Genomic DNA, 71323 nt, shown 5'->3' on the forward strand with positions numbered 1-71323 from the left:
TCTTTTCTCAAGGATTTCATTGACAGGAGCCATCATGCCCAGCTCAGGAGAGGCCCCAAACAACACATCCCTCTAGCCCTTCCTTCCTATCTTATCATCATCAACAGGGAAGAGGGAAGGGAGAGCTGAAGCGTTCAGTGTGGAAGAGACTTGCCCAGGGTGTCAGGCTACCTTTAGGAGTTCTGTTTCCCAGTCCCCAGGAACCAAGCTCACTGCTGCTGCCCCTACCATCCTCACCTGCACAGCCCAAGCAAGGGTTCCTATAAATGTACGTGAAGCCTGATGTAGGCAGAAACCAGAGAACTCTGGTCAAATCTGGGGAGCTCCAGCGGTAAGGCGGTTTGCAGAGATGGACTCTAGACAAACCTATCCATCTCTTTTTCCTCCCTGACCTTCTCTTCCAGCTCCTCGTTCATTTTTTTTATGAGAGGAAGAGAGGACAGCATATCCTCAAAGGCTTGAGGAAAGGTCAAAGACCCAAGAATAGTACAGGCAGCAGAGAATACATCCCTTTAGCCTCTGGCTCTAGCTCTTGCCACCTAGCCCCGTGAATTTCCCTTCTTGCTCAGAATCCAGGTATCCCAACCTGCTCCAGGTTCTGCTCCCCACCCACCCCTTCTTCTAAACTCTTGGGTCAGTTTCTTCTCTGTACTTTAGCTGTTGGCCCTTCCCCTCCTCCTCTCCTGTCCCAACAGAACCCACTCAGTCCTATTTACCTTAGGCATCTTAGCAAACTTTCCAAACCGAGTGTCCCGAATGCTGGTGATGTCCAGGAACTCCATCTCCTGCGATAATCCAGGTTTGAGGAGAAGATAGAGATAGAAAGGAGTGAGATGGAGTTAAGGTGAGAGAGTGGGGCTATCAGAGCCCCTAAAAATGATCCATCCAAATATACCCTCTAGTAAGTCTGACTATAGATGTCCAAATCCCTTTTTTCCTAGAAAAAAGGATGGTATAGTTAGAGTGGACCATGGAACAGCCCTCCTGGTTCTGGATTTCTTCCCTTTTCCTCTTCTTAATAGCCATTTGACCAGTCCTGTCTTGTCCCACTCCTTTCTTCCCTTTAGAGCTGACTGATGGGCAGAACTCTGACTCAGAGGCTAGAAAATTTAGGATCTGTTCCAAGCTCAGTCACTAAATAACTGTGTTACCTTGGACAAGTCATTGCCCTCTCTGGATCTCAACTTCTTCTTCTAAAAGAGGGGCTCATGATTTTTATTGCCTCTTTCAATTCTAAAATCTTACTGTTTGACCTGTGTGGGGACCTAAAGAAAGACAGGTATCCCTTGGATCTCTGGACTCTGTCCTGGCTTTTCTCTTTTCCTCCCTTCAGTCATCCTGGTGGGGCCTGGCTCAGACTTTCCCTTTGTGGACTTTAGGTGTTCCCAACATTTTGTCAGATCACCCCAAACCCAGTCCTCTCCTTCCCAACAATACTGGGGTCCAGACAGTGGCAGCAACTACACAGAAGAGATGTGAAGCCTCAGGGAGAGAGAGAGAGAGAGAGAGAGAGAGAGAGAGAGAGAGAGTGTGTGTGTGTGTGTGTGTGTGTGTGTGTGTGTGTGTGTGTGTGTGTGTGTGTGTGTGTGTGAGTTTTCCAGCTGTTCTTTGAGAGGAAGTGAAACTCTGACTCCCTGTTCAGAGCTGATCATCTGGGCATTGTCTCTCTGCCCAACTCTGCCCAGAGGCAGGGGCCAGACGGTCCATTTCCTCTAGTTCCAATAGAAGGCCCTGAGACCTCGATCTTTGGTAGCTTAACTCTCTCTGGGATTTCTCTCTTCCACATGCCTCTTTGAACTATCCCAAGGACCATCTTCTCTCTCCTGTTGGAATAAGCCTGAAGTTATATGCAAAAGTAGAGGAAAAGGGATTAAGGGCAGCTCTCACCTTGCTTTGGTATGTCCAGTACAAGTAATAGCCATTGGGATCAACTCGAAGGATGACAGGGGATGCCACTGAAGTCTCCTGTAGAGAAAGAAGCTTAGTTCTGCAATCCAGCACCCACCTTCCTCCCTCCCCTCCCCATCCCCCCTTTATCCTTTGCCCCTTCTCTCTTCCTTAGGCCAAACTGAATTGCTTCAAGGCACCATGAGATTTGTTCTTGACTCCAGTTCTCTCACAAAAAGATAGTCCTTTTCCTTGCCAAGGTAAAGCCCTGTCTATGCACCCTTGATCCCATCCTGTCTTCTCTAACAGAATCAACCCTTCCAGAGTCTCTTCAGGTGAGAGAGTCTATCTTCTCATTTAATCTCCTTATCTACTGGCTCTTTCTCTGCTGCCCATAAACACTCCCATATCTCTCTCCTCCTTAAAAAGCCTCACTTGATCGGACCATACCCTCTAGCTATAATACTATATCTTTCCTTCTTTTCTCAGCTAAATTCATTGAGCAAACTGTCTACCTCAGGGCCTCTAATTTTTGTCTTCTAACTCACTTCTAATCCCTCTACCATCTGGCTTTGGACTTCATCAGTCACTTGAGACTGTTCTCTCCAAAGCTACTAGCCATCTCTTAATTGCCGTATCTCATGGACTCTTCTCAAAAGATCCTCATCCATCTTGGTCTCTCTGCAACCCTTGACATTGCCAATAACCCTTTTCTGTTGGATACTGTCTCACCTTGGCATTACCCAGACATCCACAGCAGCTTCACAAGCAAAATCGCTTTTCTCCGCCTCACCCCTCAGCATCCCCAAACCCTGCCCCCAGATCAATTCTTGTCTGTGGCAGGTGCCACTCAGGAGGTGGGCTCTGTACTCCAGAGTAGTAATTAATGAGTAACAGCCCTCCCCCATGCCCTTTTCCTTTTGGGTGGAAAAGAATGAGTGGCAAAGGATAAGCAGGCATGACAAGATTGAGAACTATGTTGTAAATACCACACTTACTATCTTTCCCAAAGCATATATTCCCTCTCCTGAACTTTCCTACTTTGGTCCAGGATATGGTCATACTTTTAATCTCCCAGGTTAGCAACCTCTCACTGTCACTCTTGACTTCTGCTTTATCACCCTCCCATATCCCTTTAGGCCCAAATCTATTACAATAGCCTCCTAATTCATCTCCTTGCCTCCAGGCTTCCCCCAGCTCTAGGCCATTCTCCCCAAGGAAGCTAAATTGATATCCCCAAATCTCAGCTCTGGCCAAGTCACCCTCCTAACTCGACACACTCTCTATTCATTCAATAATCAAATATGATTTCATCTTCACCTTATCCTTTTCATTTCTATTTTTAAGTTTTATAACGTACATGATTATTAGTAATATAGAACACAAGTAGAAACATGGATAGGAACCAGACCTGGTATTTCATTGATCTAGTTGCAAATCTGCATCGGTGGTAGACATTTCCTCATCTGGGGAATGATGAATGAGGAACCTCCCTCTACCAATGCAGATTCACAACTCCTCTGTGACTTATGGTCCTAGAGAGCATCCTGGGACTCAGGTAAAATGCCCAGGGTTACACAGTTAGTATATGCCAGGCAATCGAACTCAGGTCTCCCTGCCTCCAGAGGCAGTTTTCTATCTATGCCATGCTATAAAGGTATATAATTTAGAAATAAGTAAATATATGAATATATGAAATCTACATGGATAATGCTATTTAACATAAATTATACATAATGTTAGATATTATATATAAATAATATGTGGCCTTATATGCTCTATATTATATATAAACAACATGAAAGTTATATGTAATATTACATATATCATATAAATAATATACAGCATTATTATATATAATGTCATATGTTATATAAATAAAATAGAATATGTTATATATCATATGTAAATATCTACAATATATAAGTATTTGTAAAGAAACATATATTGTTTTGGTACGCAATTTTTTTAACTGATAAGGATATCAGTTAAGTTTGGAAACCACTAAAGTCGTACAGCTTCCATCTTGCCCCTATTTTGCTAACCGTATCTCCCATGATAAAGTAAACCCTCTTGGTCCATTTCAGTGTCAAACAAATATACCACATACATTGCTTGTATTCTTTTCATATAATAGACACCGACAGACACATATGTATATACATACATACATACATACACATTTCAGTTTCTTCATTTGTAAAATGAGGATAAGAACAGCACCCCTCTTCCAGGGTTGTTGTGAGGATCAGGTGAGATAATAATTGGAAAGCACTTAGCACAGAGCCAGACATATAGTAAACACTATATAAATATTACCTTTTAATTTATTTATTTAGAATATAATATATAATCTATGTTTTATAGATGGTCTATTTATTTCTTCATTTTATTTATTATAATTTTATATACGTATATATAATTATATGTGTATAGGTATATATAAAACATTGATGACATATATAGCTATATAGAAGTTTACCAAATAAAATTCATAGCCTTGTAAAGTAGGCATTACAGGTATTACCACTCTCATTTTACAGATGAGGAAAGGAAGCCCCAGCTAGGCTAAGCGACTTTTCCAGTCATACAGCCAGTAGGCACTGTGGAGCCTGATCAGGCATCTACACCAAGGTCATTCACTGCACCCTGAGCCATCCATCAACGGAGGTCTTGACTTTTGTCTTGCCAGGAAGAGAGAGTGAGGTTGATGACTTTGGCATTCAAAAACCAAGACATCATTCGTGATCCTCTGGTCCTCTTCAAAAATGAAGTTCAAACAACCACCACCACAACTATTAGGCATTGAGGGTGGGATTTGAACTGAGGTCTTCCTGACTCCAAGTCCAGCATTCAATTTGCTATATACCATCCTTCAATTTTCTGAGATCCATTCTTTCTTCAAGGCCCAGTTCCAGCCCCACCTCCTCCCTAAAGCATTACTTGACCAGCCCAGCTTGGAGAGACTTTTCCCTCATCTGAAGTCTTCTAGCACCCTTTGAAAGGCCATGTCATCCTCCCTGTTCAATACACTCCGGTGCCTTCCTATTACCTTCAGGATCAAATGTAAAATTCTCTATTTGGCTTTGATAGCCCATCTTAATTTGACCCCTTCCTACTGAGAGAAATTATTACTATACTATTATATTAATAACCAATTATTAAATTGGAATCCAGGCTTCTTTCTCCTTCTCTTTCCTCCTTAAGGCCCAGGTCTTTCTGCGTCTCTGAAGCACAGGAGTGATTGATGAGATTATTTCTAGCCTTCAAGGACCATGCTCTTCAATCTTGGACAGGGCCCCACTCAGTTAGGAGACCTAACTTCTGTTTAGAGGATAAAAGGAATCCAATCTGGGTGAGTTCTTACCCTGGTGAAAGGAGGCCCTGTCCTTGTACCTCTCCATTAGAATTTAGGGTGGCTCATGAAGGAGAAAACTAACCAGAGAGGTCTAGATGGGGATGGATTCCTCTGTGATCCTGAGATCAAGCTTGTGATCAAGCCACATTCTCAGCAGGAGGAGCTAAAGCTCACCTACTCATCTGTTGGGAGTCTGGTTACTGAGAAAAACTGCTTACCATCAATTTATTGACTACTGGCTAACCTAATGAACAAATTGTTAATTATCCCAAAACTCTGTCTCTCAAGGTCTTTCATTCCTCTCACTGGTTTTACCCCCTCCCTCCCCTCCACACACTATGGGCCCATGTAACTGGCCTTCTTTACTGTCCCTCTCCCAAATGAGGCTTCATTTCCTCACTCAGGACATGCCTCCTATGCCTGGGATCTGTTCCTTCCTCATCTCTGCACCATCTTCTCTGACTTTCTTTACTTTCTACAAGCACCCTCTTCTAATTCCCTAGTACCTTCCCTCAGAAATATTCTTCAGTGTATCCTGTCTACATCTTGTTGGTACATGGTTGTTTGCATGTTGTCTCTCCCTATAGCCTGTGAGCTCCTTTAGAATAAAAGCTCTCTTAGAGAGTTTTTTTACCTTTCTTTGTATCCCTAGCGCTTAACACGGTACCTGGCACATAGTAGGTGTTTAGTAAATGCTTCTTGACTTTGTGTGCCGTAACCTATTTTCAAGGTGATGGGGAAAAGCTGATTGTATCTCATACTTTGGACAAAGTGGCAAAAAGAAAGATTTCAGCTTTGATGTAAAAGAAAACTTCCTAACAATCTGAGTTATCTAAAAGTGGAATGTCCAAAAGTGAGGTCCTTTGGATGAGAGTGAATTCCCAGCCTCCTTCACTAGAGGTCGGGATGGTCATTTGTTGAAGACACTGTAGAGGGGATTCTGGTTCAGGTATGCGTTGGACCAGAGGGTTACAAGGTTGCTTCTAACTTTGAGACCCTGTAATACTTAAATTCATTTTATTTCCTACACAAAACCATTTTGGAGAAAAGGGGTAGAAGGAAGGGAAATCTAGTTGGAAATGATTTAAAATGGACGTGGGGCAACAAAGGTCCAACAGTATTTTGGAGGTTTCCTGATTAGCTGAAAGTAAGCCTGGAACTGAGGGACAGGCAAATGAGTCTGAGCCAGACTATCCCAGAATAAAAATGGCTAATTCAAATGAGATAAATAAATACTCACAAAAAAATATGAAATACATAGATTAACAGAACAAGGAATTTTTATTTTTGTTGTCATTCAGTCATGTCTGACTCCTCGTGACCCCATTCGGGGTTTTCTTGGCAAAGATACTAGAGTATCTTGCCATTTCCTTTTCCAGTTCATTATACAGATGAGGAAACTGAGGCAAGCAAGGTTAAGTAACTTTCCCAGGGTCACACAGCTAGTAAATGTTTGAGTCTGGATTTGAATTAATGAGTGTGAGTCTTCCTGATTCCAAACCCAGAGTTCTATCCACTGAACTACCTAGTGCAGAATAACCCAGTCTTAGAAAAAGTAATTGAACAAGCTATGAATGAATTTCCAAAGAAAAAACTCAGACTCAGATGGAGTTACCATCAAATTCTATCAATCAATCCAAAAACAGATAATTTCTACACTACATGAATTGTTTCAAAAATAGGGGAAAAAAAGATAGTATCCTTCCAAACTTTCTATGAAACAATGTGTTCCTAATACCCAGCCTAGGAGAGTTAAAACAGAAAATGAAAATCATATAGCCCAATATTTCTAATGAATATTGATGTAAAAATATGGAATAAAATATTAACAAAAAGGCCATACTGTCGGTGAAAGCTCTTTTCACAAGATAGTTTACTGTGACTATGTTGGAATTCAAGGTTGGTTCAAAATTAAGAAAATGATAGATTATAATAGGCCATATTAAGAGCAAAAACAATAAATATGGAAAAGCTCTTGATAAACTAACATAGTTTTGTTCAGAAAAACACTAGAAGCATAGGAATAAATGAACCGTTCCTTGATATGATTTTTAAAAAACTATGGAAAACAAAAATAAAACTAACTTTACCTGTAATGAAAAACTAATAGAAGACTTTCCAATATGATCTACAGTAAAGCAAGGATGTCCACTGCCATCACTATTATTATTAAAGTTCTGAACATGCATAGCAATGACAAGAAAAAGAAATGGAGGGAATAAGCATGGGCAGAGAGGAAACAAATCATTACTATTTGCATGCAAATAAAATGAGATAATATTTGAAAAGAGCTTTGCAAAACTTAAAGCATTATGCAAATGCTAGTTGTTACTGTTTCTGTCACTCATTTGCCTCTTTAATTATCTTTTTATGAATGTCCTATCTTACTAGCTACACTGTAAGCTACTTGAGGGAATCATATAATCATAGATTAAGAGATCAAAGGATATCTAATCCCATCCCCCCTCATTTTACACATAAGGAAACTGAGGCCAAGAAAAAGCTAAGTGACTTGTCCAAGGCCCACAAGTACAATTATCCCTTCCACATTTCGATTTCCTGCATGAAGGTTTCTATATATCTCGGGTCAGCATAAGAAATTAAATGGGAATTTTGGGGAGTTCAGAGAAGCCACAAGCAACACACAGAGGCCAGTAGATGACACAGAACCTATGACCAAAAACTTGATCCAAATTTTACAATAAGGTCCTGTAAACACCCCAAAAAAGAAAAAGAAAAAAAATTCAGATTTGTTCCCTGGTACAAAGTGGGAGACAAAAAATTTTACATGGATTTTCCAGCTTGTGGATGGCACTGTTGCCTCTACCCTGGAAGTGAATGGGATAACTATAAGTGATAGAGCTAGGAATTGAATCCAGGTCCCTGGACTCCAAATCTACCACTCTCCCCACTGTACCAACAATATCTCCCAAACAAGGCATGTATCTTTTGCCTTATTTTACCTCTGTTGATTAACATAGTACCCTGAAGTAGGTACTTGATAAATGTTTCTTTGTTGAATTCATAGGTCAGGGACTTGTAGCTACTTTGACAACAAGAGAGGTGGGGATGGGGTGTGGGGGAGGATTCACAGAGGTGAATTAACAAGGAATTCAGAAGTCCCTCTGCCTTGACCTCAGTCTGGTTGGTTATACACTTTCCCAAAAGAACTAAGAGACTACTTCACCTTTCACTTTGAACTTGCTGCACTTCTTTTGCCTGATTCCTGGAAACCCCTACAACCTACTCCTACTCAATGGTACTTCCCCTTCTTCACCCCCCCAAAAAAACCTATCCCCTCTCTTATTCCCATACCTCAGGGGCCAAGGCCTATCACCAAGGGGACCAGACTCACTTTCATTCAAAGTGATACTAACTGGAGGGGCCCAGTAACCTATCTTATCTGATAGGTTAGTAGTTCAGTTGACAGGGGACAACTTGGTGCAGAAGAAAGAATGCTGGACTCAGGTCTCAGGCCACTAACTACTCATGTGACTTTGGCAGGTCTCAATCTCTCTACTCCTCAATCTCCTCCTTTATAAAATACAAGAATTGAATTAGATGAATTTATAGGTTCCTTTCAACTCTAAAGCTATGATTCTATGATATATTATATGTAGGCACTGGCCCAAAGGATCACTTTTGGCTACTTTGATCTTTTGACCTTATGCCATCTGAGTCCCCATCACCAGGAAGGAAGCCTCTTCACCAGAGGTCTAGAAAAGCCACTCTAGCTGGGCCTTCTTTCTCTTCTCCTCCCCTAGGATTCAGGGGACTCAGGGAGTTTGGTGCATAGTTTTGATTTCCAGAGAGTCAGGAAGAACCTCCCTTGGAGAGAGGATTTCTTGGGTCCACCCTGGCATCCTTGCTCATGTCTGATCCTTCCACACCCTCCCAGCTCCCCAGGCCCTGCAGCCACCCTCACATCTCTTCTTCCTCCCGCTGCTTCCTCAGACGACAGTTCCTGGTTTTCTTTTTAGTGGCCCAAACAAAGAAGTTTTAGGGGTTTGGGGAGGGGACTAATCAAAGAGAGACAGCAGTTTAGGGGACATGAAGAATCTGGGATGTATTGTCAAGGCACTAGCAGATCAAAACCTCAACTAGTATGTCATGTAGGTAATGAAGGAAATTCTCCTTTCAGGGCTGATGAGACGCTTAAGAAAGCTGAGCCTTAGAGCAAAGAAAGCGTGATCCCCCAGCTCTATTCTCCCCTTTACTAGCTGTGATAGCACAGAGGGCTTTGGATTTGGGAAGATCTCTTGTTCCCTGGGGACTCAGGGGATCTCACCCTGTTTGCTCCCTTCCTCTACCAACCTGCAGCCTGAGGCGGCTGAGCAAGGCTAAGCATCTCTTTGTAGCCCCTGCTCACTGGATCCTGAAGGAGGAAGAGGTAGAAGGCCAAAATCCTAGCCAGAGGTCTGCTGAACAGGAGGGGTAGAAAGGGAATCCTGAACAAGAGATTGGGAGACAGAGAACTAGAATTCCACTATAGCTCTGCCCCTAACTCCCTGACTCTGGATCTCAACCCTCTTCTGTGGATAGACAGTGGATAGAGACCTGAGTTCAAATCCAGCCTCAGACATTTGCTAGCTGTGTGACCCTGGGCAAGTCACTTAACCTCTCTCTGCCTCAGTTTTCTAAGCTGCAAAATGGGGATAAAATACTAGCACCTACTTCCCAGGGTTGTTGTGAGATTCAAATGAAATCTTAGCATGGTCCCTGGCCTATAATAGGAACTATATTCTTTTCTCTGTGCCCCTCCTGGCCGTCCCCCACGCTAATTCAACCCCCCAGTCAAAGTAATCTTTATCCTACCTGTTGGCAATGGGAAGAGACAGATAAATACTTTGAAATAACTAATAGAGACTGACCTTGCCTCTTTAGTAGCTGCCATGGAGTGCTCATCCACATGTTCAAGTATGCACACCCATTCATACCATTAGAATATAAGCTCTTTGTAGGCAGGAATATTGATTCTGTCTTTGTATCCAGACCCCTCACACAGTGCGTGGCATCTAGTAGGCATTTGCTAAGTACTAGATGATTGATTGACTGAGATGCCCTCTGCACCACACCCACCCAGGAGCACAGAGAAAGAATCACACAAAGACATGTACATGTTTTCAAATATGAGTGCTCACAATACAGATACAGCGATAATCACCCAGTGACACAAACAGATGAATCTTCACATGAAGGGAACACATTTACACCCACAGGCACACCCCACACTTTGCCTTAGATGAAGCCCTCAGCCCCAAAGGGTGGAGAAGCCAGGCTAGACTCAGTGATGGCTCGCTTCCGTGCCCAGACAATCTCCCCTCACTACCTGACCTCAGGAGGTTGCTAAGAAAGAGCCCCCCACCCACTGGCTTCCTCCCAGGGTTCAGACCCCTCTCTATGGCGCCCCCCCACCCCGGCTGCTACCCCACTCACATCATCCCATTTGATGAAGCGCTCTCCTCGGGTTAGATAGCTCCTCACTTCAGGGGGCAGCAGGACTGGATTGAGCAGAGACATTCTGTCACAGCAGGTAGCTTGGACGAGGAGGGCTGTGCGGGTCAGTAGGTGGGCAGGAGGCAGAGCGCAGGGAAGCCTGTCTCACATGCTGCTCTCGGCCCAAGTAGCCCAGTCCGGAAGTTGGCACCCTCTTATAAGATCCACGAAGTTTGGGGGCAGCAGCCTGGGATCTATCTGCATTGCAAATCAATGACCGCCCGAGCACCTGTGGCCATTGACCGGCTGCAGGAGGAACACCGTCTGGTCTAGGAAGACTTTATTAACGACTGCTGGGGAGACCATAATTTCCTTCTCCCTCACCCCCTCACCCCCACCCCCAGTACTTCCTGTCTCAGGACTTCCCTCTCCTACTTCTCTATAGTCCTAAAGCAACACAGTTAGATTGAGGGTGCTACGTTCAAGATCCCTCAAGGGGGCTCAGGGAGACCCTCAGAGGGAAAGATACTGGGACAACAGAGGAACAGAAAGTGGGGTCACCCAGGTTAAAAACACAGGAGGCCTCCCAGGAGACATCATAGGATTATAAAATTATATATTATGGGTTGGAAGGGACTTCAGAGGCCATTTTGTCCAACCCTCTTATTTTAAAGATGAGGAAACTGAGCCCTAGGGTAGTAAAGTGACTTATCTGGGGGTCACTCCAGACAGTAAGTAGCAGGGATGGAATTTGAACCAAGGCCCTGTGATACCCAATCCCGACCTGAGTGGCAGGAGCAGGGATTTAAAAGAGGCCATCAGAAAGGGTGGTAGGGGGAGAGGGGAGGAGGGAAGAGCCAGCCTGAGGGAAGCAGATTTAGGGTAATAGCTGGAGGCACTGAGTGTTTTGAATAAGCAAAATTTTCTAGGTGACCCAGTCACTCTTTCTCGGCACTTCCTATCCATGAAAATCAGATGTAAGTGAGGTTATCATTACCTCTCAAACATACACTCCTGTCTCCTCTTTCAGAGTTTCCTTGTCTTGGCCCCTCAAGACCTATCTTTTCCCCTTCTCCAACTTCCCATTAAGTTACCCTTTGCAGTTTCACTGACAAAGGTTGTGAGGCTAGAATCCCTCTCTCTCATCTGTCCTTGGGACCCTGGATGAGAGTCCCTAGACTCATACCTCCCATCCAAACCTCTTGGAGATCTGGAGCCATCTCCATCCCACACTAACTCCTTGATGGATTGGGGACAGTAATTGTGTCCTCTTTGGAGCAGAGCAGGGACCCGGCCCTAGCCTACTTCCTCTTGCCTAACTGGCTTCTCTTATCTTGCTCCATAGCAACCCAGTAGGGGAAGCAAGAAGCGCCACCCATCAGCTTCCTTCCCCTATAAGGAGGCTGTCTGGCTGCCCCAGACCCCACCTTGGGGCCCCTTATCCCTTATGACAACAAAAATGCCGGACCCTGAGAGATGTAGACCCTTCCATCAGTTCCCACTCTCATAGGCCATTTAATGCTAGCAAAGAAATTAGCATGGGAGCCATGAAGCAAGGTGGACAGTTGCTTCTGTCTTTGTCCATAGGGATGTCCCCGCAATGTATAGGGTAGGGAGGGGGGAGGACAATTATTATAGTAAAAAATTCTGTAACCAAAGCAACCCAAAGACCAGAAGATTGGGAGCTGAAGGTCACTTCTTATTCTAAAGAGCTCCCTAGCTCCCCCTTGCCTCTTCTGTCGCTAAACTCTTCTCCCTTATTCTCCACAACTTCTCTTTTCTTCCTTTTGACCTTCTGCCCCTCTCTTTACCCCTGCCTGACCCACCCCCACCTCCACTTCCAATACCCTTCAATAAGGCCAGGCCCCAGAGACTTCCTCTACACTCCCATGGATCAGGTTCGTCTCAACCCTTTTGAATGCACTTTGCAAGGGAAATCCCAACTCCTTCACCTGAAGCCCTTTGCACCTGCCAACATGATGCAGTCATCTGAGAATCCCCATCCTCAACATGACACAGTCATCTGAGAATCCCCATCCTCTCTAAATGTGGGCCCTGCTACTGCCTTCCTCTCCACCCTAAGGAGGAGACAACAAGTTCTTTCCCCTTTTCCCACCTACCTGAAAACCCAGACTTCTTATACCATTTCACAGGTTGGAAAATTGAAACTGAGAGGAAAGATTTATTTATCTGTGGCTCATTAACAACAGAACTAGGGGGTGAACCCAGGAATCCCAATTCCTAGTTTTATGCTTAGGAACTTTCTCTGCTTCAAGATATCCCTTGAAGCTATCTGGGAAGGCCCAGCCCTAAATATGGTGTAATAAATAGTCTCACCCCCTTCCCCAAGCACCAGGACTGCTTGGCAATGTTCCTGGGATCCCAACATGCCAGTCTGAGACTCTGGACCTATTCCCTACCCACACCCCTCAGCCTTGGATCCCATAGGACATAAAGAGTTGAGAGACACCCAGGGAGCAGGGGATTGAGGAAAAGTCCTGTGCTTGGAGAGAAATCTCTGCAGTGTTACTCAATGGTAAGATTCCAGTTTGGAGCCTCTTAGAGGCTGGCTCAGATTCCAGGTGGCCGTATTATAGATTCATAGAGTTAAAAGAAGTCATCTGGCCACAGAATAAAAGATTTCAAGCTGAAAGGAACATCAGAGGTCATCTGGAACATTTTACAGATAAGGAAACTGAGGCCCAAGGAGGTCAAGTGATTTCCCCAAGGCCACACAAGTACTAAAAGACAAAATTGCAACTCCAAATCAGGTCCTGACACTCCAAAACCAAACCGCTTTCCTCATAGCCCATCACCTTCATTTTATACATGACAAAATTGTCTCCCAAACATAACTTCTTGGTGGCAGAACTGAAACTAGAATCTAGGGTTCCTGACCTCTTTAAACTTGACCAGTTTTTCCTGGATGTAGGTTGTTTGTACCTGGTTCTTTGCATGCTATTTCCTCCCATCAGTTAGTGAAAGCAAACTTGAAATCAGGGACTGGATTTGGTTTTTGCCTTTCTCAGTATTCCCAGAGCTTAGCATGATGTCCAGTACATGCTTAATAAATGCTTATTGACAGACCGACTAATTGACCTTCTCCTACCTGACTAGAAGGGCATGTATCTCCTTATCGAATTTCTAATCCCTCTGATTTAAGGTGGCATAGGTAATGGAATGAACTGAGGTTATTGTAGGGTTATAGATCTTGAAATGGAAGGACGTTGGAAACCATTTAGTCTAACACTCCCCCCCTCCCATTTTATACTGAGAAAACTGAGGCACAGATAAGTGATTCACCAAAGTCACATGGCTAGTAAGTGACAGGGCAGCATTTGAACTCAGATTCTCTGACTGAAGGGCTACCAATCTTCTGTACCACCCTGGGTTCAAATCTCAGCTCCACTCCCTGCCAGCTGTGTGATCTTGGGAAAGTCACTTCTCTTTGTGCTTCAGAATCCTCTTCTGTAAAATAAGGAGATCAGTTGCTAAGGTCCTTTCCCACTCTCAATTCATTATTCTATGATATCGTCATTCCCTTAGGATAAGGATGCCTGTCATTCCCACCATACATACCAGCCCCTCCAATCCCCACCCCAAGATTGGGATTCTCAAAAACCCAAGAGCTCAGAACCCCTTTCTCCACTTTCCATCCCAGCTAGCCTGGTCCCCAGAGTATAGGTCGTGCCAGCTTTGTAGCAATTCCATGTTCTACTGATGCTCTGAGCTAGGATGTGACAGGCCCTCCCAGGAACAGCTCCTTCCCTTCCTCCTTCCTTCCCTCCTTCCCTCCCTCCCTCCCTCGCTCAGATCCACTCTAGGGCTGGGGCCAAGACTCAGTCACCCCCGCTTTGGCTTGCCAATCACAACCCCCGCAGATGACAACTGAAAGGGTGAGTATGCCCCCTGCTGGGTATTTTAGGCAGCGACACCCCAATTTAGCTCAGCTTAGCTCAGCTCCCCTCCAACACCTTGATTTCTGCCCACTGATCCAGCATCCACCAGAGCATCTCCTATGTTCCCGGCTCCAAACGACAGTTGCCTCCAAGTGAGGAGATGTTCTGGGGGCAGAGAATGTAAAATGTAATGAATACAATGTTATCTGTGCATCTGTATAAGGATCTTGGAGGAAGATAGTCTGACCTTGGACTATGGAAACTGAGAAAATAAAAAAACTTATATATTAATCTTCACACACACACACACACACACACACACACACACACACACTATTACTCAGACTATAAGCTGAGGCAGCTAGGTGGTACAGTGCATAGAGCCACGGCCCTGGAGTCAAATCCCTCCTCAGATACTTACTAGTTATGTGACCCTGGGCAAGTCACACCTGACTGCCTCCAAAATCCAAACTGTAAGTGAGGAGACTGAAGCCTAGAGATGAGAATGAGAGGACAGGAGACAGGACTCCTTCAAGGGCAGTTTCTAACTCATCAACTCTTTGGGTAAGACTCAGCTTTGGTCAATTTTCCTCCCTGTGGGCCAAGAAGTTTGCACCCAAACCTCAGACTCACAGAATCCAAGTCATCCACCTAAACAAGGAAGGACCTACTGGTGTCATTTATGCATGAAACAATGAGACCACAAGAACTTTGAACAAGAAGTCTGGATGTGTATGGGTTGGGAATTTGGCTATTGTGGAACACATCTCAGTTATTGATCTCTTTTGGCTTCTATCTGTTGTACAAGGTCACATTCCTTATATTAAGATCTTGTCAAGTCTCCAATAGCTCTCTTTCTCTCTTCTCACTTGAGTCCTCACTCATAATTTATAAGAAAAAATTGTAAGTCCAAGAACTATCTCATGTGTCCATCTCTTGACATCATCCCCTGCCATTTCCTCGATTACTTCAGTCTGAGGAACAGGTGGCCTCCTCTTCCCCAAAACCAACCTCTTCACATGCCCCCTTGAGCCCTTCTCTTCCTGTTTTCTATCTTGCTATTAGCCTTCTAGTGTGAGGGTGAATCATGGTGGAACAGGAAGAGCAATGGACCTAGAGTCAAGGGTTTTATTCAGTCCTGTCTTATCCTTCTTGGCTCTATTTGGGACTTTCTTGGCAAAGATACTGGAGTGATTTGCCATTTCCTTTTCCAGCTCATTTTACAGATGAGGAAACTGAGGCAAATAAGGTTAAGTGACTTGCTCAGGGTCACACAGCTAGTATTTGAGGCCAGATTTGAACTCAGGAAGATGAGTTTTTTCTGACTCCAAGCTTAGCACTCTTTTCACTGCACCACCACCACCTAACAGCAGAGGATATAGATTAAATTCGGCTCCACCTGTGAACTATGCCCCTGACCGGCTGTTCCCCATGCCTGGAATGCCCTTCCTCCTCACCTCCAATTCCTGGGATCCTTGATCTCCTTCAACATTCAGTTCAAACTCCATTTTCTCCATGAAGCCTTTCCTGGTTTCCCATCACTGACTGTTAGAGCACTCCCTTCTTAAACAACCTTGTATTCATTTTTTATATATTCTGAGTATACATATATATATTTATATGTGTGTGTATACACACATACATATTAGCTCCCCAATTAGATTGTAAGAGCAGAAGATTACTAGGTTTCACTTTTGTCTTTGTTTTCCCAATGACCTAAGGGTCAATTCCTGGCACATTAAATGCTTGCTAATTGATTTATTGTTTGACACAAAAGTAGTGTGAAACACAGCTCTTATCAGGTCTCACAAAATTCAACACACATTTATTAAATGCCTATTATGTGTCCAAAGTGTTGAGGAACAGTCCTTGCCCTCAAGGATCTTACATTCCCCAAAATGGTAGGTGAGTGGGACAGAATGTATTATTGTTGATCAGTCATGTCCCTAATAAAGAGTTATTTGAAGATTTGGGGTAGGAGAGGTGATATGGTCAGATCTTTGTTTTAGGAATATCACTTTGGCGGGTGAATTGGAAGGTTAGAGATGGAGTTATTCTTAATCTATGAAGATGACCCCTTATCAATATGTATCTTTAGAGTTGTCTTTCCTGTAGGATGCATAGATTTGTATCACTTTGTGTCATGACCTTGGGCTCAAGAAAACGAATGCTTTATAATCAATTGAGCCTACCCAGCCATGGACAGCCTTTTCACTACTGCCTTTCGAAAAAGAAAGGAGACTAAGCTGTCTGTGTCCTTAGACCCAACACTCCTACTACTTCACATAAACTCCAAGGAAGTCAAAGACAGAGAAAGGAGAAAAAAAATAACCCAGAGTCAATATCTAACAGGATATTCATAGTAACATTCTGTGTGGAAGTGAAGAAACAAAGTAGGTGACCATCCTTTGGGGATGGCTGAAAAATACAGTGGCATATCACTCTGCAGTACAAAGTAACAAATATGAGAAATTCAGAGATACAAAGGAAGATTTGAATGAACTGATGCAGAATGAAACAAAACCGAGAGACTGACATACACAAAGAATATAACCATGTAAACAAAAAGTTCCCTAAAAGGAACAATGAAATATACCTCCTCCCTCATAGCAAAAAGGTGGAGGACATGAATTGTCTGACATGGTGTTCGCAGATGATGTTTTTACTTAATTGTTTTTCATCTTCCAAAGGGAGAGTTCGATATGGTGGTGGGATGTAGACTATGATATAAAGGCAAAAGGCATCAACTTTTTTTAAAGAAAAAAATGTGATAATTAGCAATCAGATTCCATGTCCTCATATCTGTCTCTTCCCTTTAACCATTTATCTCATTCAGATCCAAGCTGACCACAACCACAATGTAAAAAAGGGGGGAAACAGGGCCTGGGTCACCCAGACTATAAGGCCATTCCTTGGGCATACTTCCATCTGCCCTGCTGCAGTTCTATCTCTTTCCACCTACAATAGCACCCTCTGGACCAGCTCTCCAGAGACTTTGGGAGTTAATCTCAGCTTTGAAACTCTTACTTGGGAATAAGCTATTCTGATTGGTGGGTGGGTGAATGAGCAAATGAAAGAGTAAGTGAATGAAAACTCACCTAACCTATTCTATTTAGCCATTCTCAGATCATGCTTCCTATTTGGTAAAGACACCTACCTGGCCATTTTATCATCTACCTTGCTACTGTGAGGGTATGGTCCCCTTCTCCACACAACACTCCCTTTCCCACCTCTTGCTCTGGGGGAAATAATCAATTCAAACTATTATGATTGGATAGGGTGTCAGACAGTCGATAAGCATTTAAAATTTTGTTTTATTGATGTTTTCTGTTTCTTACATCACCATAGTATCCCATGGCTCAGCAATTATTTATTAAGCACCTACTATGTGTCAGGCAATGTGATAAGTGCCAGGAATATAAAAAAAGCCAAAAGATAGTTCCTACACTCAACAATCTCACAATCTCACAGGGGAGATAACAAGCAAACAAATATACAGAAAAGGAGTTACATGTAGAAAAAACATGATCTAACTGAGAGAGGGAAGGCTCTAGAACTAAGAGAAGTTGGAAAAGGCTTCCTGAAGAAGATGGGAATTGAGTTGGGACTTAAAGGAGGACAGGAAAGCAGTAGGTGGAGATGAGAAGGAAAAGCAGCCCAGGCATGGGGGACAACCACAGAAAATGCCTGAGAGCTGAGTGCTTTGTTCATGGGACAGCAAGGAAGCCATTGTCACTGGATCAAAAAGTACCCAAAGATTGTAAAGGGCTGTGTGTGTGTGTGTGTGTGTGTGTGTGTGTGTGTGTGTGTGTGGAGGGGGATGTTGGACTAGGTTATGAAAGACTTTGAACACCAAAGAGAGGATGCTGTATTTTATCCTGGAGGCAACAGGAAACCACAGGAGTGGAACAATCACCAGTCCCAAGACTCCACTCATCATGCCCGAAACTTCCCAAACCAAAACTCCCTTGCCTAACCACCATTCTTCTGTAAGTTGGCTTCTCTCTATTAGAATATAAATTCTGAGGGAAAAGAGGTCAAAAGTCACTTTTATATTTGCCTTGCGGTCAAAGGTCACCTTTACATTTGCCTCCTCCAGTGACGTGCTTGAGACAGAATAATTGTTTAAACTAAAAGTATTTTCATGCTTATCTTTCATAGGAACAAAGATTTGGAGCTAGAAAGAAACTTAGAGCTCATCTAATCCAATCTCCTCATTTTACAGAGGAAGATACTGGGCCCAGAAAGGGTAAGTGGAGTCCCAACTAAAATCTCACCTTCTACAGGAAGCCTCACTCAACCCCTCTTCATTTCCTTGTCATTTTTTCCCTACCAATCCTGTATATAGTTTGAGATAAACACACACACAGTGTGTACATATGTATGTGTATGTGTGTATTTATGTATACATGTACATGTATATTTTCATATCACACCCACATATATATTTTATATATACAGTTTCCCCCCCCATTAGATTGTAAGCTCCTTGAGCTTTTGTACCTTTTTGATCTCCGGTGCTTAGCACACAGTAGGAACTTAATAAATGTTTGTTACTTGATTGATTCCAGAGGAGCACAGCTATTAGGTGTCTGAAGCAGGACTTGAATCTTTCTGACACAAAATCCATTATTCTGTCTATTACACCAGGCTGCCTCCTCATTCAAGGGAAAGGGGGGAAGAAAGAAAGGAGGCCAAGAGATTTCTCTCAGGAAAAATTCAGAAAGAAGACACTTTCTTCACCATCCCAGACCACGAATTTCCCCTAGATAGCACCACTCTGGCCCTAAGTACAGTTCTTCCCATTTGGGGACTGAGAATTTGTAGGCAAGACCAATGTAGGAGCTGAAAGACCTGGATTCTACTCGCAGCTGGGTGGCATAGTTGAAAGTAGTCTATATGGGGGGCCAAAAATTTGGGGTTCTAGTTCCATTAACTACTTACAAGTTATTTCACCCTGGGCAAAGTCATTTAACTTGATCTGCACAACGGAAAGGATAACATTTAGCCCCACTAACTCTTAAGATTGTTGTGAGGTTCAAACAAAATAACACATCAAAGTTCTTGTAATACAAAATGCAAGATGATAATGGCTTCGTTGGTTTTCCAGTTCATAAAGCGAACCTAGTTTTCAAAGATTCCTGTAGCACTTTAGCAAAACATTTATGCTATTTCATTTGAAGAATGCCATTTATTATCCCCATTTTATAGATGAGGAAACTGAAGCTGAGCTTAAATGACTTGCTCAGGGCCATGCAGGTAAGTGAGGCAGGATTTGAATTCAGGTCTTCCTGGTTCCAGCTCCAGTGCTCTAGATACCTAGATACCTAAAGAGATAAATGAGGCGCTTTAATGCTTATTTCTACGTAAGAGCAAAGTTCTTTTCCCAAACTTCTTGATTTCTGTCAAAGGCATCACCATTCTCCTTGTCTCCCAGTTTCATAACATTCGCATTATCTGTGATTCCTAATTCTCCCTTATTCCATAGAGTCTACATATCCAGTCAGTTGCCAATCTCTCTATTTATTGCTCTTCAGTATCTTTCATCAAATTCTTTCTCGCTATTCACACAGCTCCCTCTTTAATTCATGCCCTTATCACCTCTTGCCTACGTTATCGCAACAGCCTCCTCATTGGCTTCCCCAAATTAAGTCTCTCCCCATTCCAGTCTGTCTTTCACACCGGTGCTAAAATAATCTTCCTTAAACAAGTCTGAAAGGTCACTCTTGTTCAATAATCTACAATGTCTCCCTATTGCCTCTAGGATACAATATGAATTCCTCTATTTAACTTTCAAAGCCTTTCAAAAACCTTGACCCAAGCTATCCTTCTGTCCTCACTATACATTATCCCTCTGCCCTCTTCCATCCAACCAAAATTTTTTCTCTGTTCCTCTTACACCATACTCCATCTCCTATCTCCATGCCTTTGCACTGGCCATGATTGGAATGCCCTTTCCTCACCTCCCCTTGATGAAACTTCTCTCTTTTTTCAAGACCCATCTCCAGCATTCCTTTCTACATGAAACCTTTCCTGATCCCTCCTACTAGTGACCCTCTCCCTTACTACCTTGAAATGATTTGTATTTACTCCCTTCAGATGTATACATCAGATTGTGTGAATGTGTGTATATCATGTGTACATATGTGTGCAGATATGAATATCAGGTGTATGTATATATGTGTGAGTACATGCATATACATACACACATGGATGTGTGCATAACACATATACATACATATACACAAAAATATGTTGTTTCTCCTGTTAAAATTATCTTCTTGAGAATAATGATGGCTTCATTCTTGTATTTGTATCCCCAGTGCCTAGGTCAGTGCCTGGCACATGGGTGCACAGTCTAGCTAAAATTCTTTCCAACTATAAATCTAAATAGCCTCCTACTTGTTGACTGAGTTCCTCCTGCCTGAGCCACTCATTCCCTGGGTGGTCTTATTCACTTTCAGGCCACTAGGAGACCATTTAGTGTTCTATAATAGCATCACGATAAATGATCACCTAATGGCCCAAAGCACTTAGGAAGCCTGGCTTGATTATATACAAAAGCATTTTGTCTTTCTAGGGTAAAAGGCGCTATGTTAATCTAGGGAGTAAACAGCCTAAGAGAAAAATGAAAGGAACTGGGGTCATTTACTGCAGAGTTGAGAGGGGTGAGAGAAGAACAGATGAGAACTTTCAGAGTTCTTATGGCAAGTTTCTAAGGGCAAGAATTTAAGAAGAGTGTCACTTTTTTTTTTTTTAATCTCCACTGCAAAAAGGACCTGAACTTTGCCTCAAAAGATATGCAAAGCTCTACATAAAGAACTTTCTGGGGCAGTGGTCAGTGATTGGAATAGTCAGTCAAAGACGTAGTAAGGATCTAGAATCTTTAAAAATGGCACACACGCACCAGCTAATTCAAATCTGTAAGGTATATAAGAGAAAAAGGAAAAGATAACCTCCAAGAATAAGAATTCCTTTTGTAAATTAAATTTTATTTTTTTCAGTTAACAAGCAATTACTTTCTCTCTCCCACCTTCCTCCTCCAATGAACAAAAAGAAAAAGAAAACCCTACTAGCAAACATGCACAAAGCAAATTCCCACACTGACCATGTCCAAAAAGGTATGAGTCACTCTGCATCTTGAATCCATCATCGTCTCTCTCAAGAAGTGACATACTCCATCTTCTCTCCTCTGGCACTTCTCGTTACATTGATCAGAGTTCTCAAGTCTTTCAAAGCTGGTTTTGTTTATGATGATGTTATCGTAAAAAAAAAAAGTGTTCTAGTTCTATTCAGGTCACTTTGCATCAGTTCATACAGGTCTTCCCAGTTTTCTCTGAAGCCATCCATTTTATCATTGTTCATGACAATAATGTTCCATTACATTCATACATTCCAAGTTAGTCATTCTTTAATCAAGAGTTCAAGAGTAAGAATTCTAAAGTTATGACCTTAAACAGGCCCTTGTGCTACTTGTAATTCCAAACTGAGCTGCTGCCTCCAATCTGTCCCGCCTTGGGCAGGGATTGATTGGTTGCTGCAGCACAGTAAAAACTATACATGCCCCAGAGGCCCTTGGGCTTTCTCAGAATGGAAAGAGAAAAGTCACTCATTGAAATAGCATCCCTCTAGCTTCAGAGTCAGAAAGGGAACCTGGAAGGTCAGAAGCTGCTTTGGCTGTTGGATATTGCTTTCAGTACTCTCTACCCAATTAAGATGGTGGCAGGGAAATTGATCACATATGAATTTTCTAGAGAGGGGGATGAGAGAGTATAGGAGTATAGATACAGAGCCAGAAGAAGACTCAGTGGGAATCTAGTCCAACACATGGCACACACACACACACACACACAATTTTACAATTGAGGAAACCGAGGCCCTAGAAGCCTTAATGATGTGCTCAAAGCTACAAATAGGTATACTGCAGCAGTGTCAGCATTAGGACCAGTGTAATGCTTTCAGGTTTGCAATCTGCTTTACATATGTGATCCCACTTGATCCGAAACACTAGCCCTGTGGAGTACATCAATTGAAAAGACGGACTTTTAAAAACCTTTGTCTGCCCTAGAATTTAGCACCCAGTAGTAGGTGTTCATGTGTTTCTTGGTTCCAATTAAATTATTACTCCTGCACTACAAATAAGGAAACTGAGGATCAGAAAAGTTAAATTACCACAAAACTAGTAAGGATAAGAGATGTGAAGTCCGGGAACACCTGACTCCATGCCTAGCCCTCTTTCCATCACACCAAGCAACTTCTCTGAGGTGTGGTTTACCACCGAGGTTTCTCTAACCGAGGAGGGCCCATAGGAATGGCTAGGGGATCGAGTCCCTTACAGAGGCCACAGAATTCTGGGAAGAATGAGGGTTCATAAACACATTCACCCAGTGACTCACACATAAACAAATAGATGGGACACATTGGAGGACAACGCAACGACAGGGCAATCCTAGAGTCTTCAGAGAACACTCTCATAATCACTGCGCTACACACAGGCAGAGACCACACACGCTCTCAGAAACACAGGCAACCTAGGATTCGAGGAGAAGGCAAGATCTTCTGGAGAAACAATGGAGGGTAAGAGAGCAGAGAAGGAAGATAGAAGGTTAGGAGGGAGAGAGAGAGAGAAGTTTAGAATGGCCTTCCTCCGTGGATCTGGGCTGGGAGAGAAGGAAGGCGAGGCTTCCTCCCAGTGGAGTGCCGTGCCCTCCTGATCCTCCCCCAAACCTGGCCGAGAGCCGACTTCATTGGGAAGCTGGAGTTGTAAGAGGACCACCCAACAGAACGGAGAAGCCAGCCAGAAGTCACGCTAGCTCCTTTCTAGTGGGAAAGGAAAGTAGAGGAGGAGGATGGGAGTAAGGAAACTCAAACAGCAGTGGTAGGACTCCCCAAGGAGCTCTATACAATATACCCTTTGGGACCAGATCATACCTAATTCACCGAGTAAATGCAACAAGCGGAAACCTGGCACCTTTCCCAAGCAGCAGAACAGAGGAGGACAAGAGGCAAAGGTGGCAGCTCAGCCAGGAGGACTCCAAGGTCCCCAACGCCCCAGCTGAATCAGGGCGAGATCCCCAAAGGGATCGTCATTCGAAATCACAGGAAAGTCTCTCTCTCTCTCTCTCTCTCTCTCTCTCTCTCTCTCTCTCTCTCTCTCTCTCTCTCTCTCTCTCTCTCTCGCTTCCCCTGCGCACTGCACCAGAGCCTGAGCTCCAGAAGTTTACAGCCTAAGGCTGACGATTCTGGTGGGGACGGAAATTGGATGTTCTAACAACACGGAACACATGGAACCAACATATGCATAAAATAAAGAAGTGCTGTGTGCAAGCTGCGGGGCGGGCTCCGGGAGAAGAGAATCTCGAGTTGGGGGAGAGAAAGGGCTGAGCTTCCAAGTACCTTCAAGGGAGGGAACCCGGCCTTCGAGAAACTCTGTGAAACCCCCTTAACACGGAGGGAAACTGAGGCACGAGAGCCCGAGCTGGGTTCCCTTTCCTCCCACAACTCTGAATGTTTCTCCTTTGGACTCTGCCGAGTCCCACCCGGACAGGCCGAGGATGGACAGTGCGGGTCAGCGAGGACCAGGGGGTCAGCCGGTGCCACACCGCTCACTCACCCTTTGGGTCTAACCAGAGGAGCACTCCGCCCAGCACCGCCACGCTCCCCTTTTAAAGAAGCGCTCGGAGCTCTTTCCCTCCGCTCCCCCTCCCCTCCCACCCAGCGCCGCCGCCCCTGACGCACGCCGGCCCCGCCCCCGAGGCATCGCCCTTTTAAGAGTCCCTTTCGCTCCGCTTCCCGAACAGGTCGTCCGAAGCCGAAGCCGGAGAAGCCGGGCGCGCTGGCGGGACTTGGCTTGGCTCTTGGAAAAGCCCACCTTTGCCGACCCGAGCTGCCGGACCGCGGGCGCGGCCCTTTTAAGAAGCCAGCCCCGAGCGGGTCCGCGCCCCCTCCCCCCCACCCCGGAGGGGTCCGGCCGGACAGAAGCGCGAGCGGAGCGGCGCGCGGGCGCCGGAGCAGCCGGACGGGCGGGCGGACGGACGGGCGGGCGGGCGGCCCGGCGGGCGGACGGAGCGGCGGCTGGAGCGGCGGCGCGCGGCGCGCGGGGCACCGGCTGTCTGGCGGCCCGGCGGGCTGGCTGCGGGCGGCGGCGGCGGCGGATGGGGACCTTGAGCCGGCCGGCGCGGGCAGGGGCCGGACGGCTGGCGGGACAGCGGCAGCGGCGGCGGCGCTGGCGGCGGTGACGAGCTCAGGCCCCGGCGGCGAGGTGGCGGGGGCCGGCGGCGGCCGGAGCCAGGAGCCCGCGGGGTCGTGAGGGCGCCAGGCCGCCCCCCGGAGCAGCCCAGCCCCCCCAGCCCTCCGGGGCCCCAGCAGCCGGGGCCGTGGAGCACCGGGGCAAAGGCCGGGGCCCCCCCATGAAGGAGCGCGACTCGGCCCCGGCCGAGCGGGGCAAGCCGGCCACCTACACCGGGGACAAGAAGGCGAAGATGGCGGCCAAGACCAACAAGAAGTGGGTCCGGCTCGCCACCGTGTTCGCCTACGTGCTGTCCGTGTCGCTGGCCGCCATCGTGCTGGCCGTCTACTACAGCCTCATCTGGCAGCCGGTGGGGGCCGGCTCCTCGGGGGGCCCCGGCGGCCCGCCCCCCGGGCCCCCCAACGCCACGGCCACGGCGCCGGCCGGGACCCCCAACGCCACGGCCTCTCCGAGGAGCGAGGCGCCGCAGGACGCGCCCCCGCTGCAGAGCTCGGGGACCTCGGCCCGGCCGGGCGGCCGCCCCGGGGAGCAGCGGCGGCGGGAGCCGGAGGACGAAGCGCCGGCGGCGGCCCCCGGGAGTCGCTGAAGCCGCTCGGGATGGGGAGCGGGGGGCGGCTGGGAGTCCGTCCCTGGCCCTCCCCACCCCCAGGGGGGCAGGACTGTGCGGCCGCCGGCGCGGGGCAGCGAGCGGCGGCGGGGGAGCGCCCCAGCCGCGGCAGCCGGCGGCCCCGGCCCGATCCGCGCCGGAGACAGGGACCGAGATTCGCCGCTGGCTTTCGGAGGCGTCCCCGGAGGACCGTGATGCACCAGGGCCGGAGCCAGGAGGATGGCTGGGCTGGGGGGTGGGGAGATTCCCAGCCCCGACCCCTCCTTGGCCCCCTCTTGAGGATCCTTACGGGGGAAGGGGCGTCCCGGGCTTTCCCATTCCAACCCCCCCTTACTCAGGGCTTGGAGGGAGCTGGAGGGCTCATCTGAAAAAGCTGAAGCTCTCCCCAAAGTGGGGAGCCCCAGCAGTGGAGCTCAGGTGTCAGCCTAGATGCATTTCATTTATAGATTCGTGTATATAGTTGTTGACATATGCACTTAGAAGCTATAATACATAGAACTACATATATAGCCACCCACACCCTGGACAGCTACTGATTGGTGTGTCAAGCAAGGGCTATCGCCCAGAAAAATGCTGCCCCCCAGGTGCAGCCAGGCAGGAGGGCACGAAATCGGTTTGTTCATCACCCGCCCCCCCCCTTCCATCCTCCTCCAGTTACATGAAGGTAGATGGATTTGTGACATCCTTAAACCAATAACAGTTGTTGTTGGGTTAGTTTTTAGACTTGTTGACATGACAGTGACAAAACCTCAGGAGGAGGGGAAGCAGTTTTTTGGGAGAGTGGGAAAGGCAATGACACCCCCACGCTCCCAAGAGGCTTCCTGTTGCATCTCCAATTATCTGGACTGGAGCCAGGATAGAAGGAAGGGAAAGCCGGGCCTCTCAATGCTTTATTCTTAACCTTCCCATCACAGGGCTCGGTTGGGGAAAAGTGAGCAAATAGAGTGCCTGGCAAGAATTTTTCTGCCTTTTTGCTGCCCTTCAAAGTCTTGGCATTATTCCAGTAATCACACTCTTATCAAGCCTAGACTTTCCTCCCTCTTGATCCTGTAGCGAAAGCCTAACCCTCTCCTAGGGACTAAATCTGTTCTGGTGAAATAAGAACCTTGTCACCAGTTCTCTGGTTTAGGAGCTGTACCACAGAATCAGAAGGGTTGCGGAGGTGGGCTTCAAACTTGTAATTGTGTTTAGGCACAAATAGCTTTTGATAGCCAGCAAACAGAAAAAAATCATATGAAAGGTAAATTGATGTGTTTTTCTCTCTCCTGATAAAAGTCTCTATTATGCAGCATATATTTTTTATTGTGGGGTTAAGAAACAAAAGGAAATGACATGGCTTAGAAGGAGCAGGAGTCTTTCTTTCTATTTGGATTCCATTTCCCTCTGCCATTAGCTATAGCCAAACACTTGCAGTGCAGTGACAGGAGAGCAAACCCCTTAGTATTTCCTTTTTGGGAAAATATGGCACTTTAAGAAAAAAAAGCAAAAAAACTTTTCCACCTGTGTGTCCTAAAATGGTTCATCTCTGCTGTTTTCTGACCTAGTCTTTAGCCAGCTGCGATTCAAGTTTACCAGACAGCAGCTATGCTTTAAGCCATTGTCCTGTGTGGGCCAATATAATAGCATCCGAGCTGTCATAGCCTAAGAACAGGCCCGTAGCACTCTGAGGAGTGCTGGCTGGAGAAGGATTTCTTAGCTACTGGCTTCGGTCATTAGGAAGTCAATGGGGCCTTTTATTTTCCTGTAGGGAGAATGGTGGAGGGGAAAAAATACACCATGAAATAATCACCTTTATTACTTCAATAATAGCCTGCAATTTATATTTACTGTGTGAATTTTTAGTCCTACATTTTAATAATTTGTAAGTTTATCTGTTGTCTCAAGACCTTTTGAACAAGAGACCATCTGGAACTCCCCAGCATTCCGGAACTGTCTAAATCCAACTTGGGATCAAAGAATCTAGCGAGACCATTCTAATGTCCAGCTGCTGCCCCACTAACTCTCTAAAGCCTTCACTGGAAATGGGACAATAGATCCAGCTCTAGGTGTGAACATGCTCAGAGACCTTATTTATAATTCAGCCATTTAAAATATACCTGTATTCAAAAGTCCTGTATATTTTTTAAAAGTTTTATTTTTCAGGTGAACAAAAATACATTCTAAGAACTCTGCCTAAACCTCTGTAAGAATGTTATTAAATTTATTTTGTCATATAACTTGGAGAGAAAGGGGTGGGGACCAGGAGAAGGGTATCTTCAGATGAAGTAAACAAGTACAGAATAGTTTTGAAAGAATTTTTGTGGGGGGAGTGGTAATCTGAGGGCTCTGGCTAGGTTGGTTAATAAAGGGAGAAATAATTTTGTTTCAACGTGATGCCATCTTAAAACCTTAGGAGTTAGTTGCACATCCCCAACAAACAAGTGTCTTCTGCTGTCCTAACTCAGCCAAGGTGCCCAGGCTTCCGTGGCAGCTCTCAGTAGTAACTGCTATGTTTTAATGAGGAAGTTGAGAGATGAGAGTATGCTTCACAAGCTGGTAGTTGAAGTAAGACCGTAATTCTCCTTATACCATGCTTGCTTTTCTCTTTTTAAAGCCCTATTTCTAATGTTTTTCTCAAGAGGTTCCAATGTTGTGGACTTAGAAACCAAATGACTATGCAGGGCAGTCCTGGCCCTGGGTTTGGTAAGGTGCCACTTTATGGCTTTAGCTTCAAGGGGTGAAGGGAGGAAGGGAAACATGCCAACAAGGGAAGGGGAGTGCCAATTTATTTTTTTAACAACATAATTATTTATTTTTAGTTTTCAACCTTCACGTCCATAAGATTTTGAATTTTCAATTTTTTCCCCCTTCTCCTCCCCCCTCCCCAAGACAGTGTACAGTCTGATACAGGCTCTACATATGCATGTATATTAAACATTTTCACATTAGTCATTATGTAAAGAAGAATTGGAGCTAATGAGAGGAACCACAAGAAAGAAGAAACAAAACAAAACAGCAAAGGAAAGCAGAGCAGTGTGCTTCCGTCTGCGTGCAGACTCCAAAGTTCTTTCTCTGGATGTGGCAGCGTTTTCCATCGTGAGTCGTTTGGAATTGTCTTAGATCCTTACATTGCTGAGAAGATCTAAGTCTATCAAAGTCAGTCATCGCACAGTGTGGCTGTTACTGTGTACAATGTTCTTCAGTTCTGTTCATTTCGGAGTGCCAACTTCATGAACCTTAAAAGGCAGTTTTTGAAAGGCAGGGTAGAAAGGTACAAACATAAGGGATTAGGCATGAAGCAAAGTATAGGGGAAGCAATTCAAATCAACCCATTGTTAGCAAAATGCTGCCCAGCACAAATTTGGAGCTAGGAGCCAATGTTAGAGGGGCCCCCTGAGGCCAGTGCTTTACAAGAGCTGCTGGGGGGCAGCTGCTGGGCTTTGACATCACCTTGTAGTCTGCGGGGTGGCTTGGAAAAGGTCCGCCCTGCTTTTATTTCCCTCTTCAACCCACACAATAGCATTTTGTTAGAGGGCTGAGTAAGGCTGAGCAAAGGAGGAGTGAAAGAGTTACATAGTTCTTTCAGTCGCCCCTTCTCTCCCTCTCCCTCTCCCCCTCTCCCTCTCCCTCTCCCTCTCCCTCTCCCTCTCCCTCTCCCCCCCCTCCCTCCCTCCCTCCCTCCCTCCCTCCCTCTCTCTCTCTCTCTCTCTCTCTCTCTCTCTCTCTCTCTCTCTCTCTCTCTCTCTCGATAGTTACATGTTGCTTCTACAGCTGCACACAGCTTCACACATAGTGGCATATGACAGCAGTCTGTGCTGTGCGTTATGCAGGCCCCTGCTGTCTAATTAGAAGGGAGTTATTCCACCAAGACAGGGCCCAATTGGCTGGGGAGTATTGAATGGAAATAGCTTATTTTCAGGGGTTGAAATCCAAGTTGCAGAAATGCCCATTAACTTTCAAGCCAGCAGGTTTAAGGTTTAAGCCAAGAAGTTGGCTTTCTTTTTGAGTGTATTTTGTACCTAAAAAACTGGAACCATTTTGTGTGTGTCTGTGTGTCTGTGTGCACGCATGCTAAGTTATTGCTGTGCCTTTTTCTTAGACGTTCAAGAAATCATTTTTTAAGTGAGATTTTGGTCAGAGATTTCCCTGAGCAGCTAAGGCTGTGAGTTTCTGTTCTGAAAATTTTTCTTTATTGATACTGAAGTAGAGAAAAGTATTTCTCTGAAGGGTTTACAGAGCACTGCTGTGGCATAATGCCTTTCTTCTTAAAAATCCAAAGAGTATACTGTAAAGCTACTCCTCTGGAAACTTTTCCACCTAGTTTTTTAAAAATTGTTTTTCTGTTTCCACCAGCAAATTCTCAAATAGTGGGCAGTTCACTTAAGTAGTTATTTCACTCACCGTATTTTGAAATCTCAAGCAGAACTAAGAGAAGTGATTTGTTTTCTCTAGAGAAACTAAAAGGACAGAAGCTGAATTTTGAAACTACTGAAGCTTCTTAGAATTAATGCTTTCCCCACCCCCTCCAAGTAGAGGTGTTTCTAAATTTACTACTCTATGACAAAAGAATCACAGCCATACCTATCATATTGGCTGCTACAACAGCTCTGTTACATTTGGTAAAATGTAACTGACTTTGTGGGTGTGAATAACACTTCCTGTGATTTGTGAGAATAAGTTATTGAGGGCATATTGATTTCCTTTTCCAAGCCCAGAACTTCCTAATTTATTTTAACATCTAGGGCATGTAGTTGTACTTGACATTTTTCTGGACAAGAGGAACCAAGACACTTCAAATAGCCCTCTGGTTTTGCTCAGGCAGCACATAGGAATTCCTATATATTGTTATGTTGTAGAAATACAAAATTACCATGAATATTAAATGAACTTGCCATAGTCTTAAAAGGGACAGATTTTTAAATTTCCCAGGAGGACAGTTTGGATTGCATCTACTCAATTTCTGGTTATTTTTTTTTTGGTTTTCTCTCGGAATATGCTCATCTCATTTCGAACAACTCCATTACTGTGCTAAGTAGGGGAAAGGTATGTGGTATAATAGTGAGAGCATCAGACTGGAAGCTAAGTGGCCTAGGTTTTAGTTATAGCTTTTCTATTAACTGTGTGATCTCAGGCAAGTCACTTAAACCCTCTAGCTCTCCTTAGTTTCTTTTCCATGCAAGATACATAATAAGCATATAATAAATGTTTCCCTGCTTTTCTTTTTTTTACTTAACTATAATAACGAGATAGGTGGATGAGGTAATTTTTAAGATCCCTCTAATCCTAAAATTCCACAGCTGTTCCCATTCCATATGCGTCACTTTATAAAGCTGGATCCATTGCCCTCTTTGCCCAGGCCTCTGTTTGCTTGTTGGTATATTAAAAATACCTGCTCCCTCTGCAGTTTTTCAGTTACATCTGTTTCGTTTGCTGACACAGCCCCTAGTTTGCTGTTGTCACTGGTGCAATGCTTTTGTTCCAGCCAGTAGGTAAAAAATAGGGTTCCCTTTGGTCACATGTCCCTATTCCTAATAGTCACCTCCACTCCAAGTACAGAAACAGCTAGATCTCATATTGGACATAATGGAACAAGTGGGAACAGCTAAGTCATCATCGCTAAGGAGCTATCAGCAGCATGAGTCCAAAACCACAATTCCACTCTATATACCCCATGACGATTCTGACCTTCCTGGTAACTAGTGGGAAATTCTGCTGACTGTACTTAGTTTTTGTATTTTCTGTGACTCCTGCTTGCATTCGTACTTGCCTGAGAGCTAAATAACAAGCAGAACTTACTCGTTAGGAAGGAAGCTTCCTGCTAAATCAATACCCTTACTATCCTCCCGTTACACACACATGTGCTTGTGCAAGCACGTGCACATATCCCTCACAAAAGCATCTGTGACACATGATTAGTTGTTTCAAATAGCTAACTATAAACTGATCTACATATGGCCTGTGTAGCTAAGACTTATTAGGAAGACTTCCATTAACTCTGTTTCATGGATAGGTACATTGCTAAGTGCTAGGTAAAATAATGCCTAATTCACACCACAGGTAGGAGGCTTCATTCTAGGAGACTTTGTTCATTCAGTCTTCACAAACCCTCTGAATCAACTCAGAAATCAACTCAGGTAAAGAAATTGTGTTGATTAGTGCAGTTTCCATTTCTACTTTGCTTCTCACTTTGCTGTATTGATGGTTTGAGCTTTTATATTTTATATGACTTGCCCCTTAAGATAAGGTACTCCCTCAACTTGTCCTTGGTAAGTGAGTTCTATAGCAGGCATGCCCACTAAGCTCTTCTGCTGTTGACTTAGGTAATACCATCCAGAAAGCATTTTTTAAGTGCCTACTATGTATAAGACAGGTTATAGATGTTGCAATAATAGTATAGTAGGAACGCTGAACTAGCTCTCCCACTTAGCATCTTCGTGACCGGCCAAATCAATTCATTTTTCTGTTTCCACACTTGTAAAATGGGGATAATATGTGATTCCCATTTTGAAGGATTAAATGAAATAATATGTCTGAAAGTCCTTTGTAAATGAAGTGGTATAAAAATGAAAGTATTATTGGAAGGGGTGGGGCAATGAAGCATAAGAACCCTGGGAATTTAGGCACTAATACTTATTCTGTCAATGATTCTATGACCTTAGTTAAGTCACTTTTTGCTTCTCTCTTTTCTTATCACTAAATGGGAATTTATCAGAAGCTGTGAGATGAGAACATGCTTTTAGCTCTTGGGAACAAAGATGCCTTATAGATATGAGGTGATATTTCTCTGACACAGTATTTATCCCTGGGGCAGAAGTTATATTCAAGGAGGCTGGATGTAAAGGAAAGGGAAGTATAACTACGATATTATTATAAAAGGTAGAAAGCTACCTGGCCTACCCTTTTCCTTTGTCACTGTAGGCCAAGGACGGCATTAAGGAGAAGCTCTTTGGTTTTGACCCAGAAAATTTCCAGTGACAACCAGCTTCCCATCTTTAAGTAACAGGAAGAGAACGATTGTTATAGTGTGGTGCAGGGGGTTAGGGTTTAAGAGAAGGCAGAATGGAAAAGTCTTCCAGGAATACAAAAGAAAGGGGGAAATGCCAGTGATGTTCCTTATTTCTTTGATAATTGTAAAAGGCTTGATTTTTTGGGAGGATCTTATTGGGGAGGAGATTTCTGAACCAACTTTCCCTTTTGTCTCCTATAAAGGTCCTGATGTGTTTTGCTTCACCCCCTGGCCTGCAGCCTGCTGTTTCCCAAGCTAATCCATAAAAGGAGCAGCGGATGTCACATACCATTCCTACTGGTGCCAGACCTGGCATCAAGTGGATGGATAATAAGTGGCCTTGACGTCTGAGCTCCTGCAGACTTGTCTAGGAGAAAGTAGCACTAACTCCTCTGCAGGGCTACCATAGCCTCGAGATCCTCCCACTCTCAGCCCTTAAGGGTTCTTACTGCTCTGTGTGAGCTTCCTACCCTAAACCCTGATAACCTTTGTGGCTCCGGAAGTGGTGCTGACCTAGGGGGAATACACAGAGATATAAATGACTCAGCTGGACACAAAAGGGAAATTGGGTCTTTATCATCTTCTGTCCCTCCCTTCCCCTAACCCATAGCAGCAAGAATTCAAGAAAGGCCTGGATGTGTATGAGTCTTAGTGATTGTCTCCTTATGCCTGTCCAGTGTTGTATTTCAGCCCTTCTCCCACTTCCTGAGGCCAGTTTTAAGATAAAATGGCAGAGGGACCTTCTGAAATTCTAGCTTTAAAAAAAAAAAAAACCCAACAACAACCATAACCTTTCCTGTAACTCCTGACTCCCTTATACCTATGTAGGACTTCTCTGGAGTCTACAGGGAAATATTGCCCCAGTGTCCCATGGTTGACAAAGTTTGAACTTGGGGAAGGAGAGTTCAAAGGCAAACTCCAAAAACAGAGTTACCCACTGGGGAGAACATTAAAGAAACAAGGATTGTGGTTTGGGAGCAGCTCAGCAGCAGCTGACAAGAATGTTAGCGATGTAAACAGAGGAGAGACAGTACAGGGATAAGGGACAGCTCAGGCCCAAGCCAAAGACTTAAATAGAAACCAGAGTGTGAAGTCAAATGGAGAAATGGCCCCCAAACCTTTGTGACAGAATTGATGGATAAGAGGAATCAAGGCGTCCTAAGAAAACCAGTTATCCTTCTGAGAAGAGCTTTGATTATCGCTGGAATGCCCTGGGAAACCTGAATCTACCTTGTTTCTGTGACCCTGCAGTACTTTTTAATAAAAAAAAAAAAGTTTGGAGCTTGGCTATATTGGGCCCAGACTGGATAGTGAAAATGTCAGGATTATATAAAAATGCTTCTCTTTAAAATTTCATAGTATGCCTTTCCCTTGAGCTAAAATGGGCCCCAGAACAACTCTATCCTCAGACCTTCTCTCTGCTCTGTTTTTGATTACTTGATCCAATCCAGCTCACTCCCTTAACAGCTCCAGACATAGTCCCAGATTGCTCCCATACTTTCACAAAGATTGCTTCTTTTACAGTCTATTGTCCCTCCAAATCACAGACCAGAGGCCAGGCTAATATTTCTAAGAGATGTATCAAGAATATTGTATTCCTTCAGATCTATGGAAATAAATTCTTATCTTTTGGGGTAAAGGGGTGAAGGTTAACCCAGGTTGGAGGTCTTCAGGTTAGCAGAGTCAGAGTAGGCAGGGCACAGGAGAAGAGGATCCAAAGTGGGTGCAGCCCAGCTACCCATCACCTACTCCAGTGCTGTGTGTGTATGTGTGTGTTTAGAGAAGTATGATAGTTTTTGGTTTTTTGGAGATGGCCTAACCCAAACTAGCACATAGTGGGAGAACAGCAGGGGAGAGCTACACGCCCCATTTTATACCATATCACAGAAAAAAGTTCACATTTGATCAGGAATGCTTAATTTTATTTATCTTCGATTACAAATTTCTCTTCAGTGGAGATATTGTATGTTCCTTCCATGGCTACTCACCATTCTCTTCAGCTTCTGATGTGGGTTAAAACCTGAATCTGTGGCATTGTTTCTCCTGACATCTTTTTGAGATTTCTGTCTCTCATCAAGTGAAATGTCACCTCTTTACTGCCATCCCACCCTGGATCCCTCCAGCTCAGGAACCCACTAGAAAACTGAAATCATTGCTCACAGTTCCTTATTCCTACAATCCCCCATCCCATACTATCACACGTGCAAATACAATCACGCAAATTTCAATGAAGAAGGCACCACATCTGGATAATCATCTGTTTCTTGGGGGGTAGGTGTAGTTAGAGGTCATTAGAATTCAAGGCCAGGCTTCCCTCCAAATCAATATTTTCTTTGGAGAAGAGGAATTCCAATGCTTTATACCAACTAAAGGGAATTATGTATGTCTAGCTAGAAGATAAGGGTCTAATAGTGTACCCAATGGGGAACTGGGTTTTCCATCATATCCTAGAGTCCAAAACTGTGTCCCTCAGGGACTCTACTTCCACATGAGCAGAAATATCCTCAAGCCTTGAAATGATTTTCTTACTCTACCCTCACACCAAACCCAGAGTTCTAATCTTTTTTTTCATCCTTTCCTCACCATCTACTCTAAGAACACAGCACAGTCTCACCACTCAGACCTCTTTTAAAGGCAGCATTTCATTTCAGGAAACTGATTTTCCACACCCTGAAAGGGAGAAGGGAGAAAGTCCAAGATCCCTCAGCATTCTGCAGCATATCCAGCAACCCAAGTGACCAGCCAGGATCATGAGTTTCCTTTCATTCCTCATCCTCCACACATCTTCTTGTCCAAGGTGCATTTTTCTGGCAAAGGGATAAACCTCCTCTGGCAGGTAAAAAGCATTGCTAGGATAGAAAAGTCTAAGATGGAAAGCAATGGGAGATACTCAGGAGGAAAAAGTTGGCAAAGGGAAATACATGATGAAATCTGGGGCCCTAAATGATGAGATCCAGGAAATGAGATTCACGAGGGAAGGATAATACTAGGTACTCAAAGGAGTTAACCATAGGTAGCGATGCCCAAAGGAATTCCTGCTTTTCTCTCTTGACTCTGAAAGACAGAAGGAGTGGTTCAATAGTTAACCCTGTGAATCCTTTTCTCCACTCTAGTTCTAGCTCTATAGAATGTCCTCTAGTTAAGAGATCAATTCAAAAACTGCTGTTCCTCTCAGATTATGCCAACTGACTAGGTTTTTTCCCTCCATGCTGCTAGCAAAATTATCTTGTTCCATTAGCTGAGTCACCTTTAACTCCCTGAAACAGCTTTGGGAGCAGATGGCAAGATTCTGGGAATCTGAAGCAATGGTAAGTGAGGTAGCACCTAAATGAGTTGGGGTATAATGCAGGCGAGTTGGAAAGAGTACAGGACATGACCACCAGTGTTTACCACTGGAGCTGTCTCAGGAAGGCAGAGGCCCCTCAAACTGGTGGAAGGAAGCTAGTCAATAGACCAATCTGAAATATCCTAGCCTTTAAGAAGTAATGCTTAGGTAAAGGAGATGATAGGTACTTTCTGGGGTCCTTCTGCTCTCATAATGCAGAGGGGAATGGCTTGTTGGATTCACTATGGGGGATTTGGGATATGGTGCCAGCTGTTTCAGAATCTGAGGGGCTGCCACAGGAAGACTACAGGTGTATAAGCTTGTATGTACAAACGTGCCCACGCGGATGTACATGTGACATCCAGGGAGGGAACTCCTTCCCTCCCCTCAAACCAGTGTGTTTTTTGTTAGTTTGCCAAGCTGCTTAGCCAGCCTGGCACAGCAAACCAGAAGCCAACAGTGTGCTACCCAGAAGGCTTAGAGTTCTTGATTCAGCACTTCCTTTCTTTTCTTTTCTAAGCTTCCTGGTATAAGAGCTGGCCCACTCACCATCTTCTAGAGTTCTTCTCAGTTCTGTTCACCACTCTGCTTGTCACTCTTTCCCTTTGGTTGGTTTTTCTGGATGGACTGTTTAACTGTGCCAAGCTGCCGCTGAATTCCAGACTGGCCTGAGCCCTCCTCAGTGGGTTCCTGGGACCTTGTCTTCTGTTCAGGGCTCTCATGGAGGCACAGGTCTGCCATATTGTTATTTAGCTTCTGGGCCTGCTCTGAACTGTCAGGAAAGGAGAAAAGGTTGCTCTCCTTGAGGCTAAGTCCTGTGGTGGTCTTACTGCCCCCACTTGCCCTGGGCACAGGGCTGTTGGTATCTCCTGGGGAGAAGAAAGGGAGCACAGGGACAACCTTCCGGGAAGACCGAGGCTCTAAACTGGACACTGGGTTGCCAGTGCTGAGCTTATCTTCTCTTTCTCTCTGGTACCCATCCAGGTTAGACTCCTGAATACCACATGGGTCACTGTGTTCCATACTCCTCTGTTTCTGCCCGGCATTCTCTTCATTCTGTGACCTCTTCATGTTGTGAGATCCCTAAAATAATGTACAAGCAAGCTGAGTCCATGAATTCGGGGGCCCTCCTCTCTCCTTGTTCCAGTTGCATCCCCTCAGACACCCACCTGACTCTCTAAGTCCCCCTTGGGGCAGGATTGTTCTTCTCCCTCTTTCGTATCCCACCTGTCAGGATAGAGCATATGGTAGGCACCCCTTTCCCTCTGCCCCTGCACCTGGAACCCCTTCCTCAGTTTAATGTATCTCTCAAGGGAGAAACTTAGGTGTAAATGTTCACACAACCAGTTTGGGAATAAAATAAAAATAATTTTAAAGTTTTTTTTTCCTTCTCACTTCTGTTTTTGGCCCCTGCCAGCTATCCCCCTCCCCCCCTCCGCTCACTTCCTTGAATGCTTGCTCACTTCTGGATGCACAGCTGCTGTTTATCACCCTGCCCACACTATTGCATCCTATGGGGACTTTAGCATGTCCCTGCCTGTGCTGCCTGGGAAAGGCAAGCCAGGCGGTACCTCCAGGGATGTTGCTATTGCAGTTACACCACGAGCTCCCAGAGGTACTGGACTCGCTGCTCATAGTCTCTCCCAGCATCTCATTCACCTGTGACAAGGGACAGATCCAGGTAGGAAGTGACCATGCCTCAGAGCGACAAGAAAACCAGACACCTGGATCTTTAGCTCTTTGGTGTCCTTTGGCCCAGGTGGGGAGAGGGGGAGGGGAGGAAGAGAATGTAGTTGGGCAGAAGGGAATCAACCTTAGCTAGGGATACTCACCTGGCACCTAAAGCCTGATTTTGCTCACCCTGGTGCCTATTACCTGCGGGCCCGGCCAGTTAGCCTGTCCTTCCCACGGGCTTTACTGCTCATGGCTGGTACCACCTTGGGTTTACCTAGGTTCCCACTGTGAGCACCACCACCTGCAAGAGAAGATATGTGGATTAATTTGATTCGGTTCAACAAGCATTTATTATGTGTACAAGATACTGTCAAGTGCTGTGGATACAGATAAAAAGATACAATTCTGCCATCAAAGAACTTATAACCCAACAAATTGGGAGGATATGATGTGTCCACAAATAAATATGCTACAAAGCAGAATCAAATATGGTCACAAGAAAGGTCCCGAAAAAATTATCTAAGAAAACTTTAGAAGGGAGATGTCACTTTCAGTTGGGAGAAATCAAGGAAGGCTTCATGGAGGGAAAAGCACACAAGAACACAGTCCGGGTCCCTGATCCACCAGCCCAGGGCTTAGTATTCTGTGTATCTTGTGCAGGGAATAGGAAAATGTAAGACCTTCGTTCTACCACCCGCTGTCTCCCAAATCTTCTGACCCTGCCTACCCCTTTCATCAGGGGGCAATGGCCGAGACTGGAACTTCCGGAAATTCCTGGGTCCTGTGGGAACAAATGGAACAGGAAATGGTTTTGGAGGCTGAGGATCCCAAGAAAGAATAATTGTACTAATAACACATATGTTTATTATATATATACATATATATACCTATATACATGTATATATACCTATATATACATACATATATGTATATATGTATATGTATGCGATGCTTTAAGCTGGACAAAACACTTTCCTCACAACAGCCTTTGAGAAAGGTGGTTCAAGTATCAATCCCCTTTTGGAGGTTAATTTATTAAGCATCTAGTAGATTCTAGGCACTGTGCTGAAACTCAGAGAAATTAAATGTCTTGTCCACATCACGGAGCTTGGAAATGTCAGACCTGGGATTACAATACATGCTTTTTGACTCTGAGATCAGTGCTTACCCCATTGTACCATTCAGTTCAGATAGGGAAGGTGTGATGTCATTCTTCTGGGGCCCAGTGACTAAAAGGAGGAAGCTAAGACCCACAAAGGAAACTTCCTTAAACTACGAGGGAACTGCCCCCAACGACTCACCGAGCATCTTCTCTTACCCACACTTCAAGTTTCTCCACCCAAAATCAAGTCAGAAAATCTAAGAGGAAAAGTAGGATGTAAAACAAAGAAGGACCTACTTACCCTTTCTGCTGCCACCCGCTGGCATGCCCAGTTCCCTGGCTTTACTGGCATCCTGAAACCTGATGAGAAACAAGAATTAAGTTTCCACCAGTGTGCCTGGGCAGTTGAAAAGATGGTGGTTCAACAAGGTCAGTCTCTGCAGTCTCAGCCCATACTAACCCCAAAGTACCTTTCCCATAAGTCAAGTGGAACTGAGAGACAAAATGAGTGGAAGGACATGGAGACTAGAAGATGAGACCCAAAATGTGCAGCATTGGACATAGAATCTGGAGCCCCAAAAAAGCATTGAAACCAGAGGCAGAGCCAGGGATCTTGCCTCTGAGGATTTGTCACACCATCCCTTTGGGCAAGGCCCTTGGCCCATGCTCCCTCCCCAACCACATGGTCATCCTCTTGCAGCAGCACATACGTGTGCTTAGACTTGTCCATATCCCAAGGGCGACGCCACTCTCCCTGAGCATCGCGGTGCCGTGCGAGGCGCGCAAGGTCAATCTGCTCCCTCTCTTGCTTCCATCGAGCATAATCCCTCCCCAAATCCTGGGACCCCATAGCCTGGGACGAGGGAAAGGGGGCAAAGGTTAGGTCTGGAACATGGAGCTCCCAGAATCTTTGTAGGATAAAGGGCAAGGATTTAGAGTTATGACATTACTCCCTTGGAAGGCTAGGAAGGACATGGGAAGGAAAGGTGTTTTTGCCACCCAGAGGTCATTCTTAGAACTGGGTCGTTCATCTGTAGTAGGCTAAGCATGAATATCAAGAATTTCTTCTTCACCTGTCTATCTCCATGTGCAAACCCATTCCAAATGTTGGGTTTCCAAACTCCATGACAGACTCTGCCTGGCCATATTGTTCATGGTCTTTCTTAATGACTCCTCTTGCCATAGCCGAAAAGTCTTGGGTACCTCAGGCAAATTCTCAGAGCCACCCAAAGATGAGGTAGATGCCTCTTTAGAACTACATACAACTTTTCTTGCTTTCCCCTCCTTCCTACTAGCCCCTAAATGCAGCACCCAGTCCCCTGGAGTTCTGGAATCCTTGAGTCTGACAGCACCCTATACATCCTGGGAGACTTACCTTTTGTCCTGGGTCCATTGTGATTGCTATCTGCATGGGGCTTCCTAGGCTGGAGCCCCCTCTTGGAGGGTCTTCTTCCCCTTGGTTCCCAGCCTTGGTTGATACAATCCGCTTGCCCTGGAAGTGTTGAGTGTGAGGAGGGAACAGAGAAGCCTTCAACTTGAAAGAGTGGAATGGACTACATCCCTCCCATAGCAGGAGAAATTGGTTAGCCAGCAGCTGGGAGCTGGCAGTTAGGTACCTGGGTTCTGATTGTGGCTGAGCAGCTGAGTAAGCAGAGATTGGTCCCTATCTCTGTGATCCTCCTTCAGCTTACCCTTTCCCCCTCCCCGCTGCCCTCAGGGCATCATCTCACCTTGGCTTTGTTCTCCATGGTCACTGCCAGCTGGACCCGCTTCCCCAACCGAAAGGTAAAGGTGTGATCCTCCTCTTCCTCCTCATCTTCCTCTTCTTCCTGTTCCCCAAGCTCCTTCTCCTTGTTCATTCCTGGGCCCAGGCTGTTGGGATGACTGCTCATTCTCCTATCACTCACCACCCGCTTCTCCTGGAGGGGATGGGTTCCTTAACCCTTCAGCATTCAGAATGACAGCTACTTTGGAGCTTGGGCAGAGTAATGAGCTGGGACTTGGGATGCCTGGGTTCTTTGGTTTTGCTCAGCTCCCACCCCCATTCCCACCTTCCTGTGCCAGTAAGGACTCTCTCTGGAAATTAGCAAAAGAGCATTATTAGAGCCATGAAAATCAGTCTGCTCCACAATGAGGATTGCATACCAGCAGCATTAGACTCTCTGGAGGCCCAGTGCCACCCAAGGGGGCAGGGAAATGCCTTAGTGACCCTGTCACCCAAGAGCTGGGAAATCTTTGCAGAAGAGACAATGAGGCTTTATCCCTTAACCCTGATTCCTCCCTTTTCTTCCTCTTCCCAAGTGGGTTTTTTAACTCCTGGAGGTTTGAATCTGGCTACCCTAGATTTCAAAGGAAAAGAGTTAGGGTTGCCTTCAGCAAAAAAAGTGGAGGAAGGCAGTGAAGAAAGAGAAGGGAAGGGGACAGTAGGCTGGTTTTGGGGACCCCTAGCCATCATGGCTCAAGGAAAGAGAGAAGCTGCAAACTCTGGAGATGTCTTCAGTCCAGAGGTATAAAGGGTTCTGAAAACATAGGGTAGAGGAAAAGGTGCAATATTTCTTAAGTGCCTACTCTGAGCCAAACACTGACAAATGCTTCACAAATACTCATTCATCTGATTCTCACAATAACCCTGTGAGGTAGGTGCTAACTGGGTAGGGGTCACACAGCTCATAAACATGTGAAGTGGCATCTGAATTGAGACCTTCCTGATTCAAAGCCCATCGTTCCGTTTCCCTAGACACTTAGCTGCCTCCATAGTAGGCACTTAGTAAAAGCTTACAGAATTGACTTGAATTTAATTAAGGGAAAGTTAAGTGATTGTGTGGGCACTTCCTGAGGCCAAGTGATGGGTAAGAGAAAGATCTTCTTACCCTTAGACCTTTGAGGAATCAGACAAAGCCACCCACAGGAACATAGACTGACTATAGCCTCCCCCCCCCATACCCACTCTCAGATACAGCCCAGTCTTACATTATGAGCCTTGGTAATGGTAATGGTGAGTCCATCTGCTCGAGGTGGCCGAGGAGCAGTCACAGCCATACCACCCTGCTCTGCCTGCCTCCGGTCTTCCTCAATCTCCTATGTGATATTTCAAGAGTTAGCTCTCTTGGGTATCTCAAAGACAGTCTCCACCCTCCTCCCTCAGCTTCTTTGAAGGGACAATATCTCCCAAAGGAATGAATGAATGAAAAAGCGCTTATTAAGCCTTTACTATGTATCAAGCACTATGCTAAACACTAGGGATTCAAAAGGAAAAGACAAGACAGTTCAAGACAGATATGAGAAGGCATAGTCACCAGCCACCACAAACCTGGGGACTGTATAAAGACATAGAGAGAGAGATGCTAGCATGTACAAAGGTATCCAGCCTCAACCTATGACTAGACATGTGATTATGACTATTTGCATTGACAAGCAAATAAAGAGACCAAGGCAGGCAGATCAAGAAATACAGTCCTTGAGACGGAGGGACTGGTGTCTGGAGCCTATCAGACAGTCCCTGAGACAGAGGGACTGATGTCTGGAGCCTATCAGACAGTCTCTGAGACAGAGGATCTGATGTCTGGAACCTATCAGACAGTCCCTGAGACAGAGGGACTGATGGCTGGAGTCTATGAGACAGACCTGCCAGCAGTCCCCAGGTTTGAATTCACGGTTCACCTTGGTCTCATGTCCTCTGCACATCTCACTCCCTTGGGTCCTTGTCTTTCCCATCCCCTACATCCACCTCCCCAAATTTCTCAAGCCTCTATTTCCTAAACTCCCTTCCCCCACCCCATCCCACCCAGTTCCCGGACCCCTGCTGACCTGGTACCTGCGCAATAACGCTTGGTTCTTCCTTCTAAGTGCCACAATTCTCCTGTCCAGCTCTTCGTCCTTCTGCTCTTTCTTTCGAAGCAGAGAGTCAGCCACCCCAACCCCCTGCAAATCCCCATAGCTCAGCTCAGGGGCTGAAAGCTCCCTACTTAGCCAGTCCCTGAGCTCTGCTGTTTCTCTCCTCTCCCCATTAGACTACCACCTGCCAGCTTTCCCAGCCTGGAACCACCATGAATGTGCCAGTGCCCCATTGCCTTAAGTTCCCCTTCTATCACCCAGCTCAAGACTATCGCCTATCTCCCAGTCTGTCCCACAGGAGAGGGGCCAGAGACAGGGTCATAGCAAGAAAGGGGAAGCAGGAGAGGTGACTGAGGTAATGGGCCCCACGGAAGGGCCATCAGCATATCCCAACCACACTCACAGTCCAGCAATGGCTGCCTGGATTTTGGAGGGGGAGGGGAGGTGAAGCATCTCCATGTCTGAATGGTTGTCTCCTGAGGTCAGATGGGTAGAGAAATCCCAGTAGCTGCCTAGTGAGGATTTTACCCAACCTCCTCTGAACTCCCCTTACAACCCTGAGGAACCACCCCATTCCCCCTCCCTCTAAAGCTCCCTCCACTGCCCTTCCCCCTCTGAGCTCTCCAGGGAGCAAGGCTGCTGAACATGGAAGGGGAGTTATAAATGGCTCTGCCTCTGGCAACAAGAACCTGCCGTAGCTGGGAAACAGCCAGGGGATTCAAGAGGTTGGATGGGGTGGGCTATTTCCATCCCAATCCCAGAACCCCAAGGAGAAAGAAGCAACTGTTCCACTTATGCCAGGCTCCTGAGATGGCTCAACCCCCCTGCACCCCAGGTCTCTGCTACTGCCAATTCGACCAATAGGGCATTGGCAGGAGCAGATCCCATAGGCCCTTTCCCCCTGGTGCCCTTTAGTACCAGCTGTCTGGACAGTAAGGATTGAGTCAGCCAGTCAGACAGGGTGGGGGTGGGGAGGCTGTAGTAGGCCCTTCTCTCTATAGGAATTGCTTTCCCACTCCCAACATCCTTGAAGAGGAGTTGAAGCCTCCCTCTTCCTGCCCTGCTCTCCCACCTTCCCTAGTGCCAAAGACCACAACCCTCAATGTACACCCCAGCCACTGCTGACCACCTGACAGAAGCTTCCTTCCCACCTCACCCTCACTCCCAGCTATGTCTGTCTGTCTGCCCACAGCAGCAAATCTCCCTACTTGGAATGGGAGAGATCACTTTAGCAGGCCAACAAGCTCCTCCCCCACCCCACTGAAGACCCCAGCCCCACTCCCCGGCTACAGCAAAGGGCCCACTCACAGCTGGGTTCATAGCAGCAACAGCAGCAGCGGGCACAGAGAGGATTTTAGAGCAGCTCCCTGGGGAAGCCAGAGCCAACAGAGGAGAACTGGACCTGGGGCCTCTGCCGGCCTCTCCCAGCCGGCTCTGCTGCTTCGCACACGAGATCATGTTGTGATTACAAGAGAGTACTCTGGGCTCTCGGCCAAGCGTGCCTCAGCGGCGCCACACCAGTCCCACCCACCCATCCAAACACACACACATACACACATAGCCGGTGAGAACTGAGGACATGGGCCAGCCCATCCCGCTCAGCCTCTGCTAGCCAACATTCCCATCTCCTATCCCCATCACGGTGTGGGGGTAGGAGGTGAGAGAGGAGTCATGGTCTGTTGGGTCAGAGGAGGGTGCCGATGCTTGCCAGTTTCCAGATGAAGGACTTTTTTTCCTTCACATGAATCCAAGCTGGCAAAGAAATACAGAACTTTCTCTGATCTCCCAAACTTTCAACTGCCCCACCTTTCCCACCCGTAGATTTTCTGCTCTGCAGGAACCTACTGGGTCCATGACTTAGCCACTTTAGAATTCTCCAGCATTCAACACTGATGGATCTGTGATCTCATCAATGGGAGCATTCCCTTGAATGGAGCAGAGCACAGTTCATTGGTACCCGCCCGTCCTATACAATCCTCAGCCATATTCTCCCATAAATTAGCGGAGGAGGAGAGGGAGAGAATGGGAGGGATGTGACTTCAGGATGAATATGAGAGTTAAAAACATGGGCCTCTGTTCTTGGAAGAAGCTTTAGGTTATTACAAAAAAAAGTTCACAAAGCCTACCCAAACCCACTCTTTCCTTGTCCAATCAATCAATCAATCAACAGGCATTTATTAAGTTTCTACTGTGAGCTAGGTACTGGAGATCCAAGTACAAAGAATAAACAATCCTTGCTAGCAAGTAGCTTGTGTTCTAATGGAGACAAGAAGTACATATAAAAATAAATGAATCACAAATAGAATCGGAGAAATACACATCTATACAGGGTAAGGTGGGAGGGAGGGTACTAGCAGTTGGGAGATTAGGCTTCAGTTCTAGGCTAAATTCACTGTGCTTTTTTGGTATCTGTCCAAGATATAGGAAGGTAGGATACAAGTATTTCTTAAATGCCCACTGTGTTCCAGGCAATGTGCTAAGACCTTTACAAATTTTATCTCCTCTGAGTTTTTCAACAACCCTGGGAATTAGGTGCTATTATTATTCCCATTTTACAGTTAAGGGAACTGAGGTGGACAGTGGTTAAGTGACTTACTTGGAGTCACAGAGCTGGTAAGTGGGATCTGAAGTGAGATTTAAACTGAGCTCTTCCTGACCCCAGGCGCAGTGCTCCTATCCACTTAGCTGTCTCTAGATGTAGATGATGCCAATGGATTAACTCTATAGCTGTTCATCCAAAAGTGTGTGATAGTTTCCAAGGGTGGGGAACCTGCAATCTCAAGGCCACATGTGGCCCTCTAGGTCCTCAAGTGCAGCCCTTTGACTGAACCCAAACTTCGCAGAACAAATCCTCTTAAAAAAAGGATTTGTTCTGTAAAATTTGAACTCAGTCAAAAGGCTGCACCCAAGGACCTAGAAGGTCATATTGGTCTTAAGGCCACAGGTTCCCCACTCCTGGTAGACAATAAACATTCTTCATTCACCTGGTTTTTTTCTGTGTGGGTAGTTAGAACTCCTTGGGGGATGATCATGAATCTCATTTAAGAGCCTCTGCACCATTTCTTGGCTTGATTTTAAGAACAAGGATAGAAATAGGAAATGGACCGGTGATTTCATTGGTGTAAGGAACTCCCAGGTGAGGAAATGCCTTCTATCAATACACGTCAGAACTTTCTTTGCACAGGGTCATACAGTCAGTACGTGTCAGAGGCAGGATTTCAACTCATGTCTTTGTGGTTCCTAGACCAACTCTTTATTCATTAGGCCACACCACCCAGTATAACAATAGCTCACATTTATATAAGGGTTCAAAAGCAGTCAGGGTTATTTTTTGTTTTTCCTTATTGCATGGATTTCCATGTCCAGAGAACTCATTGCCAAGTGATCAGTATATTCATGTTGAACTTCCTTGCATTTAGCAAGTCTAGTTCTCAGAAAGGAGATATAGGCTGCTACTGGTACCATACATGAAGATTTTTCTGTGCTGGTAGAACCTGCTAGAAGTTGTGTTGCCTGATGCTATCATAATGATAATGATGATGATGATGATGAAGCAAAAAAAATAGGACCTTATGAAGGCTTAGGACCCTAGAATCATAGAATCATGTAGGGTCAGAAAGGTTCTCAAAAGTCATCTAGTCTAATCTATATCTGAATGGTAATTCCTTCTATAATATCCTTACAAGTAATCCTCTAGTTCCACTTAAAGACCTTCAGTGGCTCTAGAGGCAACTCATTCCCTTCCCCTGCCTGAAACAGCTCTCCACATCCCACCAAACTCCTGAGAGCCAAGCAAAAGCAAGCTGAGGGGAACCTTTCCCCTGCACTGACCCTATTACCCAGTTCCCATCAAGTTCTGAAAGCTCCTTAATAACTAGGTGTTAATTCCCTGCCCTCCCCCAATCCCCACCCCTGCCAGAGGATCCCTGGTCTACTCCAACCCTTGGAACCACTGCCCTTTTCCCAAGTCATTCCCAACAGTCACACTTGGATGAACAGGGCTGGTTGGTCCACACTCCAAGAGGACTCAAAAGATATTGTTACATCAGGGTCAAGGGATACTGTGTCCAATCATGGCTGATCAGACCGATACAGGCTCAGAAGGCTCTACCACAGGTTAGACACAAATTGTCCATATAAATATTCAAAGAGATGTCCCTAAATTTGCACATCTCACTTTTTTTTTTGAGCAAATGCAATTCTGCTTTGCTCACAGAGGACAGGGCCTTCTTTGATTTAGGCATGCCATGCTGGGCAGTACTGTGCCAGTGTCTCCCATGTCGCACAATCAATTCCAAAGTTCTTTAGAGAGACCTTGAACATGTCCTTATGTCTCTTCTGCTGACCTCTGTGTGAGAGCTTTCCTTGTGTGAGTTTTCCATAAAATAGTCTTTTAGACAAACAAATACACACCTGGCATTGAGACAACATAGCCAATCCATCAGGATTGAGCTCTCTGCAGTAGGGTTTGAATGCTTGGCAGGACTGCCAAGAAAGCTTGAGAAAGCACTGTCAGTGTCCAACACCTTACCCTGCCAGGTGATCTTCAGAATCTTCCCAAGACAATTCAAATGGAAGTTATTTTCTTGGGAGGGAGTCATCCACTAAAATCCTTCCACTGGGATGGTGGGTCATTGGACCTTACAGTCTCTCCAGCCATTGCTCCCTAAAGGGCACTGTTGCTATGGTAATGGGTTCTACTGCTATGTCCTTCAGACCCTGACCAGTCCATCATCAATCAATAAGCATTTATTAAGCATCTACTGTATGCCAGGTGTTGTGCTAAAAAAAGAAGTAAAAGACGGTCCCTGATTTCAAGAAGCTGACAGTCTACTAGGAGAAACAAAATGGAAACAACCATAAATGAAGCAAACGATATACAGAATAAATAGGAAATAACTAGTGGAGGAAAAACACTGGAGATAAGAGGGATTGGCAAAGTCTTCCTGTAGAAGGCGGGACAACCAGGGAGGTCAGTAGTCAGATGATAGGAGGAAGAATGTTCCAGCCATAGGGGACAGCCAGAGAAAAATCCTAAGCTGAGAGATAGAATGTCTCGTTCATGGGGCAGAGAGCAGGACGGGGTCACTGACTCAAAAAGTATGTGTTGAAGAGGAAAGTCCAAGTTTTACAGAACAAATACTTTTATTAAGGAGATTTATTCTGTGAAGTTTGGACTCAGTCCAAGGTCTGCACTTGAGGACCTAGAAGGCCACATGTGACCTTGAGGCTGCAGGCTCCCCACCCCTGGAGTAGGTTATAAAAGGCTTTGAATTCCAAACAGGGCATTTTGTATTTGATCCTGCAGGCAATAGGACTGACATCTGACCTGCTGCTGTACCCTATGGATCCCCTGGGGCTTGTCATCCTCTCTGTCAGAGAGGACCACTAGGCTTTTCTATCTGCTTTGCAGTCAGTCTTCTTCCTTCAGAGTCTCCCCTATTTAGAAGCTCCCAGAGAGAAGAGATTATTTTGCATTTCTGTTCACATCCCCAGCACTTAGCACAGTGCTTGACACATAGTCAGCAATTAATAAACGCTTTTCTCTTTCATTTCCCACCTGTCTTCTCTTCTCCAGCAATCGTCCATCCTACCTGATGTAGACAGAATAAATAGCTTGGGAGTCTCCCTCTTTCCCATTTTTCTCCCTTAAGGACCAAAAGATAGACCCAAGTATGTATTATGCTTTTTTTTACATCTGTTTGAACTCTCCCCCACCTATCTCTGCCCATTCTCTTCATTAAAGTGGACCTTATTTATAGGGGCATCAAAAAATCCCATTGGTGCCTCCAAAAAGAAAGATATAACTCCCCATTGATGCCTAAATTCCACTGTTAATTATTCATTTTTCTGGATTGGGTATTTTCTTCTCAAGGGGCCTTTAAAAAATGCACTTATTCACCCTTGGACCCAGCAATTATTGCTTCTAGGGCTGTATCCCAAAGAGATCATAAAAATGGGAAAAGGTCCCACATGTACAAAAATATTTATCGCAGCTCTTTTTGTGGTGGCCAAGAACTGGAAATCGAGGGGATGCCCATCAATTGGGGAATGGCTGAACAAGTTGTGGTATATGACTGTAATGGAATACTATTGTGCTATAAGAAATGATGAACGAGAAGACTTCAGAAAAACCAGGAAAGATTTGTATGAACTGATGCTGAGTGAAATGAGCAGAGCCAGGAGAACTTTATACACAGTAACTATCAGGGTGCGAGGACTGTTTCTAATAGATTTAGCCCTTCCTAGCAATGCAAGGACCTAAAACATCCCCAAAGGACTCGATGCAAAATGCCATCCACATCCACAGAAAGAACTATGGAATCAGAATACAGGATGAAGCAAACTATTTTCTCGTGTTGTGTTTTGTTTTGCTTTGGTTTTTCTCATGGTTTCTTCCATTTGTTTTAATTTTTCTGTGCAGCATGACTAACGTGAAAATGTGTTTAATAAGAATGTATGGAGTCCTGAGGGAGAGGAGCCAAGATGGCGGGAGTAGAAAGACACACATATGCTAGCTCCTAACCCACAGCCCATAAAATTCCTGTAAAGAAGAACTCCCAACAAATTCTGGAGCAGCGGAAGCTACAGAACAATGGAGCGGAGGAGATTTCTGTTCCAGAGAGACCTGAAAACCGACCCGAAAGGTCTGTCGTGCACTGGACCTGGAGCAGAGTCCAGGCCTGCCTTGGCTGTGTGGGCACTGAGGAGAGCAGATCCGAGCAGGCTTCAGGGACGAAATCTCCAGCAGCTGCACAGGTCCCTCCACCCACAGGCACGAAAGGTTAGTGAGAGGGTCTTTTTGACTAGCCAAGACGGGAGCAGGGTGTCTTCATAACTCAGGCCCCCTTGGGAGGCAGCAGGGGAGGCAGCAGCAGACTGGGGCTCCCAAAGCAGGCTGGAGCTCAGATCCATTGTTGAAGTTCTCCACATAAACCCCCAGAGGGAACTGAGTCCCATGTGGCTGCCCTGCCCCCACCTGAGCACCTGAACTTTATCTCACACTGAATAGCAGTCCTGGCCCCACCCAAAGCCCTGAGGCTGGGAAGCAGCATTTGAATCTCAGACCCTAAGTGCTAGCTGGGCAGATCTGGAGGTGAGGTGGGTGTGGAGAGGACACTCAGAAGTCAAGTAGCTGGCTGGGAAAATGCCCAGAAAAGGGAAAAAAAATAAGACTAGAGAAGGTTACTTTCTTGGGGAACAAATATCTCCTTCTATCCTTTCAGATGAGAAAGAACAATGCTTACCAGCCATAGAAGTCAAGGCTTCCGTATTCCAAACATCCAAAATAAACATTCAATGGGCTCAGGCCATGGAAGAGCTCAAAAAGGATTTTGAAAATCCAGTTAGAGAGGTGAAGGAAAAACTGGGAAGAGAAATCAGAGAGATGCAAGAAAAGTATGAAAAGCAGGTCAACACCTTGCTAAAGGAGACCCAAAAAAATGCTGAAGAAAATAACACCTTGAAAAATAGGCTAACTCAATTGGCAAAAGAGGTTCAAAAAGCCAATAAGGAGAAGAATGCTTTAAAAAGCAGAATTAGCCAAATGAAAAGGAGGTTCAAAGGCTCACTGAAGAAAATAGTTCTTTCAAAATTAGAATGGAACAGATGGAGGCTAATGACTTTAGGAGAAACTAAGAAATCACAAAACAAAACCAAAAGAATGAAAAAATGGAAGATAATGTGAAATATCTCATTGGAAAAACAACTGACCTGGAAAATAAATCCAGGAGGGACAATTTAAAAATTATGGGACTACCTGAAAGCCATGATCAAAAAAAGAGCCTAGACATCATCTTGCATGAAATTATCAAGGAAAACTGCTCTGAGATTCTAGAACCAGAGGGCAAAATAAGTATTCAAGGAATCCACCAATCACCTCCTGAAAGAGATCCAAAAAGAGAAACTCCTAGGAACATTGTGGCCAAATTCCAGAGTTCCCTAGTCAAGGAGAAAATATTGTGAGCAGCTAGAAAGAAACAATTCAAGTATTGTGGAAATACAATCAGGATAACACAGGATCTGGCAGCTTCTACATTAAGGGAATATGATATTCCAGAAGTCAAAGGAACTAGGAGTGAAACCAAGAATCACCTACTCAGCAAAACTGAGTATAATACTTCAGGAGAAAAAATGATCTTTCAATGAAATAGAGGACTTTCAAGCATTCTTGATGAAAAGACCAGAGCTGAAAAGAAAATTTGACTTTCAAACACAAGAATGAAGAGAAGCATGAAAAGGTAAACAGCAAAGAGAAGTCATAAGGGACTTACTAAAGTTGAACTGTTTACATTCCTACATGGAAAGACAATATTTGTAACTCTTGAAACTTTTCAGTATCTGGGTACTGGGTGGGATTACACACACACACACACACACACACACACACACAGAGCACAGAGTGAATTGAATAGGATGGGATCATATCTTTAAAAAATGAAATTAAGTGGTGAGAGAGAAATATATTGGGAGGAGAAAGGGAGAAATGGAATGGGGCAAATTATCTCTCATAAAAGAGGCAAGCAAAAGACTTTCCAGTGGAGGGAAAAAGAGGGGAGGTGAGAGAAAAACATGAAGCTTACTCTCATCACATTCAACTAAAGGAACGAATAAAATGCACACTCATTTTGGTATGAAAACCTATCTTACAATACAGGAAAGTGGAGGAGAAGGGGATAAGCAGGGTGGGGGGGGATTATGAAAGGGAGGGCAATGGGAGGAGGGAGCAATTTGAAGTCAACACTCTTGGGGAGGGACAGGATCAAAAGAGAGAATAGAAGCAATGGGGGGGCAGGATAGGATGGAGGGAAATATAGTTAGTCTTATACAACACGACTATTATGGACGTCATTTGCAAAACTACACAGATATGGCCTATATTGAATTGCTTGCCTTCCAGAGGGAAGGGGTGGGGAAGGAGGGATGAAGAGAAGTTGGAACTCAAAGTTTTAGGAACAACTGTCAAGTACTGTTCTTGCTACTAGGAAATAAGAAATACAGGTAGTGGGGTATAGAAAATTATCTGGCCCTACAGAACAAAAGAGAAGATGGGGATAAGGGAAGGGAAGGATGTTAGAAGAGAGGGCAGATTGGTGATAGGGGCAATTAGAATGCTTGGTGTTTTGGGGTGGGGGGAAGGGACAAATGGGGAGAAAATTTGGAACCCAAAATTTTGTGAAAATGAATGTTAAAAGTTAAATTAATTAATTAATTAAAAAAAAGAATGTATGTGTAGAAACCCCCCTCCAAAAAATGCACCTATTCTAAGAGAGATAACACATTAAACCCCTAACCCTTAGCATCACATGTCAAAACAGAAGGGACCTTAAAGAAAATCTTATCTAACACATTCATTTTTAAAATGAGGAAACTGAAACCCAGAAAAGGGAAGTTATTTTTCTAAGTAACAGGGATGATTAGCAGCAGAACCAGCCTTGGAAATGAGGGACAATATTCTTTCCATTAACCCACTGAAAGCTTGGGACAAATGGGTTTGTTCTAAGTGCCTAAAGGCCATTGCTTGGCTCAGGACTTTGTTCTGAGGCAATTTATTGAATTAAAAAAATTTTTTTTTCGGCTTCAAAAAGCAGTTATCTGAATTACCTGTGCAACAGTCCACAGAACATTAATATAAAAGAATATTAACAGGATAATGATTTGTCCCAGGATAATTTCTACCTGAATTCCAAAAAAATAAGAGAACAATTATTTTATATTATAGTAATAATACCTGTCATTTATATAGTGCTTTCAAGTTTCCAAGGAATTTTATATGCATGACCTCATTTTATACTCCCAAGAACACTTTGAAATATCTACTTCTGGTATGACTATACCCATTTTAAGGTAAGAAAACTAACAGTGATTAAGCAACTTGCCTAGGGTCACTGCTAGTGAAAAGTGAATTTAACATTTAAATATAACTAGGCAACAGCTGCTTAGCCCAGTGGGGCTAGGGCACTCAGCTGTCCCTCCACTAAGGGCTTCTTCTCAGTGGCAAGCCCAAGCACAAAATCTAGGGGAATTGAACCACTTGGTGGTCAAACCACATGGTTAGAGTCTTGTACTCTTTGGCTCTTGATAACCCCACCTCACAACCCTGGGAAAAACTATTTAAAGATTAGGTTTTGCTCATGTCTAGGCCTTCCCAAAAGAAGGGTATAGGAAGATATTCAAAGTACAGTGTAGATCAAGCATAGGACAGCTATTTATTTATATGTTGTGTTGTTTCAATTGTGTCTGTCTCTTTGCGATCCCTTTTTGGGGATTTTTTTGGCCAAGATACTGGAATGGTTTGTCATTTCCTTCTTAAGCTCGTTTTACAGATGATGAAACAGAGGCAAACATAGTTAAGTGACTTGCTCAGGGTCACGCAGCTGCTAAGTGTCTAAGGCCAATTTGAACTCTGCTCTTTCTGACTCCATGCCCAGCACTCTAGTCACTACACCACTTAGCTGCTTGTCTCTTTTATGTAAAAGAAATATTCAACACAAGACTCTCAAATATGAATTGACAGAAAAATTTAAACAAGCAGTGGCAGCAACCTAACTACTGTCATACGCTCCTGAGAGATTGATACTTAAAACATCAAGACAATTTTCACAACTGCTGAATAGGCATTTTACATTTCTTCCCTCTCTGCACTATCTAAACAATTCCCTCCATATCTTCATGGTCCATGTCTTCATGGTCCATGTCTTCATGTCCATGTCTTCAGCCAAGCCAGTCCAAAGCTTGGATTCTTCTTTCTCTCAGATTACCTTCTCCAAGAAGTGGTATAGTGAATGGAGAGAACACCTCTGTGTGGTGCACCTGGCACTGAGGACCAAAGATCCTCTTGCCTCTCCGACTCACAAGATTGCTTCCTGTCATGCATTTAGCACAGCCTGAGGAACCCAGGACCTCACAATCCAAGGTTGATCACATCCATCTCAATTTTACCATTTGGTCACCTATGCTCAGAAAGCAGAAAAAGGCATCCAGGGTCAGCTCACCTAGCCTAGCTAAATCCTCACTTTAGCTGCCACATGATAGCAATCACTACATTACCAGGAAAGAGAAGACCACCCTTCACAGGAAGTCTTGGAGTTGTCCTAGGTCACTCAAAGACTGGAAAGAAGAGAGACCACGGCTCTTCCTGCTCAGTGGCCAACAACGGCATTGCTTCATTATCTCAAAGTTAAGTCCTGCAGCATGGAGCCCAGTGTGTCCCTGGGAGGGAGTTATCTGGGGAACTCAGGCATACACTCTTTGGATCAGTCTTCACAAATGTCCCATGGGGTGCAACGGTAGTTACTTACACAAATTTACAACCACAAAGTTTCGCTTTTTTTCTCACTTCTGCTCTGCCCCGACTACTTCCCATAATGCAGTCAGCCCAGAGTGAAGAACACTACCACCACTAACTCTCTTTACGACCTCTGCTCATGCTGTCCCTTCCACCCAATAGAAACCAGCTCCAACTCCTTTGGAGACAGCTTCTAGAAAAATTCTCTCCAAATGTGCCTCCTCTCCTCTACTGTTCTCAATATGCCTTATCTTTGAGAATGTCTGCCCTGGTATTTGAGGTTCTCTCTGTGTTTCTCTGGCTCTTCTGGATGCTTTTTGAGTGGCCATAGAGTATTGGATCTAGGAGTGACAAACTTGGAATCAAAAGACATATTAAAATCCTGCCTTTAATACTTACTGCCTGTGTGACCTTGGATAAGTCACTTAATCGCTTTAAGCCACAGTTTGTGCACCTATACATGATAATCACATGCAAACGACTGGGACTAGATGTTCTCTGAGGTCCCTTTCAGCTCTAGATTGACATTTCTTTGGTTGAAGGCAATTGGGGCGGGGTTGGGGGGGTGCTGGGTGGGGTTAAGTGACTTGCTCAGGGTCACACAGTTAGTAAATGTCTGAGGCTGTATTTGAGCTCAGGTCCTCCTGACTCCAGCGCCAGTGCTCTATCCACTGCGCCACCTAGCGGTCCCTTAGAGTGACATTTTAATTACAAAATCATTGAAAGTTGGAAAGGATCTTAGACCTTTCCAATGCCCTCATTTTCTAGATGAGGATACTGAAATTTAGAAAGTGAAAGGATTTGTCTGTCTTCGTTACTCCATCTCTTCTGAACTCCAGGTCCAGTATGTCTTCTTTCCTTCCCTCCACCCCCACCACTGTACACACGCAATTTATAACATTTATTTATGCCTTTTTCCCCATCAGCATCATTTCCTGTTGAATCCTCCCTTTTAACAAAGAAAAAAAATGGAGCAAAATCCAGCTTTCAGAGTAATTGCTACTGACAGTATGTCACACCCGAAGATTCCTATCTCTTTATGAGGAGAAAAGAAGATATGTTTCCTTCTCTTTTCTCTGAAACCAAGATTGGTTCCTGCAATCCGCAGGAATTCAATAGCATCTTGTTGTAGCAATGTTGTTATCGCTTCTATTTCTGAAAGACTGGCCCTCTCCCTACTGTTACTTGACATCATTCCAGCACACTTTCCACTATGCCACAGATGGTAATCTCCAATTGCCTCATCCCCAGCCCCAAGAGGTTCAGTATAAGGACAACTCTCACTGTGTGCTCACTTCAGTCTGCACAGGTGAAAATCTGGTGAAAATGAATATCAAGGGCAGTCTTGAAAAGGAAAAGAAGCTACCAAGTAGCCTGCTGGGGTGGTGCTAGTGTCGAATGGGGTTGGGATCAGGCAAGGGCAGGAGTCCAATTCATGTGATGGGATAGGGGAGTGTTATGGGTTGATCATGGGTATCAGAGTCTTACATAGTTTTAGCACCAGCTATCATTCCGCACTCCCCAAATGTCCAGGGCTTAGGATAATTGTCATGTTCCCTCACCCCACATCCCCATCCTCTAGAGCACGGTTAAGTAACCTCTTTTGTGACATAGGCTCTTTAGTGGTCTAGTGGTAAAAATCAGTGGACCCTTCTCAGAATAGTGCATAAAATAAAATACACAGGATTACAAAGAAATCTAACTACATTAAATTATAGTCTGTAGAGAAGAAGACTTTGATCATATGCAATCTGGTGGCAGGTCTAATAATTACAATAATTTTGAAGAAGTGATGAACATAAAAGATGTTTCCAGGTATCTACAACAACTTTAATGTGACACGAAAATACCTGATTCTCTAATAGCAATATTGAACAGTGATCAACTATGAATAACTTAACTTTTCTCAGCAATACGATGATCCAAGACAATTCCAAAGGACTCGTGAAGGAAAAAGCTATCCACATCCAGAGAAAGATGTATAGAATCTTATAGAATCTGAATACAGATCAGAGTATACTGTTTTCACTCTGTTGGTTTTTTTCCTTTTGATCTGTTTCTTCTCTCATAACGACTAATATGGAAATATGTTTTACATGATTGCACAGCCTATATCAAGTTGCTTATCATTTTAGGGAAGGAGGAGGAGAGGGAGGGAGAAAATTTGGAACTCAAAATTTAAAAAAGAATGTTAAAATTGTTTTTACATGTAATTGGAAAAATACTATTGAAAAAAGGAAAAATATCTGTGATTTCTATTGGTGACAAATTCACAGGTTCTACTAATACTACTGTGGATTGTTGCCTAAGTTCATAATTAAAGGGAATGCTTAATCTCCATTAGAGATCAGTGAAAATAAAGATGTAATTGTTTTTCCTACCTAGTTCACAGACTCCCTGAAATCTACCCAAAGGTCTCTGCTCTAAAATAATAACAATAACTCTAATCCATATGGTATGTAGGCTCACAAAGCACTTTACATACATTATCTCATTTCAAACTCATAACAAATCTGTGAGATAAGTGCTAGCATCATTTCCATTTTACAGATGAGTATATTGAAATTCAGAGAGATTAAACAACTTAGGATCACAAGTATCAAAAGCAGAATCTGCACAAAGATCTTTGTGACCCCAAGTTCAAAGCTCTACCTACTAAACCATGTTGTCTATCCTATTCTATCCCATCCCATCCCATCCTGATCTATCCCATTCTGTTATCAGCTGGTCAACTTTCCCTTTACTAAAGAAAGATCTTGAATGACCACCTTATACCCCACCCCACATTCATTCTTCCCAAGTCACTCCAGCTCTCAAAGTCATCTTCGATTCCTGTTTTTCTGTTTCTCCTGTTTACATTATTTTAAAATTCTCTTATTCCACCCGTACAAACTGCCTTTGCCCTTTCATGCTGACAATGAAATCTCTGGACCAGGCTTCGGTTAGCTCCCTTTTGGACACCCAGACCTCCCACTCACAGCTTTGCTGTGTCCTATATGTGCCATTTTGTTTCATGCCTCTGTGACTTTACACAGGGTACCCCCATCCTTGGAATTCTCTCTTCCTTCCCCCCTGCATCCCTACCCCACTTTGGAAGCCCCAGCTCCATTAAAGGCCCAATTTAAGACCCTCCTCCCCTCTCCGCTAAAGACCTTTCTTAATCCTCTCGATCATTAGTGCCTTCTGGCCTGTGAAACTACATTTGTATACATATGCGTATTCATGGATGTGTATTTTTTTCACATTTACTTCTCTGCACACATGTTGTTTTCTCCTCAAAAGCAGGAGGTTGTAGTCATTTTTGTGTCCCTAGATCCAAGCACAGAGTCTGGCACAGAGTATGAGTTTAACAAATACTTGTCAAATTCAATTGATTTTCTTCTGAAATGTTCACATAGATTTCCTCTTCTGGCAACTGCCTTGAATGAATCGCTCCCTTGTTCATTACCTTGTACTGTGAAGGGATTTGTGGTGGAATGGGAAAAGGACTGGACTGAGAGTCAGAGAAATGGAGTACAATTTCTGGTCTAATATCTATGAGCTGGGGCAGCTGGGTGGCACAGTGGATAGCGCACCAGCCCTGGAGTCAGGAGGATCTGAATTCAAATCCAGCCTCAGACACTTACTAGTTGTGTGATCCTGGGCAAGTTATTTAACCTTGACTGCCACGACCACCACCAAAAAAATTTGAATAATAACATCTATGAGCTGTGTGAGTCTGGGCATGTCCTTTAGTCTCTCACCGCCTGATTCCTCATTTTTGAAATGGGAATAAGGACTTCACTGCCTCCCTCACAGAACTCTTATAAGAAAAACACTTTAGGGATTTCAAAGCACTATGCAAAAGGGAGTTCTTATTATAGGTTCTTCTTCCATCTGTCTGGCAGAGCCAGTCTCCTCTCTGGACCTGAGGTCACCTGGCAGGACCTGAGGTCACCTGGCAGTGCCTGGTTTGTTCTGAGATGCAAAAGCCTGATACCAGGGCAGGGGCAATAGAAAGGCTATAGACGATCCGTGACATGGATGTGCCATCCCCCATCTCTGGTCTTTGTTCCAGTTGACCCCATGCCTGGAAGGCACTGCCTCCTCACCTCTACCTCCTGGAATCTCTGATTTTCCTCAAGAATCAGATCAAGAGCCATATTGTGCACAAAACCTTTCCTGGTCCTCCCAGTTGAACTCTCTTACAATCACTTTGTATATAGTCTGTATAAACATACATGTATGCACACACGCACACACACACATAGTACCTATTCATGTTTTCTCTCCCATTAGGATATAAACTCTTTGAGGACAGGAACTGTTCCCTTTTGCCTTTGTACCCCCACTGCTTCATACAGTGCCTAGAACACAATAAGTCTTTAACAAATGCTTGTTGGAAAATTGATTCTTTTCACTTTACATTCTCTGCCATTCCCGTGGTATCAACTAATACCTCCAGATGTCCTGACCTCTCTCTCAAGCTCCATATTTCCTGCTGCTCCCTAGAAAGCTGATGGGCAGCTAAATAGCCCAGTGGAATCAAGTGGAATTCTCAGTGGAATGGCCAAGCCTGGAGTCAGGAAGACCTGAGTTCAAATCTGGTCTCAGACACTTACTAGCTGTGTGACCCTGGGCAAGTCACTTCACACTGTTTGCCTCAGTTTCCTTACCTGTAAAATGAGTTGGAGAAGGAAATGGCCAGTATCTTGGCTGAGAAAACTTCCCCAAAAGGGTCACAAAGAGTCAAGCAGGAGTGAAATGGACAACAACAACCCAGAAAGTTGTGTGATATAGTAGATAAGGAGCTGACCTTGGATCCACAAAGACCTGGGTTCAAGTTCTGCCTCTGACATCTCTTGTCTGTGTGACACTGGGCAAATCACTTAAGCTCTCAGTGCTCTAAGCAACTCTGTAAGACTACAGATTTCAGACAAGATGTTTCCCTGTACTGACAGAGGGCTCTTCCTCATGAGGAGTTGCCTATATCAATGAAATCACAGATCTCTTTGCTACCTTCCTAAAAGGCAGCATAACTTAATAAACATAGCATTGGACCTAGACCTGAGCTCCAATCTGCTGGCCTTAGTGAGTCAAGTCACTGTAACTTATGCTGCTTCCGCCTCCCCCTCCTCCACTCTCACCTCTCAGTCTGTTGAATTCCTACCCATCCTTTAAAGTCTGACTCAGATGCCAGCTCCTCCAGGAAGTGTTTTTTTAAGGTTGTTATGCTTTTAATGGGGATCATGAGCAACTGTATAAAACACATCACAGCAAACGATGTTTAATAAACACAATAGAATATTGTCAGAGAAGAATGAACAAATAACACAGTTTTGAGCCCCCTGGGCCAAAAACGTCAACAAAGTTTCTAAGAGCCTGTGATATGAAGTTAAAGGATCTAGAATTAGCTGCACGAAACAACTATTCGTTAAATTTGTTCTAAATAAGGTTAAGTAGAGTCTGGGAAGAACAAGCCTTTCTTGATACTCTCAGTCAAAAATGATTTGTCCTTGCTGGTAGCACACCCAGAACTTCCACTGGCCTCTTGCAGGCACTTCTGTGCTATTTTGTACTATGGATGCCCTACAGCCTTCCATGTTGGGTGGACTTTTGGTGGAGGATTTGTAGAAAGACAGGGACAAGAGGTGAACACTATGAGAGGTCTACACCCAGACGGTGTGTCAACACAGATGAGACCATAGTGTCATCCAAATAGCAACGTTTGTTATTGTTTTCAGTTGTGTCTGACTCTTCATGATCCCATTTAGGGTTTTCTTGGCAGAGGTACTAGAGTGGTTTACCATTTCCTTCTCCAGCTCATTTTCTTAGTAGAGATACTAGAGCTGTTTGTCATTTCCTTCTCCAGTTCATTTTATAGATGAGGAAACTGAGGCAAAGAGTGACTTGCCCAGAGTCACACAGCTAGTAAGTGTCTGAGACTGCATTTGAACTCAGGAAAATGACTGAGTCTTCTTGACTTCGGGTTCTACACTCTATCCACTTCACCACCTAGCTGCCCAAATAACAAAGTTACCTGTATACATGTCGTATCTCCCAGCAAGACTAAGAATCCCATGAAGGCAGGCTTCTGTGTGTTATCTAAATTTTATATCTCCACTGTCACCTAGCACAATGCTCTGGACACAGTGGATGCTGAAACGTGTCTTGACTAGAACGCAAACTCTTCCCCAGTGGAAAGAATAATCTGTAACTGATCTCAGAGGACCTGGGTCTGAATCCAGGGATACTCTCTATGTATCCCTGGGCTAGTGTTTAACCTGTCTGGGCCTCAGTTCCTCCTCTTTAAAATGAGGGGGTTGAATCAAATAGTTTGTGAGGTCTTTTCTGGCTAAGAATCTATGATCCTAAGTCTCTGAGCAGTGTACCTATTAGCCACCGGGAGGCAGCAGAAACCCCCAGAAGATTTTCACACACTCCAAACTTCCATTTGATGTTAAGTCTATTGGGGCTGCCAGAACTGGGAACCAGGGAGGACAGATCCCGAGACAGGACAGCAATCATGATCACAATGACAGTAAACAACTATATTGTATCATACTTTAAGGTTTTCAACACACTTTACATACAGTATCCCAGAATTGTGGAATTTTAGAGTTGGAAAGGATCTTGGCCGCCCTCTGGTCCAACCTATGAGAAAAGGAATTCCCACCACCAGACATGCAGCAAATGGTCACCTAGTCTTTGCTTGAAGATCTTCAGCGGAAGAAAACACACTCTCTTCCCCAAGAAGCTGCTTACACTTTTGGAGAGCTGTGCTTATCGCAGAGTCCAACACAAAATAAGCGCCTGATAAACATTGACTGACTGACTCTGCAACTACCACCCACAGCTTCCAGTTATACACTAGTGGACAAAACCAAAACCAAATAGAATAAGTTCAATCCCTCGTACATGTGATACTTAAATTTACTTAAAGACAGGTATTGAGTTGCCTTTGAGTCTTCTCCAGACTAAACATTTCCATGTCCTTTAAACAATATTCATATGGCACAGCTTCAGTATTCTAGTAGGTAGCCCTCTTTAGGACAATCCAATTTATTAATGTCCTTTCTAAAATGTGGCTCCCACATTGACCTCAATATACCAAAAAGGATCAGACCAGGGCAGAACATTAATGCTGTATGTTTAGCATCCATTAATATAGCCTAAGATTTGATCCTCATATAACCCATAATGTTCTACGCTGGGGTACCTCCCATGGAGCTGGACATTCGTACTCCATTGGATCCATAGGAGGTGTCTCAGGAAAGCAGATCAAGGGGCTTTCCTTGATTGCCCCATCACATTAATAACACCACTGTGAGAGAGATTCTTTTTAAAATACATATTTTATCAATATCTTTTCTTATATCCCCAGAATTTCTCCCAGTATCCCTCTTCCTACTTCCTTCCCAGAGGGCCTTCTCATATAATAAGTAATTTGTTTCTTAGTTACATTTTAAGTTCCAAACTTCCTCCCTCCCTCCCCACCTTGCTCTAGGGAAAGGCACCATTTGATACAAATATACATATACATATATATATATATATATATGTAAAACTATATTTTGCATACTTCTGTTTATCAGTTCTTTCTCTAGAGGTGGATAGCATTTACTTTCATAGGTCCTTTGTAGTTGATTTGAATATTTATAATACTGAGAATAACTGAACTGTTCACAGTTATTCTTCAAACAATATCACTGTTACTGTATACAACGTTCTCTTTGGTTCTGCTGATTTCACTTTTCATTACTTCCTGCAAGTCTTTCCAAGATTTTCTAAAATCAACCTGCTCATCATTTCTTCCAGCACAGTAATATTCCATCATAATTATATATCACAACTTGTTTAACTATTCTCCAATGAATGGGCATCCCCTCAATTTTCAGTTCTTTGCCACCAACGAATAACATTTTTAAAGTTAAAAAAAAGAGGGAAAAAAGAAAAAAATCTGCAAAACTAATCAACTCATCAATAATTGCCTGAAAATATTTGTGATGTTTCATACCTGTAAACCTCCCATATGGGCAAAGGAGAGAGGCTAGGAGTGTCTTCTCATATTTCTTCTCTGGGGCCATATTTTATTCCTCACAATTCTGAAACATTCACCTTTGATTGTTTTGTGCTTTTTCTTTCCATTGTCATAATCATATTTTTCCCTTGGCTCTGCTTGCTTTACTCTGCATCAGATCGTACCCATCACATCCATCCGTTCTTACAGCACAACAATATTCCATTACATTCATGCACCTTAATTTGTTTAGCTATTTTCCAATTGATTAGACCTCTACTTAGTGACAACTCAAAAAAAAATGTTGCTATAAATATTTTGATGTATATGAGGACTTTCTTTTTATCAATAACTTCATTGGGGTACAAGCTAAATAGTGTAATCTCTGGGTCAAATGAACACTGAAGCCACTTTATTTGCATAATTCCAAGTTGTAATGCTTTGGTGGTAATGATTCACAATTTCAACAATGCACTCATGTGCTTGTCTTCTCCCCCGCCTCACCAACATTACCTATTTCCATCACTTGTCATCTTTGCCAACTTTCTAGGTGTAAAGGGGAACATCTTAGACTTGTTTTGATACACATCTCTCTTATTTATGTACATACGTTGTCAGGTAGATTCTACAGATATCGTTGCCTTCATTTTACAGATGAGGAATGCAGTGCTGTGGGAAAGATTTAATCTCAGATCTGCCTTAACATCAAGTACGACTTTCTTTCCCCTGTGCCATAGTTCCTCAACATAGCTAAAATCCAACATGGTTGCACTTGTGAGCTCTAGTCAAGGTTCCAAAATGTACTTTCCTGCCAACTACCGTGAAATTAGATATAAATTTGCCTTTGAAAAGGTAAAATAATATCTTTAAAAGGTAAAAACAATTGGGGAAAATGGCTAAAACAATTGTGGTACTTGAATGTGATAAAATACCATCTTGCCAAAAGAAATGTCAAATAGGAAGAATATTGAGAAACGTGGGAGGACATGTGGAGTGTTGCAAAGGAAGGAATCAGAACCACAAAACAATATACAAGAAGAATATAACAATGAAAAGGGAAAGAACAAAAAACAAGACAAAACTGAAATCAAAGATTCTTTAAGTTTGGCATCAAAGAAATGAGGAGAAAGCGAAACTCCTTTATAGAAGGGAGGGACTATGGGTGTGGAACACCATGGAAGACTCAGTCTATATGTTGATTAGTTTTACTGAATTTCTTTCCCCCCACTCCTTTTTATTTTTATTTTTTTGGGCACAAGGGATCAATCAAAAAATAATAATTTATTAAACCTTTGCTATGTACCACGTACTGTGCTAAGCATTAAGGAAACAAAGATACAAGTGGTCCCTGATTTCAAGGAGCTTACATTCCAATGGGGAAAACAATGTGTAAATAACCAGGTACATACAACATATACAGAGAAGATGAGAGCTAATCAGAGGGCCTGGGAATGGTCGCCTGCAGAAGGTAGGATTTGAGTTGAACCTTGAATGAAGCTGGAAAAACCAGTTGCTGGAAGTGAGAAGGGAAAGCATTTTAGGAATTTTTGTTGTCATTTTAGTCATGTCCAATTCTTGGTGACCCCATTTGGGATTTTCTTGGTGATTTGCTATTTTCTTCTCCAGCTCATTTCACAGATGAGGAAACTGAGGCAAAAAGGGCTATTAAGTGACTTACTTAGGATCACACAGTTGGTAAGTATCTGAGGCCAGATTTGAACTCAGAAAGATAAATCTTTATGATTCCAAGCCCAGCTCTCTATCCACTGCACCACCTAGCTGAACCAGGCATGGAAAACCCCTATTCCAAACATATACACCTAGGAGATGGAGGGTCATGTATGAGAAACAACAAGTAATTAATCCCATGTAGCTGGATCATAGAGCTCATGGAGACAATTAACATGTAAGAAGACTGGAAAGGTAAGGATGGGCTAAGTTGTGAAGAGCTTTAAATGCCATACAAAGAAGATTATATTTTATTCTGAAGGTAATATGGAGCCACTGGAGTTTACTGAATATGATGGATGGGTAATGAGATCAGACGGGTTCTAGAAGGTTCATTTTGGCGGCTGATTGGAGGATGGTTAGAGTGGGATTGAGAGAGGGAAACAACCAGAATGCTACTGCAATAGCTCAGGAGAAAGAATTGGGAGTTGGCAGTGTCCAAGGAGAGAAGAGGACATATCCAAGAGATGTTGTGAAGGTAGAAACCAAAAGAATGGGTATATGAGGTGAATGTGAATGAGGAATTAAGGATGATTCCAAGTCCACAACCCTGCCTGTCTGGGAGGAGAGTTGTGTCCTTGACAGTTACAGGGAAAAATGGAAGAAGGGAGGGTTTGGGGGCAAATAACTGCATTTGTGTAACACTTTAAAATTTGCAAAGTGATTTATACAGCATGTCGCAAAAGTTATAATCTATTAAGACTTTGGGGACAACCGATATATGTTATCTCATTTGATGTTCATAGCAACAAGGCAGGGCCTATTATTATCTCTATTTTATAAATAAGGAAACTGAGGCCAAGAGAAGGTAAGTGACTTGCCCAGGGTGACACAACTAACAAGTATCTAAGGCAGGATTTGAACTTGGGTCTTCCTGACTTCAAGTTCAACCCTAATCATTCTACCAACTAGCTGCTTTTCTTTTGTTGACTTGGAGCATGGCGCTTATAGGACATGAGGTTTTAGATATCCCAAAGGCTATTTACTACTGATGAAGCACTGTAGGTCAAGAAAGACACTAGAGCTGAATATACAGATCTTTGAATCATCAGCAAAGAGATGATAATTGAAATTATGGAGGATTATTTCATAAAGTAAGATAGGAGAGAGAAAGAGGGAGAAAAAAACAAAACACAAGACAGAGACATGGGAAACAATGTGAGGAGGGGAAAAGGAGAGATGTATTTAGAAGTGGAGGTGATGTGAAAGCAAAAGTTATCAAGAAGCTTTTTTACAAAAAGCATTTTTTAAAATAAAAACATCATTGTCCATTGCTTTTCTGTCTTTGTGGTAACACTTGGGACTTGGCAAATCACAAAATGAATACCTATATACCAAGTAGAGAAGAATTTTCTTGCATTAAAAAAAATATTTCCCTCTTTCCCTTTTTTGTGGAAGTGGAAGACTGTGGGAATGGAACATTACATATACTCTCAGGCTTAGTTGATGTTGGTTAGTTTCAATGGAGCTACTTTCTTTTTAAAAAAATTCTTTGTTATAATAGAGGACTCACTGAGTAGGGAAAGGAGGATACATCTGGACTGGAAGGTAATATAAAAGCCAAAGATAATAATGTTAAAGATGTGTTTATAAAATAATAGAAAAATGCGTCCTCTACCTATTGCTCCCAGATGACTGCCAACCATGCCCATATCAAGGACCTCTCCCAGGCTCCCTTTACTCTTGGTGATCTTTTCTACTTGGTCTGTGTACATATGTTTGAGAGAATAGGAGGATGAGTGAGTTCAGGGTGAAAGTAAACAAAGGAAAGCCCTGATACACAGTAATACAAAGGGGAGGATGATGCCCTGCCAAGAAGACCAAGATCTTTTTCAGTTACTGAGCAGCAGTGCCCTGTGAATGTGCATTGGATATAATAATAATAATGGATATAATAATAATCTCTGTGCACCAGGAATTCATGTGCCACCTACCAGAAAGGGAGGAAATGGAGTGGGAAATGGAGATTCCCCATCATTCTTCTGAGATACCTGCAGGCAGCTGTTTTAGGTGTAGTGCAAAGAGCGGTGGCTTTGGATTCAGAGGAATTCGGGTGCCAATCCTGGTTCTGGGATGGGATTTGAAACCTCAATAACTTTGGACACTTCACCTCTCAGTTTCCTCATCTGTAAAATGAGGGAGCTGGATCTAAAATTCCTTCTATTTCTAAATCCATGATCCTTTCCCTTGCCTCCTTCCCCCCACCCTGGGCTTCCTTGCTCCCCTTTATGTGCAATATTCTCCCATTAAAATATAATTTCCTAGATAGAAGATAGAAATGGCTTTTCTGTTTTTGCTTGTATTCCCAGTACTCAGCACAGTCTGACAACATTGTGAAAAATATCTGGCATATGGTAAGTGCTTAATAAATATTCTATCTACTTACCTATCCATCCATCTATCCATCCATCCATCCACCTATCTATCCATCCATCTATCTGTCTGTCTATTCACCTATCTACCTATCCAACTGCCTATTTACCTACATATTTATTTCATCATCCATTCACCTATCTATCCATCTATCCACTTATGTATCTATCTAACCATCCATCCATCTACCTGTCTATCTGTTTATCTATCTACTTACCTACCTAGCATCCATCTATCAACCTACATACTTCCTATTTCCCCACTTTTATATTTATCTTCTGTCTCTCCATCCATCTACCTGTCTATCTATCTATCTATCTATCTATCTATCTATCTATCTATCTGTCTGTCTCCTACCTTCTTACCTATTCATCTGTCTATTATCTATCTACCTACCCATCTCTCTCTGTTTCTCTCTGCCTGTCTCTCCATTTCTCTCTGTCTCTCTCTGTCTGTCTCTCCATTTCTCTCTCTCTCTCTCTCTCTCTCTCTCTCTCTCTCTCTCTCTCTCTCTCTCTCTCTCTCTCTCTCTCTCTCTCTCTGCCTTTCCCCTCCTCATCTAGCTATCATCTACCTAGCTGTCTCTCCATCCTTGCTATTTTTCTCAGAATAGAATGTGAGCTTTTAGAGAGCAGGAACTGTCTCACCTTGTCTAGCACGGGGATTTGCACATAGTAAGCACTTAATTAATAAATTAATTAATGGTTTTGCCTCTTGCCCCACCATCCCCACTCCCATCAGTTTCACTCACCCAGTCGAAGGCTTTTGTGTACGCTACCAGGCTTTCCTCATGCCCACCAGGGGGCAGCAAGGTTGCAGGAGTCTGGCTGCAGGAGACCAAATGACTCTTTCCCAGCTTCTTAGCCGAGCCCTCTCTCCTTCCTCTTTGCAACCCCTCTCTCTGGCACCCCTCCAAATTGTAGTACGACCGAGTCTAAAGATTTCACGAGTTGATGGATTGCTAGATCTAGAACTCTACTCAGGGACAGAACTAGGAATTTTTGTACCTGGGGTACAAGGAACCCAAAGCACCCCCAATGGGACAGAAACCCTGGGACAAAAGTGATTCAGAGGGGAAGAGCTCACCCTAGGGGATCAATTAGTAGCTTCCTATTCCAACTCATTATTGCTGGTTAGGCCTGAGGGGGTGCCTGGTTTGTTCTGTTTATTTTTTTGAGGGGGGGAGGCTGAAGTGCTTTGCCGCCCTTCATCTCACCCCCTGCAGCCTCTCTGAACGTCCACCCAGCATGTACCTCCACATGCCATCTAGCTAACTACTCTGGCCTCCTGCATGCCACCAATGGTTTACTATTTCCTTTCTTTTTCCAGGTTCCTTTTTATTTATATAATTAAATGTTTCCCAATTATATATTAAAAAAAATTTTAATATCCAATTTTTAAATTTTGAGTTCCAAATGTTTTCACTCCTTCCTGCTCCTCTGACACCTCTTGAGAAGGCCGTCAGCATCCCATAGGTGAAGTCATGCAAAACATTTCCATATTTTGCTACTCCCTTTCTGGACCAGTTCCCTCCAACCTGGACCTGGGCCCCCGGAATCCATGCCCTCAGTCCCTACACAATTTAATCTACTCGTTTGGAAATGCCAGCCCTGAAGCTCAGCCTTCTGGATTAGTGACTGAGTGCCGACTGGTTCACTCAGCCCATTAGGGGAACCCAGACCCCAAACCACACGTCACCTTCATACCCTATCCACCTGCCACCCAGATCATCACATCATCTGCCTCTCTTTGCACACGGACAGTCTTCCCCTTTTCATCTTTTGCTCTGGGCGCAGTAATTAAATCAATAGTATTATTGTTTTGGCAGCTAGGTGGTGAAGTGCAGTGCTGGGCCCCAGTCAGGAATACTTCTTTTTGGGTTCAAATCTGGCCTCAGACCCTTACCATCTATGTGATCCTGGGCAAGACACTTAACCCTGCTTGCCTCAGTTTCCTCATCTGTAAAATGAGCTGGAGAAAGAAGTGGCAAACCACTCCAGTATCTTTACTAAGAAAATCCCAAATGGGGTCACAAAGAAATAACTCAGCTACAACAGTTACAGATGAGGAAGTAAAAATTCAGAAGAGTTGGCTTTGCCACTATTCCTAACTCCCCAGTTTAACACATGAAGAAACAGTTCCAGAGAGGATCAAAAAATCTTCCAGTCTAGATCTATGATCTCAAAACAAAGACACACACGTAGCTTCAAAGAGTTCAACAGCAAATCAACTTCTGGCCCTCTGAAGAAGACCACGTTGGATCAGGCAGTCAATCAGTCTAGAATTGAAAGAAACCCTGGCACTTAGCACTCCACACTCAAGACTCACTACTATGTACCTGGCCCATTGTAGCCACTTAGTAATCGATTGATTGATCTGGTCTAAACTTCTCACTTTGCTGATGAGGAAAGTAACTGACCTAGAGTTACCTAACTAATAAACTTTTGAGGTGGAATGTGAACCCAGATCCTCGACTCGAGAGCAAGGGCTTTTTTCCACTGTATCAAAAGGTCACACTGCTAAACAACAGTAGGAGCAGACCTAGTACCCAGTACTCCTTCCACACTGCTGTCTTAACTTGTAAGGCTGAACCACTTGCCAGCTGTGGCCCCCATCTCTAGCCCTGCTAAACCTTAAGTCCACCCTTTTTGTTTCCCTTGCTTGCCCAAAGATGCTGGTGTGACACTGGCCCTGTTGACTTCACTCCTCAACAACGTTCCTATTTCTTTCCCATGCACCATTCCCACTTAAGTCAGAACCTCTCGGTTCCGTGTCCATGCACGGTGATGCCGTATTGTTCAGAATGGGAGCCAACCCTGACTTTGATAGAAAAAAGACTAGAAAGAGAGTTGGGAGGAAGAGAGGACAGTATGAAGACATAATGTTGCAACCCTCAAAGACAGAGGGGGTATTTTATAGCTAGAATCTTAGTCACAGAACATGGACCTAAGAAATCATTTCATCTAGACCCTTCCTATTTACAGAGGAGGAAACTAAGCCCTAATGGCATCAAGACATGAGAGGTAGTGTGGTGCACCAGAATGAACATTGAATCCGGAGTGTCAGAGGCTGTGGGTTCAAATCCCACCTCTGATGAGAACTACCTGGGTGACCTTGGACGAGTCACTCAGTTTTCTCATCTACAAAAAAGGGAGCTGGACTAAATGGACTTTGAGATACTTTCTAGCTCTAGACTTATGATTCCAATGAAATGACTTGATCCAAATCATATAGCCTGAAGGTGGAAAAGGCAGATCTAGAACTCGTCCCCTTACCCCCAGGCTAGTACTTAGTTTCTCCATTTTCTCACCCCTATGTCACTGAATTCAGCATGTTCCTTGGGGCCCCCAAATCAATGAAATAAACATTTTTCTCTACCCCTTGTGGAGGCCAAGCACTGCGCTACTAAGTACTGGGGATACGAAGCTGGATAGCTCATGAGATCAACAGACAAAGCGCTGGAGTTGGGAATCAGTTGGACTTGGTTGGGTTCAAATCCTGCCGCAAACACTTGCTGGCTGTGTAACCCCAGGCACGTCACTTAACCTCTATCTGCCTCAGTCCTTTATCCATAAAATAGGGATGATAATAACACCTACCTCACAAAGGATAAAATGAGATATTTGTAAAGCACTTTGTAAAGTGCTTAAAACACTGAAAAATTCTAGCTATTAGTATAAAAACAAAAATAGAAATATCCTTGCCCTGAACACACACTGTTGATCAGTCATTTTGGTCACATCCAACTTTTTGTGGCCCCATTCAAGGTTTTTTGGCAGAGATACTGGAGTGGTTTGTCATTTCCCTCTCCAGCTCATTTTACAGATGAGGAAACTGAGGCAAACTGGGTGAAGTGACTTGCTCAGGGTCACACGGCTAGGATGTGTCTGAGGCCAGATTTCAACTCAGGAAGATGAGTCTTCCAAGGCACAACATTCAGTCCACTGGATCACCTAGCTGCCTTGTACACAGATCAATACAAACTGCAAAGGAAATAGAAAGTAATTTCAGGTTACAGGAGAGAGCCCCAAGGAGTTTTGAAAGTGGGTGATTGAAAAAGGTGGCATTGGACCTGAGCCTTGAAGGAAGCTGTGGGGATTCCAAGAGGGTGATGAGGAGCTAAAGCATTGCAGGCCTGGGCGGGGGGGGGGGCCAGGAAAGAGCGGCAGATGGGACAGTCTGTGCAAATGGAACGTGGGATCTATGAAGAATACCTACTAGGCAGTTTTGGATGAAATACCAGAGGGAATCACATGAAAGTATTCCAGAAAGGTGGGCTGCAGTCAGCTTGGGAAGGGCTTTAAATACCAAACAGGGGTATTATCCTTGAGGTAATAAAGAGAAATGAAGCTTTTTGAGCAGAGGAGTGACATTATTACTTTCAAATTTACATACACACGTTCCTTGCATTAACTCTATGACACGGGTAGTGAATATAGTTTTCCCCATTCTGTAGAGAAAACTGAGTCTCTAGAACTAGAGCCCTGGTTCACAAAACTGGTAAGTGTCTGAGTTAGGATTCAGAGTCCTAAGCCTTGAGAACGTTAGATGGTGCAGTATCTAGAGCAGCAGACATGGAGTCCAGAATACCTGGGTTTGAAGCTGGCCTCAGACAATCACCAGCTGTATAACTTAAGGCAAGGCATTTAACCTCCCGAAGCCTCAGTTTCCTCATCTGTAAAATGGAGATTATAACACCTACCTCCCAGAGCTATCATGTGGATAAAATGACATAATATTTGTTAAGTGCTTTGCAAACCTCAAAGTATTATCATTATCCAAACCCAACACGTTACCCTCTGTTCACCTGGTTGCCTCCAATGACACTGTTCTGATGGCATCAAGCCCCAAAACACTACAGGGTCCCCTCAATGGCATCCGTGATCACTTGGAAGAGACAGGCTTAATCCAAAAAAAATAATGCAAAGTATCTTTTGTTCACATTTTTATTATATGTAATTGGTCCCCGCAGCCCATTGAGTTAGCCTATCAGTACAGATAAGGAATCTGAGGCCTGAAGAGATTGACTTTCCTGTGGCCACCCAGGGAGTAAGTGGGAGAAATCACACCAGATCCTGGGACTCCACTGAGCCAAGCTAGAGCAAACAAGTGAATAAGAAGCACCTACTCAGCAGCACTGGCCTCTGCAAAACAATAAGGACACAAAGATGGAAGCATGAATCAAAACAATCCCCCCTTCTGTTGGGGAAAGGAGCAGAACTGGCTGAGAGGAAAACAGTGAGCTATCTGCGTTTGGAAATGATGTAGGACTCTGAGGGCCCTCCAAGCTGCTCTCTGACCCCAAAACTTATTTTTTAAAAACACCAGTATCTCCAGGGCATAGCACATCTCTGTGAGTCATAGAACACCACAAACTGCAAAGAATCCAAATTGGGACAAATATGGCTTTGGTTTATTACCAACCATGATCTGCACACATGAAGTGGCCTAAAAACTGTCACCTACCAGGGGTGAGGAACCTGTGGCCTGGAGGCCACATATGGCCCTCAAGGTCCTCAGGTACGGCCCTTTGACTAAATCCAAACTTCACAGTACAGGTCTAATTTGTTCAAAGGATTC

The 71323-nt window shown here is 44.2% G+C and overlaps 3 protein-coding genes and 1 long non-coding RNA gene across 10 annotated transcripts in view; 2 read left to right on the forward strand and 2 right to left on the reverse strand.

Annotated features, from left to right (window-relative positions):
- The window catches only part of PLCB2 (phospholipase C beta 2), a 39787-nt gene extending 28730 nt beyond the window's left edge, over positions 1-11057 (reverse strand). For all 3 annotated transcript variants that reach the window (XM_072624727.1, XM_072624726.1, XM_072624725.1), the window contains exons 1-3: positions 10682-11057; positions 1888-1965; positions 717-785 (exon numbers count right to left, since the gene is read on the reverse strand). In XM_072624727.1, coding sequence (XP_072480828.1) covers positions 717-785; positions 1888-1965; positions 10682-10765 — 231 coding nt within the window. In that variant the 5' untranslated portion in view covers positions 10766-11057. The remainder of the gene's footprint in view (positions 1-716; positions 786-1887; positions 1966-10681) is intronic.
- A 13641-nt stretch (positions 11058-24698) lies between these two features.
- INAFM2 (InaF motif containing 2) lies at positions 24699-25532 on the forward strand. Its single transcript, XM_072624320.1, has one exon. It carries the CDS (start codon positions 24990-24992, stop codon positions 25413-25415), a length of 426 nt encoding a protein of 141 aa, XP_072480421.1. The 5' UTR covers positions 24699-24989; the 3' UTR covers positions 25416-25532.
- A 275-nt stretch (positions 25533-25807) lies between these two features.
- On the forward strand, positions 25808-33711 carry LOC140514208 (uncharacterized). Its single transcript, XR_011970472.1, has 3 exons — positions 25808-28118; positions 28365-28511; positions 32625-33711. It is a non-coding gene; the product is annotated as an uncharacterized lncRNA (long non-coding RNA).
- A 1334-nt stretch (positions 33712-35045) lies between these two features.
- On the reverse strand, positions 35046-44219 carry CCDC9B (coiled-coil domain containing 9B). 5 transcript variants are annotated; one of them, XM_072624318.1, is made up of 12 exons: positions 43665-44219; positions 42330-42443; positions 41493-41600; positions 40253-40438; positions 39898-40014; positions 39233-39375; positions 38824-38882; positions 38148-38201; positions 37622-37721; positions 36916-36973; positions 36296-36829; positions 35046-35475 (listed from the first exon to the last, which is right to left on the reverse strand). In XM_072624318.1, exons 1-11 carry the CDS (start codon positions 43812-43814, stop codon positions 36314-36316), a joined length of 1605 nt encoding a protein of 534 aa, XP_072480419.1. In that variant the 5' UTR covers positions 43815-44219; the 3' UTR covers positions 35046-35475; positions 36296-36313. The 5 variants fall into 5 exon arrangements, with proteins under 5 accessions (XP_072480419.1, XP_072480418.1, XP_072480417.1 ...); XM_072624317.1 differs by having other exon boundaries at positions 40253-40441; XM_072624316.1 differs by lacking the exon at positions 43665-44219 and adding an exon at positions 42760-42945.
- Positions 44220-71323: the final 27104 nt, after the last annotated feature.

Source organism: Notamacropus eugenii, chromosome 7 (assembly GCF_028372415.1).
Source record: "Notamacropus eugenii isolate mMacEug1 chromosome 7, mMacEug1.pri_v2, whole genome shotgun sequence".
Classification (NCBI taxonomy): Eukaryota; Metazoa; Chordata; class Mammalia; order Diprotodontia; family Macropodidae; genus Notamacropus; species Notamacropus eugenii.

Excerpts from the sequence above, each read along its gene's own strand:
- INAFM2 (XM_072624320.1), top strand. The coding sequence starts at position 24,990 with ATGAAGGAGCGCGACTCGGCCCCGGCCGAGCGGGGCAAGCCGGCCACC.
- CCDC9B (XM_072624315.1), bottom strand. The coding sequence starts at position 42,930 with ATGGGGTGGTTCCTCAGGGTTGTAAGGGGAGTTCAGAGGAGGTTGGGT. Across the intron at positions 40,442-41,492 it reads CCATTACCAAGGCTCATAAT|GAGAAGCGGGTGGTGAGTGA; the intron begins GTAAGACTGGGC and ends CATCCCCTCCAG. Across the intron at positions 36,830-36,915 it reads AGGGGGACTTAGAGAGTCAG|GGATCTCACAACATGAAGAG; the intron begins GTGGGTGTCTGA and ends ACATTATTTTAG.